Genomic DNA, 72,089 nt, shown 5'->3' with positions numbered 1-72,089 from the left:
TCTCGTCCTCTCCTGGCGAATCGCCTCCGATCTGGATCTCGTGGAGAATCGCCTTGACGAACTCCGGCGAGATCTCGTCCTCGCCGACGATGGGTACGTGCCTAGGGTTGACCTGGCGCGGGTGCTGCTTGCAGTACTCGTGCCGTCGCCTCAGGTGCTTGCTATGGTGGTGCGGTTTCGTGTCTGGGTTCGCCGGCGTAACGTCGGCGCCTACCCTGGACTTGCAGCTGTTAGGGCCGCGCGAGCACTGCCTCGCCATGCCCTAGCCTCTGCTTCCAGGCGCAAGTAAGTGTTGTCTCTCCTCTACCTCTTCTGTGCGCCTCCCATGCTTCTGTTCTTCTTCCTCCTCATGCTCTGCTGCTCTCTGGTGATCCTGTGATCACACAGAGCTATGCTATTCCTATGCAATTTGCTTGTGCTTCTGTTAATTGCAAGCTCATGGCCCAATTACCATTTACTGGTACTGGCACATGCTGCTTTGCTTGCTGTCCATGTTGTGCTTACTTCTCTGCTGCTCCTAGCATGCTCTACACTTGTCATGCTCTACTGTGCTTGCTCAAGAGCTAACTATGCCATGCTATGCTTGTCTAGGTGTACTTGTGTTGTATCTGTGATACTTATGTGTGTGCCAGTGGTGCCTGTGATATGCTTCAGTGCTACCTCTGCAAGCCAATGATCCATTGGATCATTTCTTGCTTGTTGGCTAACCTCTCTGTGTAACTTGGCTTGCTATGATTGATCCATTTGATCAATTGATTGTCAGTGATGGCTTACTGGCTAATACTGTGGTTAAATGATTCACTTATCTGGTGATGCTGATGCTCAAGCATCACTGTGCTGTTGCTTACTTGTGCTGTTGCTTATTTTTAGCTATCTAGACTTGCTCTAGTGGCTATGAATTAAACTGTATTGCTTAACAAGATGTCATTGTCATGCTTAGCATGGATCTGTGATAAATTCATGCTTGGATTACTTAATTATGATGAACTCGCTTATGCGTTGATGATTTAAATGACTTGCTTGTATATGAATTTGCTGTTCATGATTCTTTTACAAGCAATTAAAGTCTGAATCCATTTCTGGATAGTGATGTGATCTATTTGGCTTTCTCTTAATTGGTGCTAAGTGTGATGTGACCTCAGTAGCCTTGCTACTAACTGGTTGCTCACCTAGTTGGTTGGATCTTGTTGGCTACTCATCTTTGCTTGCATATTTGGGGATCATAGTAACTATGAATGCCAATATGCTTGCCTGTGAAGAAATCTAGGGTTTCTGATGGTTGCATGCTTAGGATTTTCTGTGTAGTCTTGGCTGCTAATCTTTGCTATCTACTGGTGCTATCTGTGCATGTGATCTTGCTAGTGTGTGCATCTGTGCATGATTTCTAGCTTCTGTGCACATGATCTGTATCTGGATGGTTTCTATCTTAGTAGCTTTTGGTAGCGGTAATCCTTGGTGAAAACCAAGTGATGATCTACCCATATGAGCATCTGCTCATCCCATGCTTATTTCATGCATATGATGGATTAGATCCATTGGATCTTTTCCAGGAACTAGGTATACCTTGTTCCAGCTCCTAGAAAGAAATATTTTGTTGATGCAGACTTGGATTTGTTCACAGCCCTTCACCTCCAGATCTTGGATGATCTTCTAGGTCACCATGATTTCTGGTGGCTTAAGTGGTTGTGTGTGTTGGTTCTGTTCTTGCTCAAGAACTGGATGAACTGAGCTTGTTCTTGCTTCACCCTTACCCGGTGAATCTTATCTGGTCGACTGGTTATGATTTCTAGGGTTTGTGCCCCTTTTATATGAACCCTGCTTCTATCCCTGCATTGACACACAAGCCTGGCTTGCTTGGTGACTAATCTGTTGCATGGCCTTGCTGTTGCTGCTCAAAGACACTTGAGCTGTGTGCTCTCATATGTCGAAACTTGAGCCCTGGTGGTGCTCAGGTTTGGTCTCTGTTGCCCTTATCTTGTGTCATCCCTGGTTTTGGACAAGCACAAGTGTGTGGTGACAGTTTGCACTGTCCAAACTGAACATTGTGTTATTTGCTAACTGTCCAAACTGAACTATTTGACTAACACTAACATTCTGGCTAGTGTTGGTGTTTTATTATTGCAGGTTTGTGAAGATGGACATGGCCAGAGGATATACTTCAAGTCATATAGTCTAGGTTTTAGTTTAGGAATAATATTGTAATCTTCATTTTCATTTCTGTTTATTATTCATCAATTTTTGTATCAAGAATATTGTAAAGACTTTGTAATCTGTGTTGTGATATCAATAAAGCCCAAGTTTTTGTTTATGAGCTTTTGATTTATGTAATATTTATATTCTGGAATAAACATTGTATTTATGATTCACTTTGAAATTCAAAGTTGTTTGAATTCCTAAGTTGTGTTTAAATTATGAATTCCATTTTATATTGTCCAATGTTTATTGTTAAATGTTTTAACACCTGTCAAATGAAATCAATTCCCCAAATCAACAAGATACAAAAGAGATCATGTCGAAATTTCCCTAACTCACATTGCCTACCCCTAAGTGCAAAATGAGAGAGAACCTCGATCCCTCTTAGGTTTAGTTGCAATAAGGCGCGAAAATTTCCCCCGTTTTGCGATGAAATGCACATCCCATTTCTAAATCTACCCTTCGTTGTTCCTATGTTCTGGGTTATTACAGTTTGGGCTGGATTGCCCGTGTATCTTTAATTATAGTAGATTGCATCTTAGATTGAAAGTTAGAGTTTGTATTGTGTACGGTGGGGATTATTCCCACGTTAGAAAGTCCCCTGGACTATAAATATGTATCTAGGGTTTATGGAATAAACAACAACCAACGTTCAACCAAACAAATCAATCTCGGCGCATCGCCAACTCCTTCGTCTCGAGGGTTTCTACCGGTAAGCGACATGCTGCCTAGATCGCATCTTGCGATCTAGGCAGCACAAGCTCCACGTTGTTCATGCATTGCTCAGATCAAGCCTTTTTGATGGCGAGCAACGTAGTTATCATAGATATGTTAGGGTTAGCATAGTTCTTCGCGTAACATGCTATCGTAGTGCAACCCTTGCATGTCTAGCCGCCCTCACACCTATCTTAGGTGTGGGGGCGGCACCCCGCTTGATCATTATTTAGTAGATCTGATCCGTTACGATTGCTCCTTGTTCTACAAGGATTAGTTTAATATCTGCAATAGTTAGGCCTTACAAAGGGGGGGGAGGATCCAGCGGCACGTAGGGTGTCGTTCGCTAGTCCTAAACAGGATGTTCCGGGGATCAACTTCGTGTTGGTTTTTAGGCCTTGTTTAGGATCGGCTTACGATCACCGTGCGTGGCCGCGAGGCCCAACCTGGAGTAGGATGATCCGATTATGCGGTGAAAACCCTAAATCGTCGTAGATCTAATTAGCTTTATCTTGATCAAGCAGGACCACCATATATTCGTGCACCCCGTACGAATCATGGGTGGATCGGCTCCTTGAGCCGATTCACAGGATAACCTGAGAGCCGATCGAGGCTCGTATTTAATGTTTACGTGTATGCCATGCAGGAAACTAAGCGAGGCATCTCCATCACCTTCCTGACCAGGTATAGGTCAGGTGGCACGCCCTTGCAATCAGCATCGGACGTGTGACCAGAAGGCTTTGCGGGCCGTCGCTCGGAGGGACCTCAGCCAGCCGCAGCTCTAGGTTGTTCCCGGCTCTACGGTGTTGCCCGTCGCTGCCCGCCGGTGGGTTTCTGACGACAACACATTCTGGCACGCCCGGTGGGACAAGCTTCTACATCAACCACATCGCCATCTACATCTGAGATGGCGGACGGCATGCCAGTCACCTACGAGGAGCTGCCCGACGAGCTCAAGAAGAGGTATGACGAGATCAAAGTCACCCTCGAAGCCGACCTCATCGGCTCTTTTCAGAGAACCCGTTCACATGGCATCAGATGGAAGGGGTTCTCACCGCAAGGTGCACTCGATGGGATAGACCTCTCTGCCCCGTCGGAGGAACGCACCCGGTCCCCGCGGGCAGGAGATCAACTACTTGGTGGCTCACTCGCTACACCGTCACTCGAGAACCTGGTCAACACGTTGGAGCGTGTCGCTCTTCGCGTGATCCAGGAGATCATGAGGCACCGCACTCGCCGTCAGACCGGCTCTCGGACGCATCAAGGAGAGTTGCCACTCCAGTCCCGTCCACCGCTGCCATATGCGTTGGCAGCACCAGAAGTGCCGGCTACACCGGCATTCGTCGTCTACAAGATCGGTGGTGACCCTAGTGACTACCAGTTCTTGCCCGAGGCGCCTAAGGAGATCCCTCACGGGTACACGTGCACGTATGTGCCAGATTGTGGCAACTGGGCACTCGCAAACCAGGCCACAACATCAGGGACTTCTGGGAAAACAGGAGGGACGTGAGCGACAGAGCTTGAGAAGCAGACGTGGCTAACTAAGTACGCCACCCCGACGAACCTCCAGAGCTCAGCTCCTGCAGTTGGCTCAGAGCTGGAAAAGCAAACATGGCTGGCTAAGTACGCCACCCCGGCGAATCTTCAGAGTTCAACTCCTGCAGCCAAGACAATGGATCAAATCAGTACCATACTGAGAGACCAGTTCGGCATGGTGCCGAAAAGGAGGGCAATCGGCTATTCCAAGCCGTACCCCGACGACTACGAGATGATCCCGCTACCACCCAAATATCGGCTCCCTGATTTCTCCAAATTCAGTGGATCAGATGGTTCCAGCTCCATCGAGCACGTGGGCCGATATTTGGCGCAACTAGGACCGGCTTCAGTGTCGGATCAACTACGCGTGAGGCTCTTCTCACAGTCCCTCACGGGATCGGCTTTCGGATGGTACACCTCTTTGCCACCAGACTCCATCCGGACTTGGAAGCAGTTGGAAGAGCAGTTCCATATGCAGTACCATTCAGAGGCTTCCGAGTCTGGCATTGCCGATCTAGCACAACTACGTCAGAAGCGCGGAGAAAATGTGACAGAATACATCCAGCGCTTCAGGAATCTTAGGAACCGATGTTATTCGGTTCGTATAACCGAAAAAGAAGCAGTCGAGTTGGCAGTAGCAGGCCTTGCAACACAGCTCAAGGACATGGCCTCCCAAGCAGATTATCCCTCACTGGCGCACATGGTTCAGAAACTGTCAGCATATGAACAGCGCCACCCGGACTGTACCAAGACAAGTTCAAGCGTGCGTAGTCCTGGTCGATGCGAGAGGAAGACGAAGTTCCTGCGGGAGACCAAGAGGTAGCGATGGCTGAATGGACTCGGGGAGGAACCCCGTGTCCCGCAAATGGGTAAAGCCACCAGGCCCACCCAGGGGATTTGATTTTGACGTGACCAAAACTGAGCAAATCTTCGACCTCCTGCTCAAGGAGAAACAGTTGACGATTCCTGAAGGTCTCAAATTCCCCACGGTGCAAGAGCTGAACGGAAAGCCATACTGCAAATGGCATAACTCGCTCTCCCATGCCACCAACGACTGCAGGGTATGGCGTCAGCACATCCAAGCGGCGATAGAGAAAGGGCGTCTAATTTTCAACCAATACGTCATGAAGGTCGACACCCAGCCCTTCCCCGCCGTTAACATGGTAGAGTGCACTTACCCTGAAGGTTGCCAGCCAGGATCCTCGTTCAGCATCAACATGGTAGGACCTGGGAACCACTCTGGCAAAGATGGAGACGAGGGCAGCTGCTCTCGTAGCAAGGACACAGAGGAGGCCGCTCCATGCGATCGGCTCCATCATGATGGCAAGCGCTACGTCACAGAGGGAGAGGTGAAGAACATAAGATATCAGCGACCCCTCTCTGATCACCTCCTCAACAAGTATGTAAGTCAGTATGACCAACGCCGACGGTCCAGCTATGATGATGAAGGAGATCGTCTGGCTAGAGAAGCCAGAAGACATCGTCGGCACGATCGCGATGAGGAGGAGCACGAGCGCCGTGCCACGGAAAAATCAAGGGAGCAAGATGACAACGCCGGGCACTGGGACTGCCCCTTCTTCAGACACTGCTGGGATTCAGGAATGAGCCGATTACCCACAATCGGCAATTGCCCAGAATGCAACCAGAAGAAGAAGGAGGCAGCCAACGTGTCTGTGTTCAAGCGCTTAGGGCCTCTCCCGCCACAAAGCAAATGCGCTGAGTCCCCTCGCTGGGCAGATCTCGAGGATTCAGAAGACGAGGGACAAGAAGAGGAAGAAGACAGGTACCACCGTCCAAGGTGGTGCCCTGATGGACTCAGCCGTTCACAAAAGCGCAGGGTTCAGCGATTGCGCGGCCTGGAAGAAGCCGAAAGGTTATACTTGCATACGCTAAGGAAGGCACGACCTGATCTGGCTGCGAAAGTTCAGCGGACCCTGGATGAAGAGGGTCGTCCACGGAAAATGGAGTGGCGCCCCAAGCAAAGGAAAGCCGATGATGAAACATCGGCTGGTACGAACATGGTGCTCGTCCTTCTGACGGAACTTAGTGCCCCACGATTCTACGATGCACTCAAGGTGGACGACAGCAGGCGCATCAAGTCAGAGGTTGGGCTGGTTTTATCCACCAGCCTGACCGAGTAGCAAGATTAAACCAATGAGCAAACGGGGCGAGGCTGATCCTTGTGATCGGCCCCAAAAATTATGAAGGAACATTACAGAACCTTCAGTCAACACTCCAATGGATATGGAGGCCGATTCCAGCAATCGGCCAAAATTATCTTCACCACGTGTTCTGCTTGTGTTCAGCATTGATCCACGGGGCAGCGGCCACGTCGGCAGATGAAAGTCAGCACGAATCCTTACGGAGCTGACGTACAAGTGCAGTGCCCTGGCTAACCATAGAAGCCGATATCTGCAGTCATTTGGCAGATTCGGCTCGGGGGGCATACAGTCAGATGAACATGTGCAGATAAACGTGTGTAAGCATGCGTGCAGTGAAACATTGGGGGCCGATTAAGAAAATCGGCCAAATAAAAAAAAATTGCGCAAGAAGCAAAGCCGATGCGCAGCCATCGACTCTAGTACAGTTACACAAGACCAAGACCTACTGGCTATACGCTCAAAGTTCACGTCGACATCGACGTTTAGTGGAAAAAAGCTGATCAACGATCTGTGCATCCTCGCCTCGCCGGTATCCTCGCCTTGATTAAGGCTCGGGGGGCAGCTAACTTGGTAGATGCTCTGATTTGGGAGCCGATTAGAGTCACATCGACTGGCCCTGCATTATGATCTTCTCTGAAGTAGTAAGGTGTTGCAGAAGAAGACTACTGAAGCTATGGAGAGGAATCGGGAAAGGAGGCCGTCGGCTTTTACAGGTTTTGGACCGTCCTGTCGCTGCAAGAGAAGGAAAGGGACTGGATTCTCAAAATAGCCGATGAGTAGTCATCGGCTAAGGGATTGCGAAAAATTATGGTCAGACATCAAATCGCAGTCTGAAATTGAGAAGTGCTTGACCGACGGGCTAATCGGCATGTGAGTCCGGCTTCACGGGCGTCCAAAAGAAAAGAAATCCGATACGTTGCTATCGGTCTTGGCATGACAGGCGGAAGGAATGAAATTGGAGTAATTGAAGGATGAATTGAAAGAACAATTTCATTAATTCAAAGGAGCGGCTTTACAAGAAAGAGCCGATGGCTCTCAAAAGAGGGATCTGGTGCCTAGTGCACTGTTACTACTAGTCCTATTCTACTAGTCGTCGCTGTCCTCGTCATCACCGTCGTCGATGTCGTCGGCGCTGCTCCCAGGAAGCTCCTCGTCGCTGCTGCCCCAGCCTTTGGGCGGAGCTTCATCTTCCTCGTCATCATCATCATCCTCGCTGTCCGCCCAAGAGCGGAAGCGTTTCGTCGGCGGGTACCCAGCGGAAGAGGAAGATTCATCTTCCTCCTCCTCTTCTCCTTCTTCGTCGTCATCTTCGTCCTCGCTGTCCGCCCACATACGGGAGCGCTTCTTCGGCGGGAGCTTGGCGGAGGGGGAGGCCTTGGCCTTCGCTACTTCTCCTTCTTTCTTCTCATTGTTGGAGGAGAGGGGGTTCACCTCGGAGTGAAGGTTGTCCTCGTTCTTCCTCTTCGGCGAGGATTGGAGGGGGAGGCCTGAGAGGGAAGAGGAAGAGGAAGACATTGTTACAGGAGGAGGGGGTTTTTTGGGTGCCGATGGTTGGAACAGAGGAAGGGGATGAAGAGGGCTAATCGATCGGCACAGTTAAATAATGGGAAGCCTGGTTGAAATTTAATGCCATCGCAGTTTCCGAGGAGATGATGCCAGAGCTATCGAATTTTGCAGAGAAGCTAGAAAGACAAGGCATCATGATGAGAATACTGCGACAGGTCTGCTCTGCCACGACATGACCCTTCGAAGGAAAAACAGAGTGGTTTTGAAATTATCATTGCCAAAACCAGGGGGGCATGTGTTATCACCAGATTTTGGTCAAATCAGGAGGTGGGCCGTAAGAGAGATGGGCTTGGAAGATTACACGTGGAAGATCTCTGAAGCGGCCTTGCACGAGGAGTTTGGGCTGGATTGCCTGTGTATCTTTAATTATAGTAGATTGCATCTTAGATTGAAAGTTAGAGTTTGTATTGTGTACGGTGGGGATTATTCCCACGTTAGAAAGTCCCCTGGACTATAAATATGTATCTAGGGTTTATGGAATAAACAACAACCAACGTTCAACCAAACAAATCAATCTCGGCGCATCGCCAACTCCTTCGTCTCGAGGGTTTCTACCGGTAGCGACATGTCGCCTAGATCGCATCTTGCGATCTAGGCAAGACAAGCTCCACGTTGTTCATGCGTTGCTCGTCAAGCCTTGTTGATGGCGAGCAACGTAGTTATCATAGATATGTTAGGGTTAGCATAGTTCTTCGCGTAACATGCTATCGTAGTGCAACCCTTGCATGTCTAGCCGCCCTCACACCTATCTTAGGTGTGGGGCGGCACCGCTTGATCATTATTTAGTAGATCTGATCCGTTACGATTGCTCCTTGTTCTACAAGGATTAGTTTAATATCTGCAATAGTTAGGCCTTACAAAGGGGGGGAGGATCCAGCGGCACGTAGGGTGTCGTTCGCTAGTCCTAAACAGGATGTTCCGGGGATCAACTTCGTGTTGGTTTTTAGGCCTTGTTTAGGATCGGCTTACGATCACCGTGCGTGGCCGCGAGGCCCAACCTGGAGTAGGATGATCCGATTATGCGGTGAAAACTCTAAATCGTCGTAGATCTAATTAGCTTTATCTTGATCAAGCAGGACCACCATATATTCGTGCACCCCGTACGAATCATGGGTGGATCGGCTCCTTGAGCCGATTCACAGGATAACCTGAGAGCCGATCGAGGCTCGTATTTAATGTTTACGTGTATGCCATGCAGGAAACTAAGCGAGGCATCTCCATCACCTTCCTGACCAGGTATAGGTCAGGTGGCACGCCCTTGCAATCAGCATCGGACGTGTGACCAGAAGGCTTTGCGGGCCGTCGCTCGGAGGGACCTCAGCCAGCCGCAGCTCTAGGTTGTTCCCGGCTCTACGGTGTTGCCCGTCGCTGCCCGCCGGTGGGTTTCTGACGACAACAGGTGTAAACAGTGAACAGAGTGTTTTGTGGTTTTATACAGGGAGTGTCTAATTGTCACTCGTCTGATTTTCAATTCGCCATTAGTCAGTTTTCTTCCAGTCATAATGCAACACAACACTTGGCATGTATTATAATCACACCACCCCTTAAGAAAACATTAACAATCTTTGTAGGTGGGATGTTGGTCAATTTGGTACCTATAGTTAGCAATAGGTGAAGAAATTAACAAGAGACAAAATCCATAGTATAGCAAAGTTGTTTGCCCAAATTACATGTACCGAAACATGTAAATACCACTATAATGGATTGTAACTTTCTAGATAGATAACATGTACAAGAAAAAATATAAGAAAAATCTAGTTTACAAGATTTTAAAACTAAAATTACAGTGTTGTTTGCCCAATTTACATGATTCAGATCATGTAAATACTAGTGTAATGAGTTGTAATTTACGTGTACATCGGCTAGCCTATTTTTTTTGTTTGAATCGGCGACAAGTATTTAATGCCGGAGGAAGTAGTAATTTACATGAACATACGCTTGTATATACATGTCAATCATCAACTCAAACACATGTCAAACAGAAAGTATTCACTATGATATGCTCGTACTTAGAATGAAAAAGGAACTAGAAATATCATGTCGTGTTGGAATTCCAGCGCGGCTCAGAAGCGGGGATACAAAACTAGACACTGAAGCGAAAGCTGTACTGGTTGACAGTCGCCAGAAAAAATCAGGATATAGCACCAGTTAATCGAACGCGAAGATGGAGCCGACAAAAATTGAGACCGGTTTCCAAGGTAGGGTGGCCGGCACACGGGAAAATTTGAGAAAGGGGAGAGGAGGGTGTGGTACCTTAAGAAGGAATGGAGATGGAGCCGTGCGCTGGTGGAGGGCGGGACGGCATGCTGCGAAGGTACAAAGGGTAGCACTCCCCAGAAAGCAAATTGTTAATGCATAGCAACGCACAGAAAATTTCTTAGTATCCTCATATTTAAGTTTGAAGTTTCTAATTGCTTTAATTTCAATTCTGTAGTAGTTTTTCAATTGGAGTTACATGCGTTTCTGTAGGTCTAGCTAGCATTAGGACTGCTATCTGATAATTTATTAATGGGAAAATCTAGATAGAGGCGCCGCACCAACAGCACTTGCGTGCGGCGCGCCACGATGCGTGCAGACTACATCGGGCCCCTATAGGAACCGCATACCTCGCATCCTATCGTTTTCTTTGACCTTATCTAACGAGCACTCCTGCCAGCCACAACTCTCTCTCTCTGACCACATATAGGAACAACGACTGGAGGGTGGCCGGAGCGCCGCTGGAGAGGCGCGTCGGAGCGCCGTCGGAGCGCAGCTGGGGCGCCGCCGGAGAACCGCGTCGGGGCGCCTCCGAGCGCAGCTGGAGCGCCGCCGGAGCGCCGCACTAGAGAGGCACCGACCGCCGCTGTCGAGCTCGCCGTAGAGTGGCACCACCGGAGCGCCGCACCGCCTCCGTTGAGCACGCTGCACGCCGCGGAGAGGGGCACCGCCGAACATGCTGCAGAGAAGGGTGATGCCGAGGACGCCGCAGTGAGGGGCTGCCGCTCCGACGAGCTCGCATCGGGGGAGGGCTTACCGGCACCATGCTGTGAGCAAAGTCGCTCATCCGTCTGTCATCCATGTGTCTCGGCATATTATTCCCTTGCTCAAGTTCAACCTCTCCCCATCCGTCTCTCATCCATGTGACTCGTTCTCGGTGGAGTACCAGGAAAATTCCTACATGGATTAGCTATGGTGTAAATATTCTGTCAGTTAAGTGGAGATTGATCTGGATTTTGCTTTGTTGAAACCTTCAGTTAAGCTAGTTTGATGTATAGGCTGCTAGTTTTGCATAGTAAAAAATCAGGTAATTGTGTTTAAATAATCTGGTTGGAAATCTGGTAATTGTGTTTGTCAAAGAACATGCTGATCGTTTTGATAGACTATTAATCTGGAAACCGTGGCTAATTAATATGGTAACCCTGGCTAATTAATCTGTTAATTGGTTTGTCATAGAACATTGTACTCTTTCCTTGGTAAATTAATCTGTCAGTTGTGGCTAATTAACCTGACAATCATGGATAATTAATCTGGTAATTGTGCTTGTCAAAGAATAAAATAGGTGTCTACCTAACTAACCTGATAGCTATAACTAACTAATCTGATAGTTGTTAGAAATAATCTGATAGTCGTTGCTTCTTTATAAACACCCTGATAATTTTATGTAGGCAAGGATGTTCAGGAAGTGAGCCAAATAAAAGACCGGTGAAATCTGTTGATGACGTCCATTAAGCTTTTCTCGTGTGTATTATAGCAGGTGCGGCTGAGATGATCATGTGGTCACTACCACACATATAGACTTTTTCCTATTCTTATATTTCTGAGCAGCGCGCGTCGTGTATCCGCGTTGCTTTCTAGGCTGCCCTTTCCAGGTAGTGGGTCCGGGAAAAACCGCCGCACGGGTCTGCTCTGGTGCGGCGCCGCCAGGTAGGCTTGTCCTTTATTAATTACTTTCTGTATAAAAAAAATCAGATCATTGCCGCCAAGTATTTTGTCTGATGTGCTTTTGTTATTTTTATGTGATATAGGTATTGGGAGCATACGTATCTGAGAGCTGAATTGAATTTCCGATAGGTATTGCATATGCTTGCTTTATTCTGAAACCCATCTCATATTTTCAAAAAATATTATGGATAAAGAAAATGTCTAGGCAATCATCTATTTCTATACTTTTGTACCGTTTTTGTTGTATCGTTATAGCTTTTCCATAACAAAGTACATGTACTAAATCAGCATATATGTGCATGAGAGAATAAATTAATGACTCGTGGCAACGCACGAGCATTCAGCTAGGTTAAGTTAAGTTTCCAATTCGTTTCCTGGAAACTCGCCCATCCAACAAGGAGTATATACGAAAGATGAATCTGTCCCGGGTACGCCGTAATGGTAATCTTCTGGTTGTAAGTTGCCCAAGTCTTGGAATTTCGAGTTGTTCCAATCGTAGGCCACTCCTCTATCTACAGAAAAGTCCAAATAGACAATCTCTTTATAAGGATGAAATCCAAGGAAATGATAATTTCCGCTATAGTTTCCTTCAACGACATCTTCAATGTCAAGAATGTCATCCTCATCAGAGTTCCAGTCATATTTCTGTTCCACTGGTGCATTGTACTCTATATTTCCATAGTACTCGAAGTCCTTTTGGTAGTTAACATCCTCTATTATCCATGGTCCGCCCACTTGTTGAGCAGGGTCCTCCTCAAACTTCTCAAATAACATATCGTTAAGCTCGTAGAACTTGCGTGAAAACGCCTCGAGATTGATATCATGCTTTAACACCCATTCAGTTTGAATGCGTGATTCGTCGAGATGCCAAAGCTGGAGTCTATGGTCGTAAATATCTTTTGCGCAATACACCCCTCTGAGCGACCTACCCAAATAGTAGCTGGGGTATCCTCCCAACTCATGTGCACCTGGTAGTCCGATTGCTCTGTACATGTGGTTTGACAAGGACATTCTACAAGGTGTAAACAATTGAATAATAAAGCATGTTAATTATTGAAGTCACACCGCAGGAACACTCGAGGGGATTGGATTTCTCTGGAAGTTACTCCTTCATTCCTTCACATACAGAGATATACAGGTGAGTTTGGTTCTTTTACATTTTTGACCTCTCTTTCTTTCCTATCCTCAACTAAGCCCCTACAACACTCCCCCTCAAGATGGGGCGAAAATATCCACAAGCCCCATCTTGCTACATAATTTCATAAAAGTTACATTACAGACACCTTTTGTTAATACATCAGCTAGTTGTTCCCCAGATCTAACATAACAAACCTGAATTACCCCTTCATCTAATTTCTCTCTGATAAAGTGCCGATCTATTTCAATGTGTTTTGTCCTGTCATGGTATACAGGATTGTTCACAATTCTGATTGTAGCTTGGTTATCACAATACACACGAAGAGGTGTATTGTCAAACAATTTAAGCTCCTTTAGCAACAACTTCAGCCATATTAATTCACAGAATCCTGAGGCCATAGACCTAAATTCCGCTTCCGCTGTTGACCTTGCAACAACACTTTGCTTTTTACTCCTCCAGCTCACTAAATTACCACCGATGAACATGCAGTACCCAGAGGTGGATTTTCTATCATCCAAACACCCAGCCCAATCTGCATCTGTGTACCCTTCTATTTTTAGATGCCCGTTCTTGGAAAACAGAATTCCCTTCCCAGGGCAGCTTTTAAGATATCTCAAGATTCGTTTTACAATATCCATATGACTGGTTCTGGGATCATGCATATATCGACTGACAATACTAACAACATATGCAATATCTGGTCTAGTATGTGATAAATAAATCAAGCGCCCCACAAGTCTCTGGTAATTTTGTTTATCTAGTGTGTCACCCAGGTCAGCACGAGTACGATGATTCAGCTCTATAGGTGTGGAAGCTGGTTTACACCCTAGCATCCCAGTCTCGGCAAGTAAATCAAGCACATATTTTCATTTGGGATAGATAAATACCTTGTGGTCCATATACAACCTCAATGCCTAGGAAATAGTGAAGAAAACCCAGATCCTTGACTTCAAATGATTTTGCCAACATTTTCTTCAAGCATGCTATCCCATCATCATCATTACCTGTGATCACAATATCATCAACATACACAATAAGAATAACAATCTTGCCACCTCGGTGTTTAAAAAAGAGGGTGTGATCTGCATTGCTTTGTCGATAGCCCATAGAGCATATTTCCTTCCTAAACCTCCCAAACCAAGCTCTAGGAGATTGTTTCAGCCCATAAAGAGATTTTCTTAACCTGCATACTTTACCGACAGTTTCTCTGCTATTAAAACCTGGAGGAATCTCCATGTAAACTTCTTCATGTAGATCTCCATGAAGGAAGGCATTCTTTACATCCATTTGAAACAATTTCCACTCATTGTTTACTGCAATAGATATAACGGCCCTAATAGTGTTCATTTTTGCCACTGGTGCGAAAGTCTCACCATAATCCACTCCATAAGTTTGGCTATAGCCCTTTGCCACCAATCTAGCTTTATATCTTTCCACTTTACCATCTGGATTTTGTTTTACAGTAAATACCCATTTACAACCAACAATCTTTTTATTAGGAGGAAGAGTAGTAAGTACCCAAGTATTGTTCTTGTCAAGTGCCTCCATCTCCTCCATCATAGCTTTCCTCCATTCTGGGTATTGTTTTGCTTCCTGCCAGTTACGTGGTATAGGTAAAGTAGAGTCCAATGCTGCTATGAATGCTTTGTATTGGGGGCCCATAGATGAATATGAAACATAATTAGAGACATCATATTGGGACAGGTTTGATGGTAATTTACCAGCAGTAGTGCGAGATTGTTTTCTTAGAGCTATAGGGAGATCTAAATCATCATGTGGAGGAGAGATTATACCATCACTTGCAGAAGGACTCGAGTTCGGCTCTTGTATGTCTGAGTAGCCTTGAGTTTCAGAACTCTGTCTCAATAAAATATCTTCCTCTCCCTGCACCTGATCCTTCTCTACTCGGTGTCTTCGGGAATAAACCTGAAGGTTTTTTCGCCATCTTGACCCTTCAGGTTGATATACTTGCTGCTCCCCCTGAGTGTGATCTTGTTCAGTATTTGATGTATCTTCATCTCTACCATCAGGCTCATCTCCAGTTGGAATTACTCCAACAATCATCTTTTGTGAAGTTGCATCATTGTCTTCTCTTCTCTCATCTCCCCCTGCCCTCAACACTCCATCTGAGCTATCATCATTGAACAAATCAGGGAACACATCAGTCAAGTCAGTTGGTTCCCCATAAAAGGGTGCATTCTCTCTAAAAGTAACATCCATGCTGATAAACATTCTCCTCTCTGACGGACACCAGCATTTATACCCCTTTTGCTTACCAGAATACCCAACAAATACACATTTTAAAGCCCTTGGGTCCAACTTACCCATAGATGGCCTATGATCTCTTACAAAGCATACACACCCAAACACCTTTGGTGGGACCACATAAGTTGTTTTACCAGTTAAACATTCTATAGGTGTTTTATCACCAAGTACTCTTGTTGGCATCCTATTGATCAAATATGCAGCAGTCATCGCAGCTTCACCCCATAGGAATTTGGGAACATTCATTTCCATCATTAAACAACGAGTAACTTCTAATAAATGTCTGTTCTTTCGTTCAGCTAGACCATTCTGTTCAGAAGCACCTGGACAAGTAGTTTGATGAATAATGCCAAAGCTTGACAAATACTCATCAAAGAGCTTGTTCACATATTCTGTGCCATTATCAGTGCGAAAGATCTGCAGCTGAGCATTGTACTGATTCATAACCAAATTATGAAAGTCTCTAAAGCATTCAAAAACATCATTTTTGTTCCTTAAGACATATATCCAGGTTGTTCTGGTGCAGCAATCAATGAAGGTCACAAAATAACGATACCCATTGATCGACACAACTCCACTAGGACCCCAAACATCAGAATGTATAGTTTGGAATGGTTTTGCACTTCTATTATCAGACAACAGGTAGGAGCTTCTAATATGTTTGCCAAATTCACAGGCATCACATACTAACTTCCCCTTATCAACCTTGCCATAAAGGCTAGGATACAGCTGACCCAACTTCATAAAAGGTATATGCCCTAACCGACGATGAAGTATGAGAAACTCATCTGTAGGGGACATTGATAAGGTAGCAGCCACTGCAGTTGACATGCAACCATTTAAGTAATATAAACCTTCACATATAGTGCCTGTCCCCAATATCTTTCCAGTTCCAAGTTCCTGAAATATACATCCATAAGGGAGAAATATGACTGCACAATTTAGCTCATTAGTTATACAACCAACGGACATGAGATTAATAGGGAATGAAGGAACATGCATCACTGACGAAAGAGTCATGTGTGGAGTACACTTAACATCTCCTGACCCCTTAATACTTTGGATGGAACCATCAGCAAGTTTGACATGTTGATTTGCACAGTCAAGAATATAATTGTAGAAGTCTTTATAAGAGCCAGCCATGTTGAAAGGACACGGATGTCGCCTAGAGGGGGGGGGGGGTGAATAGGCGATTTAAAACTTTTACGAGATGGGCTTAACAAATGCGGAATAAAACTAGCGTTTACTTTGTCAAGCCCAAAGCCTATATACTATGGTTCACCTATGTGTACCAACAACTTATTCTAAGCAAGAGTTCACCTATGTGCACCAACAACTTATGCTAAGCAATACAAGCAAGTATGTGATAGCAAGATATATATAACTTCAAGCACGATGGCTATCACAAGGTAAAGTGCATAAGTAAAGAGCTCGGGTATAGAGATAACCGAGGCACGCGGGAGACGATGATTTATCCCGGAGTTCACACTCTTGCGAGTGCTAATCTCCGGTGGAGAGGTGCGGTTGCTTAGTGCTCCCGAACGCCACAAGAGGCTCACCTTGAGGTGTGGTTGCTCGATGCACACCAACGCCACAAAGGCCTCACCCCAAGATGCGGTACTCACACCACACACCGAACGCCACGAAGGCGCCTCACCTAAATCTCCGGTAACCCTCGCCACAAAGGCCTAGGTCACGGTTCCACTAAGGGATTTCCTTCGAGGCGGAAACCGGGCCTTACACAAAGATTGGGGCACACATCCACAACTTAATTGGAGGCTCCCAACAAACCGCCACAAAGGCCTAGAGTCCGTCTAGGGTTCCAAGAACCCAAGAGTAACAACCTTCTTGCTTTCACCACCACGAATCACCGTGGAGAACTCAAACCGATGCACCAAATGCAATGGCAAGAACACCACAAAGATGCTCAAGTCCTTCTCTCTCAAATTCCAACAAAGCTACAAAAGCTATTGGGGGAATAAGAGAGGAAGAACAAAGGAATTCACAAAGAACACCAAGATCAAGATCTAGAGAGTTCCACTCACAAAGAGATGGATTTGATTGGTAGAAATGTAGATCTAGATCTCCTCTCTCTTTTCCCTCAAATGGGGGCAAGAATCATGGAGGGATTGAGAGATGGAGCAAGCTTCTCTAGTTCAACAATGGAGGGGAGAGAGAGTGAGAGAAGCACAGCCCAAGGAGGAAGAAGGGGGGTATTTATACCCCCCAAGAAAATCGAGCCGTTTGGGCAAAAACAGGGCCGGATATTCCGGCCCAAGTTGGGGCCGGATTATCCGGGGCCGGATAATCCGGCCTCGGGGACAAAACCTGGACAAAATCCGGCCAAAAATCCGGCCCCTATCCAGAGCTGCTTTTCTTCCGGTCCTTAGACGATTTTGGGGCCGGATATTTCCGAAATATCCGGCCCGGATAATCCGGCCCGGATATTTCCAAAATATCCGGCCTAAGAAAACTGTAAACACCAAAACTAAAACGGGCATAACTTTTGCATCCGGACTCCGATTTCGATGATCTTGGGCTCGTTGAAATCACAACAACGAGCTCTACAACAATATGCATAGAAACATCATAGTCCAGCAAAGGAGGATAGAAACAAATGAAGAAAGGTTTGACCTATCTCAAAAAGACATACCGGTAAAACCTCCAATCTTGAAAATGCAACAAGTTGCCCATGGAAAAACCATTCTCAATGAACTAGAGCTTGTCATGAGAATAAGCACAAGCTCTAAAACATCACATGGATAAGATCCAAATAAAACCAAGAAAGATGATGAACCAAACTACAAAACGCAACAAGTGATCTATGCGAAATCCGTTTTCGATGAACTAGAGCTTGTCATGAGAATAAGCACAAGCTCTAAAACATCACATGGATAAGGTCCAAATAACAACCAAGAAAGATGATGAACCAAACTCGAAAACGCAACAAGTGATCTATGCGAAATCCGTTTCGATGAACTAGAGCTTGTCATGAGAATAAGCACAAGCTCTAAAACATCACATGGATAAGGTCCAAATAACAACCAAGAAAGATGATGCAAGGATGCAAAGGTTTGAGCTCTCTCCGAACGATACGATCGAGTTACTCACTCGAGAGCCCTCTTGATAGTACGACAACTAAACTATAAACCGGTCTCCAACTACACTATGAGACCGGTGAGAAACAAACCCTATCAAGAGCAAACCTTATACTTGCGCATTCCACTTGAGCTCGATGACGACGATCTTGACCTCAACAAGATGGAACGCCTTTCTTGCTTGTGCTTGCTTGACGAAGTCTTGTGGATTGCTCCCCCATAATCCACCATGGGAGAGCTTCTTCTTCGGCGCATCTTCACATATCCATGATCACCATATGGATGGCAAGACTCAAGCAAAGGATCTCTTCGAGATGGCTCATCTTGAACTTGCACTTCATTTCTTCATTCTTCATCATGTTGATGTCTTGAAGTAGCTTGAGGGCTCACTTCATCTTCATCTTCAAGACATACTTGACACTTGATATCCTTCATCAATTTCTTCTTATTGCAACCTTGAAGCCAACATATGGTTCAAGAATTGCCTATGGACAACTCCTACAAATATAACTCAATGCAAACATTAGTCCATAGGGATTGTCATTAATTACCAAAACCACACATGGGGGCTCCATGCACTTTCAATCTCCCCCATTTTGGTAATTGATGACAATCTCTTTGAGAGGGTTTATATAAGGAATTTAAGTAACAAATAAGTTGAATATATAGAGCAAACTCCCCATAATATATGCATGTGTGAATGATCTTGACTTTCATTGCATATATTGGCATTCAAAGCCTAGTGGAGTTTCCTCTAAATATTCAACTATGCAAAGCAACAAGATGCAATGCAATAAAGGCACATGCTTAAGCACAAAGCAAAGACATAACCAAATTCCCTTAAACCCTCCAAACTTCTCCCCCATTGGCACCAATTGCCGAAATGGGTGAAAAATTTAAAAGGCTAATATAGTGAGAGTTCCTCCATAGCGTGTGCATTTCTCATAATTTGAGTGGAATCAAATGCACATATCCAATGGCGAATATTCGGAAGGAATCACACTATAGATAGGATCAAAGATTGCAAAAAGATAACAAAGTCAAGAAGCTTCAACAAATGAAGCAAGCAACCAAATGAATCACAAAGAGGATACCAAAAGAAAGATAGATATTATGATAAGATCAAGAAGATTGCTCTAAATAATATGAGGAAGCTCCCCAAGGTTTGTGCACAAAACTAGACAATTTGCATTGGAGTATAAAGTGCACAAACATGGAATCATCACTCCCATAATATCATTCAAAAACAAAAGATACCAAGTGAATCAAACTCTAATGATCACCACAAGATAGTGCTCTAAATCAAATGAGGAAGCTCCCCAAGGTACATGCATAAATTAAAATGTTGTATTTGAATACAATATGCATAACATGGAATCCTCACTCCCTCATTACCATTTAAAACACAAACATTTGGAATAGATCATAGATAGAGAAATAAGCTTAACACTTGCAACAAACAAATAGTTGAGCAAAAAGTAAGAGGCACCATAATAAAAGGCTCAACCAAGAAGATATGTGAAAGGCATGATAAAGCATATTATAAGACTATTATATGGATGAGCAAAAAGCATCATCATAGTCTTCAATGAATTATATTTCTTAGCATGACCAATCAACATGCAACAAATAAAAAAGATATCAAATGGAGATGTATCATCTCTTATGTGTATAAGTTTCTCTAAGTGGACAATATCACAAAGATATTTATCCACAAAGAAACATGCACACACCAAATAGATACACAAGAAAAATAGCATGATATCCAAGACGAAGTCATGCAATATACCAATAAGATTTTTGCTTAATAGCATGGCCAAAGGCTCAATATTATCTTATTGTACATTCATGAACTTCAACCACAAACAACTAAAATACATCACAAATATCAACAAGGGATAGAAGATAGTTGGGATGCATTTGAGAAAGGCAACAAGTATCACAAACGGGGATACCAAAAGAAGTAACTAAATTTGCACTTTCATCTATATTGCACATGTGAGAGCCTTGAGGAATTGATATGCAACAAAATTGCTAGATAGGCATAGTTGGGATGGATGAATCATGAGCATGATTTAAAATACTTCCCAACACATGCACTCATCTCAAATTACTCACATTCACAATAAAGAGGTTTCATTAAGACTTTTGCAAGAAGCACAACATTTGCAAATCAAGAGATTCATGCCAAGATGCAACCATAAGGTTGGATACAAGAAAAGTATGCATGAGAAGATACTTGTTACCAAGATAGCATTGGTGTGGATGTAGTAGATATGTGTTCGTTGATCATCCTAGCTTGCCTCACGTTACCATTGAGTCACCACTTCTTTCCAAGAGTGAGACAAGCATTCAATGCATATCCATTGTACCTAACACAAAGGTAAGTACAAAATGGTCCCCAAACTAATTGGGTCCGAAGTAGTTAGACACACTACAACATATAGGACAAACTCCACAATTCTATGTGCATATAGATATGAAATTGAATTTCATGCACATCTTAGCCAAATTAGGATTTGATGGAGTTTACCCTATATATTGGATCAAAGAAAGTGACACATGCCATAAGATATACATATATTAAATATGCATGCACAATACTTTCAAGAACCAAAGGAAGATACAATTTGGACAAAACACCAAATAAACCAAGAGACAATGGTTGTCCAAATTATATCAAAGAATCAAATCAACACAAGATTGACTCCAAAGACTTATCTCATTATAAGAAGCTAATTAAACCTAAGCACAAAGGAATGAGATAACCAACTCCCAAGAGAGCAAGGTTCCAACAAATAAACCAAACCCTCGACACTTTTTATGATGGCACACAGTACCAAAAAGAAAATTTATGACTCCCAAAACCAAATTTTTGATAAAGATCAAGAGAAGTTTATATAACAAATATAGGAGAGCTCCCCAAGATTAGTGCATTATCTAGGATTTAGAATATGGATACAAAATGCACACAACTAGGATCATCACACTACCTATATCTACAAAAAAAGCTAAGAAAGTTTGAATAGAAAAAAGAACACATGGGAGTCAAAGCACAACAAATTCATGGCAATAAATAAGGCAATTTAAACACAAGATCCATAAGATGCAAGGAAGACACATGGGAGTCAAAGCACAACAAATTCATGGCAATAAATAAGGCAATTTAAACACAAGAGCCAATGTAGATATGATCAATAAATATCTACCTCATAATTGATTACCAATTGTCCTAGGACAAGAGGTATTAGGAAATATTTCCCGGTGGTAGTTTGTAAGTATACATAAGATCATATTTACAACGAACAAAGCATATGGTAAAAGATAAGAGTTAACCATCATGCAAAGAAAGTTTCTTGATAGCTTCATTTAGTCATACCAACATGCAAGGCAATTAATAGTATTCATACCAACATGCAAAGCAATTAATAGTATTCATACCAACATGCAAAGCAATTAATAGTATTCATACCAACATGCAAAGCAATTAATAGTATGACTTGAAGCACATGGTTTTCCAAAAATGTATTGAGGGACACGTTGTGAAAAACCATGCCAAGAAAAACTTACACAAATAAGATCCACAAAGATATTAGCAATGAAGCCATTTAAGCAAATTGGAGCTTGTTTGAGCAAACATGCCACATAGGAGAGATAATCTACAATATCAATTCTATGTGACACAACCTCAAATGTTCACATTTCCTAGGCTTGTAATATGCACAAAGCTTATTACTCCCCCATAATGTGATAAGGAATTTATTTTCACAAGAGGCAAAAAAGATCCAACTAGAGATATTAATGAACATTAGAATTTGAATTTCTCATGAAGATGACATACCACATAGAGACTAGATAATCTTGCAATATCAATTCTAAGTGATATTCCTCATGTACACACATTGTTAGGATTGTGAAATTCCTAAAGGCATATCACTCCCCCAAAATGTTATAGTCCAATAATCTCTCATAAGAGCCATATAAGATACAACAAGATGCAAAGAGGCTCCAACACAAGCACAAATACATGGTGTGCAACCTAACATACATAGCCTTGATTTCTCAAGAAAAACACGTAGGATGCACAACATATACAAACACATGTTAGGAACAAAACTAACACATGCAAAGGGGCGAGTAACTTTCAATATAAATGAGTTGAGCACATGTTACCGCAAGGAGGAACATTGGGTGTATGATAGAAGTAAGATAACCAAAAGACTTGGCTTGAGATAGTATAAATGATGAAGATCCCTTAACTCTTCATGATGTAGCCAAGTCTCCAATGCCCTCCAACAAGCACCTATTGATCAAGTTTTGGATTGTTGGTCCCCAACTAAGTTGGGTCCTAAGAGGTTAGTCACAATAGGCCTGGCAACCCAAATGGTTCTTTTCTTGACACCACTTTGAGCACCAACAAATTTGGCAAACACATTGCCACCCTCATCCTTACGAAGAGAATAAACATCATCAATGGTGATAGAGTTGGATGAGGTACCAATAGTGCACAAGGAGGAGATGTGACCCTTCTCACGGCATATGTAGCAAGTTCTTTTCTTCTCCTTCTTCTCACTAGATTTCTCCACAATGGGAGCATTGGCTTGATTCTTCTTGGGAAGTGGCATTTCTTCAACTTGAGGTTGAATATGAGTTTGAGCTTGAGGCCGCTTCCCTTTTTGCTTCTTCTTCAAAGGGCAAGATCTAACATGGTGCCCTTCAATTTTGCACTTGAAGCAAACGATCTTGGCCGGGTCTTTGACTTGTACTTTGCCCTTCTTCTTCTTGTTGTTCTTGGACTTGATCTTGTTGTTGGAGTTGAATCCAAGTCCACTCTTGTCATTGGGGGATTGTTGCACACTTAACATCTTATCAAGTTTGCATTTCCCTTCATGACCCTTTACCAAGTCGTTCTTCAAAGAAGAGACTTGGGCCTTGAGCTCTTTGATTTCCTCTACATGGTTAGTAACAACACAAGTACTAGTGGAAGTAGAACCTTCATTGTTAGAGCAACAAGGCAATGAAGATAATTCATCACAAGATTTAGCAATATTATGAGTGGATGAATTACTAGGACTAGCACATGGCAATATAACATTTTGAGTAGTAGTGCTAGTACCCACATGAGGCTCACAAGGTGTTGCCTTAGATATTATAGCCTCATGAGCTAACTTTAGCCTATCATGAGAGGCTAGAAGATCCTCATAGGAGCTAGAAAGCTTTCCATGAATTTCTCCCAATTTCCCATAATTGCTAGTTAGCAAATCAAGTTGAGCCCTTAGCTCAACATTCTCCTTCAAGGTAGATGCTTCACAAGAAGTAGAGTTAGTAGCACAAGCATCATTATCAATAGCAATAGGAGAAGGCAAGTTGGCATGCACTTTTAGATAAGAAGCTTTAAGTTGCTCATGCGACTCGGTGAGTTTGGTGAGCGCACTCTCAATGACCCTTGAGCCCTTTTTGAGTTGCTCAAAATCCTCAAGGAGTTTAGCATTAACAAACACAAGCTTATCATTTTTTAGCTTTAGTTCATTTGCCATCTCAAGAGCTCTATCATGGTTTTCCTTTTCTCTAGACAATTCTAGAGCAAAGGTCTCCTCAAGAGCTTCCTTGATGGTTTGTTCTTCTTCAAGTTCATTCTTTAAAGATGCTACATCATCGGCATACTCTCGTTCAAGAGCACCCTTTTTATCAATGGTGTTCTCATGCATCCAAATAAGTTTTTGGCTCTCAATAGCGGTAGTCAAGATTTCAAAGAAGTGAGTGCTAGCAATTTTATCTTTGCAAATAATCTTGAATACACTCTTACCCTTATCGCGTAGAGAGACAACCCAATCCTCTTCTTCATAAACATCCTCATCCTTATCACCACGAGAAGTATGAGGTTCCATGGTAGGAGATACCGTGGAACCCTTGGCCATAAGGCACATATGAGAACCGTGAGATAAAGATGAGGAGTTACTTGAGGCTCCTTTCAAGATCTTGTCTTGACCAATAGAATCTTTGGTTTCCTCTACAATGTTAGTCACACAACAACTAGAGGAAATAGAAGCATTTTTATCATGGCCACAAGACAAAGCAAGCATATCATCATTAGATTTATTCAAGCAACTTACACATGATATGCAAGGACTATCAACACAAGCATGTAAATCATTTCTAGTGCTAGATGTGTTTGAGTCCGTAGATGAAACATTGCATTGAGATAGAGATGAAGAATCATCAATAGAAAGCTTAATATCAACATTGCAATTTTCATCACCACTCACCATATCATTACCTTGTGTCTTGACACACTTTGGTGAAGTGGATGAAGATGAGAACTCATCACGGCCGGAAGTGGAAGCAATGCAATCATCCTTAATAATATTGGACACATCATATTTATCTTGAATTTTTGTCCATAACTCATGAGCGCTCCCAAAAGGCATGATTGAAGAAGTAACTACATTGCTCACAACAATGGAAAACACATGAGAAGCAAGAGCATCGAGGCAAGAGTTTTTCTCCTCCTCAAGAGATAAATTTTGAGGATCCTTAGGAGAAGAAAAACCCATGCCAAGAAATCGCTCCATGTCCGGAGACATACGCCGCAAAATATTAAGCACATAAATTTTCCATAGATCATAATTTGTGCCATCAAATATAACCAAGTTATTGTGCGCTAATCCCCTAACCGACATCTTTACTCTCAAGGCGGTGAAGCCTAAGAATGAGAGACCTTGCTCAGATACCAATTGAAAGGACACGGATGTCGCCTAGAGGGGGGGGGGGTGAATAGGCGATTTAAAACTTTTACGAGATGGGCTTAACAAATGCGGAATAAAACTAGCGTTTACTTTGTCAAGCCCAAAGCCTATATACTATGGTTCACCTATGTGTACCAACAACTTATTCTAAGCAAGAGTTCACCTATGTGCACCAACAACTTATGCTAAGCAATACAAGCAAGTATGTGATAGCAAGATATATATAACTTCAAGCACGATGGCTATCACAAGGTAAAGTGCATAAGTAAAGAGCTCGGGTATAGAGATAACCGAGGCACGCGGGAGACGATGATTTATCCCGGAGTTCACACTCTTGCGAGTGCTAATCTCCGTGGAGAGGTGCGGTTGCTTAGTGCTCCCGAACGCCACAAGAGGCTCACCTTGAGGTGTGGTTGCTCGATGCACACCAACGCCACAAAGGCCTCACCCCAAGATGCGGTACTCACACCACACACCGAACGCCACGAAGGCGCCTCACCTAAATCTCCGGTGACCCTCGCCACAAAGGCCTAGGTCACGGTTCCACTAAGGGATTTCCTTCGAGGCGGAAACCGGGCCTTACACAAAGATTGGGGCACACATCCACAACTTAATTGGAGGCTCCCAACAAACCGCCACAAAGGCCTAGAGTCCGTCTAGGGTTCCAAGAACCCAAGAGTAACAACCTTCTTGCTTTCACCACCACGAATCACCGTGGAGAACTCAAACCGATGCACCAAATGCAATGGCAAGAACACCACAAAGATGCTCAAGTCCTTCTCTCTCAAATTCCAACAAAGCTACAAAAGCTATTGGGGGAATAAGAGAGGAAGAACAAAGGAATTCACAAAGAACACCAAGATCAAGATCTAGAGAGTTCCACTCACAAAGAGATGGATTTGATTGGTAGAAATGTAGATCTAGATCTCCTCTCTCTTTTCCCTCAAATGGGGGCAAGAATCATGGAGGGATTGAGAGATGGAGCAAGCTTCTCTAGTTCAACAATGGAGGGGAGAGAGAGTGAGAGAAGCACAGCCCAAGGAGGAAGAAGGGGGGTATTTATACCCCCAAGAAAATCGAGCCGTTTGGGCAAAAACAGGGCCGGATATTCGGCCCAAGTTGGGGCCGGATTATCCGGGCCGGATAATCCGGCCTCGTGGACAAAACCTGGACAAAATCCGGCCAAAAATCCGGCCCCTATCCAGAGCTGCTTTTCTTCCGGTCCTTAGACGATTTCGGGGCCGGATATTTCCGAAATATCCGGCCCGGATAATCCGGCCCGGATATTTCCAAAATATCCGGCCTAAGAAAACTGCAGAAACACCAAAACTAAAACGGGCATAACTTTTGCATCCGGACTCCGATTTCGATGATCTTGGGCTCGTTGAAATCACAACAACGAGCTCTACAACAATATGCATAGAAACATCATAGTCCAGCAAAGGAGGATAGAAACAAATGAAGAAAGGTTTGACCTATCTCAAAAAGACATACCGGTAAAACCTCCAATCTTGAAAATGCAACAAGTTGCCCATGGAAAAACCATTCTCAATGAACTAGAGCTTGTCATGAGAATAAGCACAAGCTCTAAAACATCACATGGATAAGATCCAAATAAAACCAAGAAAGATGATGAACCAAACTCGAAAACGCAACAAGTGATCTATGCGAAATCCGTTTTCGATGAACTAGAGCTTGTCATGAGAATAAGCACAAGCTCTAAAACATCACATGGATAAGGTCCAAATAACAACCAAGAAAGATGATGAACCAAACTCGAAAACGCAACAAGTGATCTATGCGAAATCCGTTTTCGATGAACTAGAGCTTGTCATGAGAATAAGCACAAGCTCTAAAACATCACATGGATAAGGTCCAAATAACAACCAAGAAAGATGATGCAAGGATGCAAAGGTTTGAGCTCTCTCCGAACGATACGATCGAGTTACTCACTCGAGAGCCCTCTTGATAGTACGGCAACTAAACTATAAACCGGTCTCCAACTACACTATGAGACCGGTGAGAAACAAACCCTATCAAGAGCAAACCTTATACTTGCGCATTCCACTTGAGCTCGATGACGACGATCTTGACCTCAACAAGATGGAACGCCTTTCTTGCTTGTGCTTGCTTGACGAAGTCTTGTGGATTGCTCCCCCATAATCCACCATGGGAGAGCTTCTTCTTCGGCGCATCTTCACATATCCATGATCACCATATGGATGGCAAGACTCAAGCAAAGGATCTCTTCGAGATGGCTCATCTTGAACTTGCACTTCATTTCTTCATTCTTCATCATGTTGATGTCTTGAAGTAGCTTGAGGGCTCACTTCATCTTCATCTTCAAGACATACTTGACACTTGATATCCTTCATCAATTTCTTCTTATTGCAACCTTGAAGCCAACATATGGTTCAAGAATTGCCTATGGACAACTCCTACAAATATAACTCAATGCAAACATTAGTCCATAGGGATTGTCATTAATTACCAAAACCACACATGGGGGCTCCATGCACTTTCACATGTGCCGAGATGCCCCTGAATCAATCAACCATGGTTTATCACTGCAATTACCTTCACTAGAAGCTGAATTATTACCAAAAAGATCAGCCGAGACAGTAGCTGCTTCTCGAGATCTCTTATCACTTTGCTTCATTTCCTTGAACTGGTACCATTTTCTCAACTCATCAGCAGTCATCTGAACAGTGATAGTTGAAGATTCTCCACCGTTTTCATCTGTCAACGTTCTACTAGTACGGACAGGGCGTGCAACTCTACACCAATTACAGAATTTGCGAAACCTAAAATCCACATTTCTGCAGCCTGAGTTTGGACATAGCCAATCCCCATCTCGTCGCCAAGACTTCTCAGTACCAACAGCACGTCTTCTGCTATACCAATTCTGCCATTGCTCAGGTTGATTGCATCCAAAGTAACTGTCATTTCTTAGGTTCATCCCAAACCTTGAATTCTCCCCCTGCTTGAGATTTGCACCAAGCAACATATCGTTCCTCTCAACCTACTCTTCACCTAAGACTCCACAGCAGCTTTATCTCACAAATTACCTCCTTCCTTGATGCTGCCACTCAGCAGTCTACCCAGCTCCACGGATACCACACACCTCTCCACCTGCTTACTTCTCTGCTTTTCTCACGCACACAACAAGTATTTCCCTTCTTGATAGCAAATTAGCAACAACTCGAACAAACCCTTGCTTCTTCAGTTCTTCCACAAGAAACGAGTAACCACACCTGGAGGATACCTCATGTACCTGCCTCTCCTTCTCTACCGCAGTACAAGCAGCTACACAGCTTCCAGCCAACCAAGTCAAGCCTCACTTCAGCTCACGCACTTGCACAGTTGCGCCACTAGCCGCCAGCCTCCGCCTCGTACTTCCGCACCTTGCCGGCCACCGGCTCCACACCACTACAACCTCTCCGCCTGGGCTGCCGCCCTTACCTGGAGGCTGTCCCCACCTTCACTGACGTCCCTGGGCACCCGGAGCTCTGCCACAGGCTGCTGATTGACCGCCGGCAAGCACAGCTATACCAGCAGAAGCTCTCTCCTCTGCTCTCTATCTGCTACAGAACACCACCCCTCTGCTTCAGCTTCCTCCTAACCACAGGTACGCACGCCGTTCCTCTCGTCACCGGCCGCTGCCGCCTCTTCCTAGGGCCCGCTCCCTTATCTACTTTTCCTCGCCAGAAACACCACCGCGAGCATCCAACTCACCGCCGGCGAGGGCCGAGCACCAGCTCTGATACCATATTGAAGTCACACCGCAGGAACACTCGAGGGGATTGGATTTCTCTGGAAGTTACTCCTTCATTCCTTCACATACAGAGATATACAGGTGAGTTTGGTTCTTTTACATTTTTGACCTCTCTTTCTTTCCTATCCTCAACTAAGCCCCTACAACATTAATAACAAACACGAGTGATGATTTAAAAAGGAGAGTTTTCACGATGAAGGAGAGTAAGTGTAAGTACATTACCTCGTAAGAAAGCAATGTTGGCAGTGGATGTAGAGCGCGCCTCGCCAGTAGACGGCATGGTACCGATACCGATCATACGGTGGATCTGAATCCATGTCGGCGACGGTCCCTCTGGCCTCCCCTTCCCGGAGAAACGTCTTCTCTTCCCACCAATCCGCCTTCGACGAAAACACGTGCAACACGTATGACGTGGGAGGCCACTCCGATTCAAGCAACCACGAGTCGTCTTTGTATGATTCGCCGTCGCCGTCCGATTGGCCGGCAGCTGGCAGGCGCGCGACCACGAAAACCTCGTAGTGCGGCGACACGGCGGGCTCGAAGGCGAGGTAGGAGCTCAGGATTAACCCCGGCATGTGCGGTGGAGGTCGTCGGGGCAGACGCGCCCACCGGCGCGTGGCCGGGTTTACCACGTACTCGCGGCGCTCCTGGTCGGCGCAGAGCAGGAGCCCGTTGCAGTGGTCCGCGACCTTGATGCCTTTGCAGGGAAGGAAGCCGAGCCCTCCGCAGATCGGCGGCCCGGTCGAGGGGCGGTAGAAGAACTCCGAGAAGTGGTTCCGGTACGCGGTGAAGTTGATGAAGATGCCGCGGACGGAGCGCGAGAGCAGGTGGCCTCGCAGGCGGGTGTCGACGGCGCCGCGCCACGCCCTGCAGACCCGCCTGGACGCGGCCAGGGCGAGCGGCGTGAGGCGCCGGAGGACCTCCGCGAGGACGTCGTCCGGTAGCGCGGCCGGCTCCGGTGCCATCATCGGTCCCGTTGGCCGCTCTTTTTTCTGTTCGCGATCCCGCACGCGGTTTATCAGTGTATGGTGTTCTGGGGCTGCAGAATTATATTGGAACGAGGAGCAAAACCTTGCACGTTTGGACTGGTCGCCGTCGCCTGGAGTAGCATCAAAGTTGAAGTTCGGTAATTTGCCCTAACTGTATGAGTATGAATTGCTGATTCCGGGCTCTCTTTGAATGGATATATAGGAAGGAACGAGGTCGCCCTAAAGTTTGTTGTTACACGCAATTAAAAAAGAATCTACTGTTCGAAATCTTGTCGCAACAAATTCAAAGTTAAAGATTGACATTTTGATCCAATAGATAGATATTTTAAATTTAAACCAAAAGAATGAGGATTATATCTCTCAAGGATGCCTCAAACGAAAACTTTTGTGTAGTCTTTGTTTTTATGAATAAAACTCTAGCACTAAGAGAAATTTCAAACAGTATAAAGCACCTCAATAAAAACAAAAATTACAACAAAATTCTTTAGATGCCTTTCGTTTTTTTCAACCTCCAGACCGTGTCGATGGCGCAGCACTATTGCCGCTGCTCTCTGAGTTATCCAGAGTTAGCTAGACATTGTTGGTGCGAACGGAAAATTTGCAAACAGATCAAGAAGACCATATCCGTCTCAGAGACAAAGAAGGAATAAACACCGATGAAGCTCCATGACGATCAAGAGACCTCTCCTAGCCATAAGTTCTCGAGAACGACACCATTCCCACAAACTTCTCGACGTCACGATTGGGCTAAAACCAATGAAACTTTAGTGCAGAAAAAGCCGCACCAAATTAAAACCCTAAAAAGTAGAAAAACAAAGCCCTCCCTTAGACGGGGGCCGAGATGCACCCCACCTACATGGCCCAAAGGTCATAGAAGCGAGACAAATCGCCGATGGCACTGGCACCGACTGGAGCCTAATTGGCAAATCGCCTTGGGAGCGTACTCCCGGGCGAGGCGGTACGGCCGTCTCTTTAAGATTGTTGTGTAGTCTTCTGCTCCAAAATCTATAAGATTATAAACCAACTTCCTGGGCAGAAATCCTCTTTACCCCTTGTCTACGAGGAGCGATCTATCTGCATAATGACTGCATAAGAATAAGCGGCATCATTACAGCACCAAAATACAGACCATACGAACCATTGCTTTCGACACCGCCACTCACTACTCTAACTGCATCATTCTATGCTTTCACTGGCGCTGCTTGTTTCCTTCCCGCGCTGCTCGTTTAACGGAGTAGTATCGTTGCCTTCACCCGATGTTCGTTTGATCATTTCAATCTTAGCAGAAGGCCCTGCTGACTCGGCGATGCTGGTTGACTCTGCCGTGGTATTGCTCTTCTTGAATCCCTTTTTCAGCTTAACCTTCTGAGCCCACCCCAGGACACCCTGCTGCACATGCTCGTTGAAGATCTCCTTCTTGTAGGAGCTCCCCATCTTTGCACACAAAAGAGGACAACATGCATCAGTTATCAGTGTAGACGATTAGAAACATTTTAAGATATCAAATATTGCTGCACCTGCGTTACAATTGCGTATAAAGGCAGGGTGCTGTAGCTGCAGAGAAGTTGAATGATGAGCCTGCAAGTAAGATTATTCAATGCTTGAGAACAAATTCATGTTCGGCTTTTTTCCAAGGGGGGAAGAAGTTGGAGACATGTGTGAAAGTACCCAATAACAAGCCTCGGCACAATAAAAACAACTTGCCCCATGATGCAGGAGTTGAATCCGTAAGTGGTCTATGGCAGAAATAGGGTAAACGATGTTTCCATCAGTCATTTGAGTCATAACAGGACCAAATTTGAAAGTGGGATTAAGTGGATGCTTACCAGTATCCAGAAAAAGAATGCAATCTCAAAGGCGTTCTGGAAGAGGATGAAGTGGATTAGGAACAGGACAATCTTTGGCCGCCCAAACCAGAAGTGGTCATCTGATGGTTTTACAATCAAATCACCCTCAATTGCGGAGTTCTTCTCTGCTACATCCTGAGCTAACTGAGCTATGACGTGCTCCAACTTGGTGCCAACGGCTAACAGCAGCTGCAGGGATAATAGAGAGTTAGTAAGCCCATGGTGCCTTTTAGTTGCACACTGTCATTGTGTGGTTGATATTTCTGCAGGACACTAAATAATGTCTTGTAAAAGTTAGCGTTAAAAGGACATTGTGTTAGTATATCTAGTGTAATCATAGTGCGAGAGGCTCGCTGTCATGATGTGATGTATCCCAACTGCCCTTGAAGCAGTAATATTTACAGAGAAAACTGTATTGGATTATACACACTTACAATTAAGGGAATGAATGCAATCCAGAAGTACGTGTGCCAGCCTGCAGATTAGCAAAATATGGGGTGTAAGATATCTTCGAGATGCTTAAATCATGAAATACTGACAGATTTGAGGAAACAATTTTGCAGAATTAAACCATTACGCGGCAGGTTCTGTTTTTTCACCCATTACTAGCGTAACTGTTTAACAATCCAATTCGAAATTGGAATGTGTAAATATGTCTTTATTTTTCTTAACTGGAGATTTGCGTAGCATATGTTTGAAATGCTGAAACTGGTGGTTCCTTCCGACCCAGGGTTACTACAGCGCCTAGCTGCCTGTTCTGGTTTTCAAATCCAGAAATACTGCAGCACCTAGCTGCCTGTTTGAAGGAACAAAAACTGACCCGGCAAGGGGGTTCTATAGGAAAGAATAGACATAGAAGAGTGAGGATTTTACACTCTAGTTTCAGAGATACTGTCTACTCTAAATAATATTTAAAGTGTATTTACAAGTTAAATATCCATAAAAAGATCCTGTGCGATTGTTCACTACTCCCTATTCCCCTAAATGTAAGTCGTATTTGTTTGGTTCAAGCCAAACTTTATTAAGTTTTACCAAGAATATAGAAATATATTCAATGTGTATATATTTGTATTTGTTTGGTATTGCAGATTTTTTTTATGAACTTGGTCAAACTTAAGAAAGTTGACTAGGAACAAAACAAATAGGACTTATATTTTCTGATGGAGGGAGTATTATAAATCACAAAAAAAATTGTCCATCCTTTCAATAAAAGTCTGCATATTTATAATGTGTTTTTGGAAAAAAAATACTTATAAATTCGATTTTTGGAATTTTAAAAAGAAGTCATCATTTGACTCGGGAGCCAATAGAAATTATCGAATGTACAACTGGCCTTCAGAATGGATGAACTACACCTTACCATTAACATTCAGCAGCAGAAAGATCACCACGAAGACCCACAAGTACCAGCTAAAAGAAATAAGACACTAAAAGGTTGAGCTAACTTGCATAGAAAACTAGTTTGTAGTGGTATTATATAAATATACAAACATATGTGATACTCATTGTTTACCTTATGCCAACCACTTTCTTAAAATCAGACTCTAATACCCTCAGCATGTATTTATGGAAATCAAATTTCAGGTTTCCACGGCAGTGCGTCTGCAATCCAAAAATGACCTCATGTTCACATACGAGGAAAGCACACAAGGTTAGCTTATTGAAATATGGTGCTTACCATGATAAAACCAAGACGCATTGTTGTGTAGTCGGATTTACCCACTGATCCATAGAATTGCTTACAAAAACTTTGCTGAATGGGAAATGGAGAAGGCTAATTAGTTCATCAATACTTAATCACTTTCAGTCTGTGGCAGAGTTTGCACAAAACGCCCCCAAACTACACATAGCCCCGCCCCATCTTTCAGTACTGATCCAAGAAAAAAAAATTATATGGCTGTAAAGTTGGATACGGCATAGAAATCCTATGGTCAGTTTCGCAACAAACAAAAAAGATATCTGATAAAAGAACTCGTTATTGCTTACCAGCCAACTCAATATTCTAGAATCTTTGCCAATACCCTTGAAATGTTCCCTGATAAATTCGAAATTGTGTACACCAGTCACTTTCTTTGGCCCTGCAGTTTATAATGGAATTATCATCCTGGTATACCTGTAGGGATTCTAAACGAAGCTGCTTGTTCATGTCACACATTTATCAACTTTCATTCCAGGGAGAAAAAAATTTGCTCTCAAACTGCAAGTATATCATTGACACTGTAATAATTATGAACAGAAAGAAAGGCTCAAATACCATTTCCAGCATTATCTTTCTGAATTGCATCCTCCCACTGTTTCCATTGATGTATCTGAGCGAGAGTAGAGAAAATCAACACGTGGTTTACAGTGGCTAATGCGCAGCGCACGTAAAATTCATAAGGGGCTTACCTTTGCACCTCCTAAGACCATTGTCAAAACACTGAATACAACATGCGTAATTGCCAGCACAAAGATGAAAATATGCAACTGATGTATCGCCTCAAGGGACATCAACGGAACTTTCCCCTGTTAAAACAAACATTAGAGTTCATAAATCGAAAGGAAATCTAAAAATTGCTCAATTTCTATGGTGAAAAAGTCAAACGTTATTTTAAACTTAAGGAGTGGGAGGGACAAAGTGCAATGTATATATAGTAGAAGTTGTTTTTTTCAACCTGAGCAACATGATAAGGAAGCAACAAATGTTGGATAAGATGGACACTTGGAGCAGAGCCATTAGAATGTTCCACTCAAACAAATTACATATCAATTTATCTGTGTAAGTTAATCAGCACAGCAACATAACTACCCCTCCAGAGTAGGTTCAAGCAACCGGCCTAATCATAAACAGCATGCTTAAACCAACTATCCTTGTCTGTGTAGGCATTATGCTACCCGCCAGCTGCATGCTCAGTTGCTCACCCCCTAGCAGTGTTGAGAGTGATGTTCCCATTTAATATGGCTCCATCCCATTCAAATCAAGATCGGTGACATCACAGCAACAACAACAGGGGGTGTGCCTCCCCGTGGCGCTGTCTGTTTGATCCAAATCAACTAGCAGTGGTGGTAGCGAACTAGCTATGCAAGTCCCCAACCCAAAGTATTAAGTGTTTGCATGCTCAGAAGTCACAATGGTGCCTAACTCTTAACTTGACAGGCACACAATTCTAACCAACTGCTGGTACGATAGGTTCCACCAAGAAAAACAGACAACGTGAGCAGCAGAGACGGTGCAATCACCTTGTGCTTGCAGATCTCGACGCCCGCCGCGCCGTCGCTGAGCAGGCGCCTCCCGATCCTGCCGATGATCTGGGACGTGACAAAGTGCTCCTTGGCGGGCCCTGATTCCTCACCCTCTAGTTCCTCCCTTTTGCATGGCAGCATGTGGAGCGTCCAGCCGGAGCTGATGCAGGTCTTCTGGATCATCCCCTGGAACACCGTGAGCAGCAGGGAGATGAAGCCGAGAAGCATGAGCTCTGCATTACAGCAAAGGAACGGTCATGTTCACTATACAGGGTAGAAGATGAACAATCCCAAAATAAGTTATACAAGCGCGGGTCGGGTGCACACAGCGTCAAAAAAGGGCGAGGGGCCGACAGAGTGGCCTTTTGACTGATTTTCAGGAGAAAAGCTGCCAAAAGAAAGAAAGCTCCTACCGCCCTTCACGCAGTTTACGGAATTACCCCCCGAAGAGAGGTGCGTTTTTTTCTTAACAGAGGTCGAATCCAGACCACAATTCAGTCGAAAGGAAGGGGAGACTGGGAATCGAGCACTCCGACCGGCCGTTTGCAGATAGGAAACGGAAGGTGAGATCAGCAACAGTAGTTGTAGCTAGGGGATGAGTGCGTGCGTACCTTCTTTGACCTTGAGGATGGCCTCGTAGAGCGGCTTCTGGTTCTTCCTCTTGAACGTCTGCACGCGCGGCGACGATCAGGAACGGAGCGGCAGGAGCGGACAGCGAATGAGCACGGTCGGGCCGATTGATTACCTTGCCGAGGTAGTGGAGGCATCGCTCGGCGAGGAGGGAGATGAGGACGATGAGGGAGCAGACCGCCGCGACGATCCACGTGGGCGTGAACTCCAGCGTCGCCTCCTCCCCGACGGCCTCCGCCATGGTTTCAGCCTGTGCGGCGGAGCGAGGTGGTGGGAAACTGGGAGCGTGCGAAACCGGGGGAAGAGGCCGCGCCGCGTCGCGTGATTTATTACTGCAGCCGGTGGCCTACTACTCCTCGTAGTGTAGTGGCTGCCTGTGATAAGGAAATGGGCTGGTGGAAGAGGAAGTGAGGAAGGAGCGTGCGCCGTCGATTCGCCTGACGTACTAGCTGTAGTAGAAAGACGTGTCTGCCATGTTCGGTTCACATGCTACAGTAGCGGTCGCTAACGTCTCGAAAGAGTATCTTAATTTCTTTCCGAATTCGCGTGCGCTAAGTTTAGCAAGGGATTAAAACGGCGGGTCTAGTGAATCATGCTTTTTGGCATCACGCCACGCGCCAAGGACACGTTGGTTTGGGGACCCCATACTAGGTGTACCGTGCTCGCTGCCCGCGTGTGCGTGCCAACGGTTAGAAATAGAATAGCTTGGATGCTAAGCTAACTAGGCAGTTATTATTAGCATTACCTTAGGTCCTAAGCTAAGGTTGTCTCCAACGGAGTGTCGCATACAGATTTATTTCATCCGTCGCGGTCTGTGGAGGCTAAAAACGAGATCCAATGTCCTGCCGCAACGGGCGGGGATAGCGTTGGCCGCGGATGGCACATGCGTCCACGTGCACCGTCTCGAAAAAACCTCGAACCCGCCTGTCAATGGACGAGGGAGGTGAGGAGACGCAGGCCCACATGCACGGTGCAGCTGGTCTTAGATAAATCTCTCACTATTCGCCCCTAGTGCCGACGCTTTCCAAACCCACCTCACCCCAAACCCTACCCGGAGACCTCGGTGCTATGGCGAAGGGCAGCAGCTGGTTCCAGCCTGGCCACAACGACCCCGGAGCCTCTGGGGCCGGAGGCAACAACGCCCACCAGATCTCTCGCGTGCCCCCACCTAGGACGTCGCGTCCGCCTCTCGAGCCCGCGTTTGTGGCTTGTAAACAATTGTAAGGAACACATTTTGTACGGGCTCTGCTATACTTGCACTTAGGGGGTAACAAGGCTAGCTTTTACTAAAACTCATGTCTAAATTAGAATAACCCCTTAAAAACCAAGTAAATTTTTCACTAAACCGCACACCTCAGTCGATCCCTCAAAGTTTTTAGAGATGTAAAATTATAAGAGGTGATCTCCAGAAGAGAGGATAGCTCTCTCATATGTACTCTTCGAGGCCTCTCTAGAGGATAACTTTTGGGCCCCTACGTCTCCCGCCATCCCGGCCAACATCGCTACCAACGGCACCGATGCCCCCAACTCCGATTGGAATGAAACCCAAAGGCCCTTTTGCAACCCCGTCGGCCACCCACGCCAGTTCAACACCACCGGAATCAACCCACGCCGTCGGAAACTGGTTGGGGTGTTGTTGTATTGCCTCACCAGTGCGTCCTTCGAGCTGCCATAAAAGAGATTCTGGTGGGAATGCTGCAGTCAGTGGTAGCCCACCAGATTCTGGTAGTAGGCATCATCGAAGTCGTCCATTGTCTTGACGTCAAAGGGCTCGAGCTTGTTGTCGCCACCCGACATCAAGCATATTCGCTGCCGCAACGTCACAAAGTTGGCGTTGATCTATCTTGCGCTCGTTGTAGATGCAGTTGTGGGAGAACGGGCACTGCGAACGGGCGGTGGTGTGCGTGCCAAAGAGCGACGGCATGTCCTACATTGAGAGGTTCTTGTTGCCAAACATGAAGATCAGCGCGGCGAGGCTGTAGCTAGGGCCTAGGAGGTTCGAGTTGGCCTCGCTCTTGCTGGCCATGTGTGCGTCATTACGCCAAAGCGGTACGTTCCAGCTGCACGAAATGGCTGTTGCAATGTTTCCTATGCACGACTAGAACGAGCGTCGAAAACTGTGCTATGCTTTCATGTGGCCGTCCGGTTGGTTGCGTCGAAAGGCAAAAGAAGCATGAAGGAAGAAGAAGAAGATGTAGAGAGATATTCATTGAAGCCACTTTGTCCGACAAGTTAAATTTGAGAGGGGTTTCGTCCATCATTAGAGGAGTAAAATTTTAATTCACTACATTTACTCTATCATTTTGCTCGTGTAAGTCACAAGAGATCGGCTAGAGCTGCCCTCAGCTATGAAATTCCTCATATTGTAGCATGGGCATTGGGGGGGGGGGCATCCCCCTGCCTCACCACCGCTGAGCCCTCTAGCTTCAGCAGCGCCAACAAAGCCGGTGACATACGGAATAATGTACTCCCTCTAAATCATATTATAAAACGTCCTCGCAAATAAAATTAGTTAAACAAACTAATAGCTCTCTTGCCCTGGGGTAGAAGAAGAAGGGAGGGCTGCGTGTGCCATCGATATGTTGCGAAATACTATTAGCGATTGACATGTACGCTCAATTGCTAGTCAGTGGCAAAACTGAGTGCACGCCGGGGAGGAGCGCCGCACCCTACCTTTGTACCGAGCTTTGAATGATTTTTTTTTGGAACAAGTTAGAAGAAGGATTTCTGTTGGCCTTTTGCCCTCCACCGCCACCCATTAAAATACACATATTTTGCATTTCGAAACTTATTACTTATTTGTAGTTTTTTTAATGATTTTTAGTTCAAAATATTTGTGTGGAAAATAACAAATTTACTAGACACAAGCGATACTTCGTGAACAACTTAGATATAGGAGCAACCTGCTCGCTCTGCCCACATAGGTATGCGTGACCCTGACGTGCCGTGCCCACGATGCCGGTGACCCGTGAAAGGAACGCAGCTCTCGACCGACCCGGTTGTAGCCTTGTCTTGTCTAGCATGGCCGGTTGTCTCTGTCGCCGCCGGTGGAGTCGCTGACTGGAGGGAGAGAGCGGGGGCGGTGCGTCAGCGTGTGGTGAAAGCTGCTGCCGCGTGCGTGCACGGTGGCGAGAGGCCGGAGAGTTGGGTTTACAGTCGACGGATAGCACAGGCGTTGTTCAGGCCTGCAGATAATGCGAGCGAGGGGCCGGGCTGGAAACCGGCGACGCGCGGCGGATAGCTGTAGAGAGCTACGGACATGTGGCTGGAGAGCGGAGTGCGGCCGGCCGGGGCGTGGCCTACGCTCGCGCAGGACGGACTGCACAAGTGACGTGGGCTGGTTGGACGGCCACACCAAAAGACCAAGTCGCTTTGACCTGTGATTTGACTTGAGTATTGTACTCCCTCAGTTCCTAGAAAAGAATTGCGCAGAAAAAAAAATTAGGACTGAGCGAGTATTATTTTGTAAAACCAGTCTTTTTATTTATGGATAAAAAAGATTGACCAACCGAAAAGAAAACTGAGTAAACTAGTGCCACGTGTCGCATGTGTTTTGAATTATGCTGCTCCTTCTAATATAAATTACATTTTTTTATAAAGGATGCTTTTATTACTCTAAAAGTTCGAATATTACAGTGTGCAAATAAAAAGGCCACGAAAGCTAAATAAACCTCGCAATAAATTGGATTTGCCGGTATGTTTTCAAATGACAAAATGCGAGTTAATATTAGCACTATTTTTTCCACCTCCCCAAATCTCATGATTTGTGTATACAAGATAATAGATCAGAATATTACTGCATTCGGATTCTGCTACGTACATATGTTTGATTGCGCTATCAGAAAACAGACGTTTTATTTTCAGTTGTAGCTAGTGACCTATTAAATTTTGGTGTGGTGAAGTTCAAATGAACCCCTAGGAAACAAAACAAAACAAAACAAAAAAAGGTACCTGTTACAAAATCAAATTACCCACATTCTTAATTAACAATTACGATCCTCCGGGAAAAAAAGGTTTCAAAAAGATATACGTATAACTGGCCTCTGTGGTTTGTTTACCGCAAAATGGGTTATTTCTATGACCTTATATTACATATTTATTCGTCCCTCCATTATAATGCATGATTTCCACATAATTATGCAAGAACTTCTCAAATAGTTTAATTTCCACATGAAACAATGAAAAAACCCTACGTGTCGGAATGGGCACCGGTAGAGTTGTTTGGGTGGCCAAATCACCATGCCCATCTTTTGTCATGATCAAAATTATGTTCTTTGTTGACATGCTCATTAAGTTTTTTTTTGCTATGAAAGTGGCTCTTCGTTTATTCTAATTGTTTTCTTGTCTTTGTTGGCTAATTCGGAGAAAACCAAAATCTTGACAAAATTTTAGTTCACGAACTATTTGTTAGGGGCAAGTGAAAATGATGGCTTTGCCCCTGAGTGGGCTTTGGTGTTAATGACCAGTTTTTACTTTCACTCTGAACAAGATTTATTTCGTGTGGAAGTACGAGTAGGGTGGCTGGTAATCTGTACGCCTAAAAAGATAAAAGAGAATGATTTATTATTTGCTTTAAAAAATGATTTATTATTGAAATTTCATATTTGTTTTTCCCTTTGTTTGAGTCATAGACCCTAGTATTAAGAGGGATTCAATGGAATACAAGGAGAACCATAGCCTAAGTTACATGGGCTTAGTCTCTCAAGTCGTAAGAGTAGAGTGCGTTTGTGTCATATAAGGGCCTGATCGATTCTGGGATAGACTGAAATGGAATGGAACCGTTCCATTATTAGAACTCATTCTTGCGTCATAGTAGTATTTATAAATCCTAGTGAGGCGCCCAGCCTTTTCTTGTTTAGGGCGAAAAACCTAGGTCTAGTGAATCATGGTTTTTGGGAAGGAATCACGCCACGCGCCACGGACACGTTGGTCTGGGGACCCGTCCTGGTAAAGGTAGTCCGCCCTGTGCAGACTGTAGTCCGCGCCTCGTAGTCGAGCGGGACGGGACAGCAGGAAGCTGGCCGTGCCGTCGCTGCCGGCGAGCCTGCGTGCGTGACCCGGCCGTGCCAACGGGAACCTGGTGGCCGCCGTCGCTGCCGGCTGCCGTGCCCACGAGGTCGGTGACCCGTGAAAGGAACGCAGCTCTCGACTGACCCGGTTGTAGCCTTGTCTAGCTACCATGTCCGACTGTCTCTGTCGCCGCCGGTGGAGTCGCTGCACGGAGCGTCAGCGTCAAGTTGGATTACAGTTGACGGAAGCACAGGCGTTCGATAAATGCGAGCGCGGGCCGCGGGGCCAGGCGGGACCCGAAACGGAACAGACGGGTTGAGATTTGAGAATGGAATAGGCGACGCCCCGCGGATCGCTGTTCGCCTGTTCCGTGCTAGCGACATCTGGCTGGAGAGCCGAGAGCGGCCGGCCCAGACGTGGAGCACAGGTGACGAGCCAGCCACACGAATGACCGAGTCGCCTCACCTGCGTTTTGATTTTGATTGTTTTTTTTTTTGGACCCAACGATATGATTTTTATTTATCGATTGACAAATCGAAGCAAAAACCTAGGAAGGCAGTGCCACGTGTCGCACGTGTGTTGACATTGTGCTAGTACCGTGCTCTAAACAGTTGATTGATTCGTACTGATCGAGGGCTCTGAGGGGAGCTGACAAGACAAGAAACAACTTGTTGGTATGTACTGTATGCACATATGTTGCTCACTGTGTATGTGTAACAAGCCGTCTCGATTGCTCAATTTTCTCTAATAATAACTGTGTCCGGTCTATCACCGCAGGTGGCGGTGGAGGTTACGCCCTCCGCGTGGCTGCTGTTCAGGCTCTCCTCGGTTCGGATTGCCTCCTATTAGTTTCGTCGGTCTTCGTCGTGAGCCACGGTGAGAAGGCGGTGGTGGTTGCAAGACCCTGGTGGTGCGAGTTGATGGGCGGCGAGGCTGGCGGAGCGTGACGGAGTGTTCGGAGCCATGGTTCTTTGGGGGACGGGAAAAATCCTTGTCAGATGGCCGACATTGACGCGGTAATGCTTGTTGGCGCCGCCATTCCTTCTTGAGGGGCGTCGGGGTTTCCCCTTCCCACTACCCTTCCGCATATCGAGGGAAACCCTAGGATTTATCCGGACAGCAGCGTCGTCATCGTCGCATCTCTTTTTGAAGGTGTTGCTTTGGTATGCGGCGCTTCGGAGGGCTAAGCTCATGGTGGAAATTTTCCAGAGGGAGCAGCGGCTGCGGATCATCAGCATTTTCGTCGATCCGACTTTGTCAACTTTGCTTTCCTTTTTTCTTCTTCTTTTGTTTCTTTTGGGCTTTGATGTGTTGTTAGCCCAGCGGTGGTCGCAATCTTATATCGGTTCGTTGTTATGCTAATATAGCGGGACGAAAGCCTATTTCGAGAAATGAGCTGTCTGGCTCATATATATGCTACGCGGAGCTAGGAAAAATGTTTGCCCAGAAATCAACAAGAAAAAAATCCACATATGTGTGCTTTCTTCGTCGACGTGGTGTTCTAGCTGGAGGCTTCTTCCGAGATTCTGGAGAAATAACAATTCGAAGAAAACAGGATGTTGTGCATGACAGTAGATGGTAGAAGATCTTTATTTTTGTCAAAATGAAAAAAACGGAACATGTGAGTTTTGAGCATTTTGAATAAATGAGAAGTGTTAATTATGAATATGTAAGATTGCATAGTTGACTCTCTAAATTCTACCCCTCCTCTCCTAAAAATATCGCACTAGTGGCATCTGCGCGTCGTCATATTTGATTTTTCGTGAAAATGCACTTATTTTCAGCACATATGCATAATAACATATTTTTTCTATTGGGAATTCAAATTAAGAACATGGCTACAAAGCAAAACCTCGCAACGATGGAGAACATCTATTCCACTTCACAACAAATATGTCCATAGCATGATACTATAGCCGTTTTCAGGCGGTGGGAACAACTGGCCATCATTTTCCTCCATTTCTTATTGTCGGTTTCGATATAGCTAGATTGAGAGGGGGTAGGACCTGGCCTTCATTTTAGTCCATTTCTTACCGCCAGTTTCAGTATAGTTGGGTCGTGAGGTAGTAGGAACTGACAATAATTTACGTCCATTTCTTGTCATCAGTTTCGATATAGTTGGGTTAGCAATGAGTTGTCAAATTATTCAATCTAAAAAAGGGTGCACCCGGTGCTGAAAGCGGCCACCATTTGTCTGCATGATTCAGAGCCACCGGTTTGGGCATGTCTTAATTGTCATTGTTTTATATGTGTGGCTATCTAAAATAGGTAATGCATTTTACTTTTCTAAGCAGAATAATTTTATATCTCCTATACCAAGCACCCATGCGTTTTTGTCGATATTGTGGGTGTAAAATTGGATGTCCTGCCATCATGTGTTACGATATATAGTGTGTGCATCATTTGAAAAATAGCTGGCAATCTAGATCAGTCAAGAAGTGTACATCTTTTATTAGAGTTATACGTGAAGTAAGTTTTACGGGTGATTGAGAGAAAAAAAAAAGTATTATATGTACACAGCATATCCTCACGTAGCAACTCTTTCAAGCCCCGCCTCCTCTCGTCTTAAATTTCACTTAATGCATGGACATCTGTGTTTTACTGCTAAATCTGTACGTCTGCTTTACGCATATGGATACCTAGCTGTTTTTCACGATAGAGAAAAAAAAAAATCCTCCAGCATGTACATTTTTTGTTTGATTCATTGATAGTTGGCCACTTACCTTTACCTATTAGTCAAGTATATAGCATGATTACTGGTGAGTTGTTCATCCAGTTACATATACATTCAAGCCATAAGCCACAATATATAATAGACATGTTGAAGCGGCAGCACAACCAAGATAAGAAGAAACTGCAGAGAAAGAAAAGAAAAAATAAACACCGACACCGGCAGATCTACAAGAACAAGGAAAACCAACAACTGCTGCACCCTCCGGAGAAATCTCACCATGCTCCTAGCTAGCACACCAAATCGTCGCATACCGACCAACACCTTCATCAACAACAACGCCATTGTTGCCTAGACTAATCTTGGGTCCCCCCCCCCCCCCCCCCCCGGTACGCGAAAGGGGTAGATGGCATTTTTACAACCTTTGGCGTTCTTTTCCCAATTTTCGCACCGTCAACCAATTTGGCAATCACTATATTGACAATGCACGAGAATCTATTATAAGTAAAGTGAAGAACACAAAAGATTTGGTCGTTCTAAAAGCAAGTACAAAAACAACCGAGCACAAGGAATGCAACGCACTGATAAACATTTTGTTAAACGTTATAGTAAGCATGTATGAAAACCTATCGTTAGCAAGCTAGTAGCAAAGCTGCATGTACCTAGTTGCAAATGGTAAACAAAAAAATAGCATGGGTAATGAAATTCCGGAAAAAAAAAAGTAAAAGGACATGTAAACCATTATATTTTCTGGTTCCAGCTACAATAATCTGTAAACTGAGAATTTCCAAAAAAAAAAATCTAGTTTCAGAACTAACAAGTGGTAACTACAGCTCATAATGCAGAGAGTATAAAGGAAACGTGAATAAGGATGTCAGAATCAAATAAACAAAAGCGTGTATTGTATTTTCAGTTACTTTATATGCATAAACCATTCAAAGTAGAACAGCAATGGTGCGTGGACTGCATAGTGATATCTAGATTGGCAATATAATTTTTCCAGACTGCATTCCCAAGCATCTTCACCTTCTCAGGTTTCATGTTTGCTGAAATCAAGCATATGATTTGTTAGATAATTGCATGTTGCATACGAAGAATAGCAATAAAAGGTAGATGCAGAGTCCTCACCAAAAGAAGACATTTGGCTGCTTGAAGAAAGCCTTCTCAGTCTGCACAAAACAGAGAATGACATGAAAACAGCTGCATTCTGTGATAGATACCAACATCATGATCAAATAGATGACCAAGGGCTACATTTCCAGCAACACATCTACATATATATGAGCCAGACGACTCATTTGGTTATTATTCGAGAGAAAACAAAGGAATTAAGTTTATAATTTATGCACATAGATGGCATTTAATTTAGTATGATATGATTAATAATACCAAAAGGGGAAAAGTAAAGGATAAAAACTAATAAGAATGTGTCATTATTTAACTGACCAGATTTTATACACATAGACAACTCAGTTGGCTATTATTAGAGAAAAATGAAGGAAATAAGTTTACAATCTTATACACATAGATAGCATTCAATTTAGTAAAACATGATTAATAATACCAAAAGCGGAAAGAAAAGGCTAAAAACTAATAAGAATGTGTCATTACACTGACCAGATTCTACTCTTTGATTTAGCTTCAGGAGGAGTACATGCCTAACTAATTAAGGGCTATCAGATAATGAAGAAAGGGCAAGTACCGAATGTATCTTGTGCCTTGTCAATGTAGTCGGTGTGTTTTCCTATGTGGATGTTTGAACATAACTTCATATTATTGGCCCATTCATCACAAAGACAGCCAAATGGCTTACAGAGTGAAACACATAAAGAGATTTCATAGGAAAGAGGAGAATATCAGCACTCTCTTGCCACCATGGATAGACAATGGGGCGAGTACGGGGACAACACTGATGGCAAGAGAAATGAGGATGAGTCTTGTAAACCCAGCAAGAGAAATAAGATTACAAAAGGTGATAATAGCTTATCTGATCTGCGTATCATAAATGAAAGCAGATATTGCCTGAAATATATATTGGCTCCTGTAATCATATAACTTTACAGAATTGTTACACATTAGAAAACAAAAGCTGTCTTGCTATCACGATAAAAAAGATGCATATATGCATAGATGCTCAGAAGTTATAAATCCAGAGCCACCATTCCCACAAAAGGCCTGAGAAGGCGAATAAGCACTGAAAATATTGGAGTATTGGTGTATAAGCACATACTGGATACAGCCAAATTATCCATATAAGCAATTGCTATGAGCATCAGGAAGCCCAAAATACATTGCGCGAAAGGAGAAGAACTCTCAAATTTTTCCCTCGGATAGAACTATCTAAGGAAAGCAATAAGAAAAACAACACAATAAAAATCGTAAGGAAATTCGAACATGAAGCTCATCTCTCATTTGGTGGTATTTTTTCTCTCATCAAAATAGCAATACAGAAGAACTTGATCTGATCAAAGGTAATAAGATACCAACCCATTCAGTAGCACTTCCCAAAGAAAATATGCCAGAATAATAGCTTATTATTTGCCAGTATTGAACTTTATATAAATTACTTGTGTTTTCTTCTGGTACTATCCAGATCTGATTTGCAACCAGGACTTGGTTAATACACCAGATCTACTGCTGCTGGTCCAACACAAGTAGCAACAGAGGGTTCTTCAGTCCGGTAATCGCCCATCTAGACTTGCACAGACTGGATTATTTGAATTGAAGATACAAACTGGAATTGAAGAGTTTATAGTATAGTGGAGTTTGGCTAGTTAGCTCTGAGTATTTTTCTCACGGTAAGCAATAGCAAACTTTCTATATCAGTTACCTATATACATGTATTGGACAACCATATCTTTCAACAATCTCAACTGATTTACCAACTTGGCAGATCTACGCAAAGCCCTTCAAGCATCAAATGCAGCAACATGCAGGATGGTCAACCATCCGCATTCATACAGGGATCAGTTGCAAAATTTCGGAGCCATGCATCCACTCTAACATATATCAAATCTTTAGCTTCCATACTACCACTTAATCACCTAGACAGGCATGGGACTGAATCCAGGTAAAACTATGGGTGATGCACTTAACTGCAGGAAAAGCAGAGAAGAACATCCCTGGTTCAGAATAATGAGACATTAAGAATATTTTATCTTTTCTACTACACAGGTCGCAGGATGCCTACATTTTTTCTTAGACAAAACAATTTCGAAGCAATGTCTGCTACAGTATTATGATAAACATACATCCTGGGATTTCATTCTTATTTAGACAAAAAATAGAAGTCTGTTGATCTCTACTTGCATCAGCTCTACGCCTCTACCTCACTGCTCGATCGTTAGGAAACATGCTCTTAAAAAGTAATAAAAAAATCAGGATTGCTTTGGCAAGTTGGCCCCAAAATAACCTGAAACAGCTTTAGGCAAATCCAAACATAAATACTGCGATACTAATTAATCAACTTCTAACTTTTATGACACAGAAAAAGATCAATCACATCTTTTTTAGTTGCCCGTTGGCAAGATTTATTTGGGCTGGAGTTAGGGAGCTCCTCCACTGCGATTGGAATTTTCTGGCTATCTCACATGGGCTGTCAGGATCGTACCGTAGGCTAGTTTGGTTTACCTTTGTGGCTCAATGTTGGGCGCTCTGGAACATTAGAAACAAGCTAACTATGGAAGGCATCTTATTAACAAACCGGCTGATGCTTTTTTAAAAATGCTTATTTACATGCAGCAATGGCGGTTGTTGGTGAGACCGAAGGATAGGGCGCTTCTGGACGCGGCGATGGGGAAGATCAGACAGCTCCACACTTCTTTCACAACTTGAGGAGGAGGGCGCCTACCTCCTACCGAATGTATCAGTGTTGCTGTTGATTTAGCTGTTGTCAGGTACTGCTTGTGTTTGGGTTCGGTTGTGACCCTAGATTTGTATGTGACGCGATGTGTTTGGATGTTGTCTTCTTTATGTGTAAACTCTGCCATGTGAGGCTTTATTAATTTAAAGCCAGGCATATGCCTTAAATTTAAAAACACAGAAAAGGATAAATTCCCCTGTCTACATAGCACTGTCCAATGGCCGGTTAGGTAAATGAGGACAAAGGAGCATCAAAAAGGCACGAAAAAAATCTAGTAGCCAGAAACAAGGCAAAAGAATGAAATGGAAAAAAGAGGAAGCAAAGGAGAATAGAAACCAGAAGGAAAAACTTAAATGAAGAAAAAAAATTAAAGGAAGAACAAAACAAAGAATAACCACTCTAAAAACCTCAGAAGCAAGAACCCCAAATGGAAATGAATAGCAGTTCCCAATCGAGAACCAGAAGACCAAAAGAAGGAAGAAGAGAACTAATAGGCAAAAAAGAGAAACATACAAAACGAAAGATGAACCAACCTGAAAAAAAACCAAAAGAACTAAATGGCAGCCCAAAATCGAGAACAGGAAAACTTAAAAGTAATGCTCCAAGCATTGTTATCAAAAGACCAATTCAGAAGCTATGAAAGTAGAAAAAGAGTACAGATGTAAGCAGAGCAAGCATAGTTCAACTGTGTCCTCTCACGTTTATAATGGAACTGCAGATGTTCATATAAGGGTTGCACTTGCCAATCAAGTGCCCAAATGGGTCGTACTAAGATGAATTACTCTCCAACCGAAGGTCAATCACATGGAAATCCATTATACAACATTGCATCTCCATGAACGCTACAAACCGGTGCGGCACCTGCTCCTTGGTGGAGTGGGCCTTGGTATTAATATGGACAAAGTCACATAATTTTAAATTCCATCATCCTACAGATGGTTATCCTACAATGCTAAATACTGCTTCATGTAGTACTATTTTTAGAAGACAAACCAAATAAACAATATACAAATCAGGCAGCAACAGTGTATCTTTTGAGTTTCAACAAACACCTGGAGGAGTAAAAAAATATAAAAATATATGGAAGACAACGATGAACAAATCAGATCAATACTTTTAAGAAATAATATACTTCTGTATTGAGGTAAATAGTGCTCAAACTTGTAGAGATACTTTTATATAGAGCCATTCATGTAAAAAGCATGCGATTAGGCGGGAAATGCATAGTGGCTCCCGGGTGCCACACACCCCTATAGTTGGAAAAATAAAATAAAAATTAAAAAAAGTTCAAAAAAATTTAAACTTTTTTGGGAATCAAAGATGACCAGGTATTGTACTTGAAACAAAATATTTCCCTACGAAATTACTTTTATTGTATCCTGGGTTAAAAAAATAAACTCGAAACACCCCATGACCAGATACTATTCACTATATATTTGTAATAATTTTGTCTTTTTTGCCCTGTAGACCATGGGAATAATTTCGTTTCCAAACATATTTTTTACGAGTACAAACTTGATCATCCTTGGTTTCCAGGAAAATTTAAAAAAAAATTGACTTTTTAAAATTACTACTCCCTCCGTTCCTTTATATAGTGCCTATAGATTTTCGGCATTTGTTTCAGAATATAAGGTTGTAGCTTAGCTTTTTTTCAATTACCCCTCCCCGTTCAGCTCCCAAATCGTTCAGCTCCCAAAAATTGTTATGGTAAGCTGGAAAGATATGGATTTACCAAATTTTACGTTGATCTCAAATCGTTCAACAAGAGGTCTTGTGTAAAAAATACTCTTGCGCTAATTTCCGTGCCAAAAAACAATAGGCACTACAGAATGGAACAGAGGGAGTATAATTTTTTAAGTCTATGGGGGTGCGTTGCACCCGGGAGCCAAAAGTCCGCTTCCGTGATTAGGCATACATAAAAACAGGTGCCTAAGCCAAATATCAAAGATGTTCCAGGCAGGTAGATAGCCATAACAGTTTTTCAATGGATCAATGCTAGCATAGGAGCATGACTTGATAACTTGACAAACCAAAGTTTGAAAAGAGGACATAGATCCTTACAGAATACTTTGCAGGATATTCATCGTACTCTCTACTAAATTCTAGTTGTCACAAATTCCCAGAGTATTTGCGCCCTTAATATCTGATTATCTTCATTGTCTCGACAATAATCCTCGCAACAGACCAAGATCTTCATGAGGCTGAAATTCAAGAAAAGCTGTAAGAAATTATGCGCGGCTGATGAGAAAACATGATAAAATGGAATAGTAAATAGATAATGGCATGTACATGGTAAGGCAGAGGATCAGGATCGAGACACTACCGTTGCCTAGGCAGCAACATGGATGAAGCTAGTTCGGCTGGTCAGCACAACGTACCTCGAGGAATCAGTACAGACTACAGAACCAGAGGTCGACAAATATTACTAAATCAAAATTTTCAAGTTTCAAAAAATGTTCAAAAATAACTATTTAGCCATAAGTAATTGTTGTTTCATTTAGTAAGAGAAGTTGTGAGCTCAGAAGTTACAAGCCAAATACAAGCTAGCAAACCAGAAACTATGCATCCAGTATGGTGCTGTTGTGAAGATAAAAGTGGTTATTAGTAGTCCAGTAGTGGAAAAATATTGTGTTACACATAAGATTGACAACATAGAAAGGGTAATGTCGGCTTCTTAACTAGGCAAATTTAAGAAAAAAAAGCAATTAATTACCGCAAAACCTTCCACTAAAGTTTGATTTAGGAATCACTTAAATTTCCTAATAGATGACAACTTTTAATACTGCCAACCATGGATAATTAGATTTGGCAAAAAAAAAACATCAAGAGAAATCAGTAAACTAAGTAACTGGCCAACGGCAAGGAATTGACTGACACACCGGAACAACAAAAGATTAAGACATGCCTTTCCGGCAACTTCAGCACAGGAAACCAAGATAAACAATCAAACACACCGCTGACAATGCAAATAATCAGTGTTATGTCAGTTACCTATATATGCAGCCGGTAGAAGCAAACTCACCAGGAGTGCAAGAACAAGGTCTGTAGGGAACAATGTCAGTGCCCCACTTCAATATGCCAGATTATCCCCATGGCCCTCTTCCCTCTTCTTTCCCTTAGCAGTGTATTTCTTGGTCTTCTCCCAAGAGAGGATGCATGCCATCCAATCCCTGTAAGGGATATGCAAATATAAGAGAAGAGAATCCTCTTGAAGCAAGTACAGTTCACCGTGCGCAAACTTGCATGTTTTTTTTTTGGCCTTGCTCTTTGCTCCTTTCCCATGGTTTGAGCAGTGACAACTTTGTGCTCATCTCCACTTCTACGAGGAAAAAAATGCTAGTGATCGGACTTGACTATACTATACTCGTTAGAAAATATGTAAGTATGCAATATGCCATGTCAAAATGATACTGTAGCCTCTATATCATCAGTTCCTGGTCAGTTTGGGATTCCGCAGCCATAACTGACATCAAGAAAATGCAAATATATCGGATGTTCACATGATTCCGTCGGTGTGCTGCTTCACCGCGCATGCTCCTCCTTGCCACCACTTGTAGCGGCTCTGGACGCTCGTGCAGTGCAGCGGCAGCATGTTCATTGAAGGGATATAAGTATGAAACATAAGCACATGAATTCTTACACAATAAATATATAAATCACCATTTCAATGTAGCAAGATCAGTATATGCTTATATTCATTCGAAGCACAAATTAGCCGAAAATCTTTTTAGACATGCAATGTAAATAGCATAATAATGAAATTTAAAAATAAACTCATGTGGGCTTTGACACCACAATATAAACTAAGCTGAAATCCAGACATTTATAGTTTTTGACATAGCTCTAAGATTGGACAGCAAAAGAAGGCATGGTATAAATAGCAGCTTTAAGAACACAATGGTTTGCCTGAACCATAACCTCCCAATTGAAAAATCACTTGTTTTTCTAGTTTTTTTTTACCTTCACTTCAAGCACAACCAATCTCAGCTATCTAGCCAGGCCATGAGCTAAGATCCATCAATGAATGCACATCCAGCAAAGGCATAAGTTTAGCTGAACCACAGACTCCATTTTAGTACACCCATTGTTTAGACAACCATTCTCCTTCTCGAAACGCTGGAATGAAAATGGCCAAGGTGAGGTAATAAGACAATATAAGAAATGGAACACAGCTCTAAAGGTTACAGAGCTAGATTACTTTCAGTCAGAAATAAATCACACAAGTATGGCATCTTATATGATTATTCTTAGCTGTGGTAGGAATATACAAAAAAAATAGAAACACCAGGCAATGAACATACATGAGCTTCAGTGCCGCCATGTGTACACCTTGTTCTGATCCTCTGACCACATGCATTGGCGGCAGCATCACCCTTTCTGATGTCATCGTTATCTGAGCGACGCTTCCGCATGGCGAGTCGTGCCGTTTCTCCTTGGCTGGTTGTCCTCGCATGTCTCTTTAGTGAATTTGTGAAAGTTTCACAACATTGAGTTTAAATTATGAGGAAATACTTTTGTATTTACACACATGGGTGTGGGTGTTTCCGTCACCGTCCGTTTTGCTTTGAGATTGGGATAAAAGGAGGAGAGAGAGAGCTGTTTTTGCATCTACCACGGCAAGAGGAATCTCAAGGAATAAATCGACGGTACAGAACACACTCACACCCATGCGTGTGTACAAAATCCATTCTCGTTCATACTTTTAACAAAATTAAATATCCAGTAAGAGGGAAAAACTAATCAAATGCAACTGAACAAAATAGAATGCCTCTGCAAACTGAGAAGAGAGATGCACCATGGCCACTGCTGGCTGAGTTGCCTTCCCTGTTGGTCACCCTAAGCTCGCATGCCAACACCCTTCAAGAAGCGGGTGGAGTGATAATCTGATTCAAGAAATGAATATGAACAAATAAAAGGAGAGCAGAAATTTACCTAGGTCATTGGACTGATGCAAGTCGTGAATGGAGCATAATCTGCTGCTTCTCCCTTGTCTCTGCCTGCAGCTGCAAGAGCTGCCTCACACAGTGCTGCACTGCCTCACCCGCATCTCCACGGACGAGCGCGACCACGGGAGGACCCTGGGAGAAACTTGGGATCATGTAGCCAACAGTGACGGCGATGTAGACAGAGAAAGGAGGACGACGGCAACGCCACACTCCACCGCGCTGAGGACAACAGCTGATCCCACACCCTTGAGCCATCTCTTGGGACGGCGACGGCGATGCAGACAAAGAAAGGACGGTGACGTTGGCGCCACGCTCCACCAAGCCCAGGACGACGGCGTCGATCCCGTGCCCTTGGGCCATCTCCCTGATGCCTCCTTCTCCAGTGTCGCTGTGCGCAGCAAAAAATGTGTGGGTTGAGGAGACGAAGCTCGGCCAGCCACTAGGCAGGACGAAGACGAGCTAGAGGCAGAGGCTGAGCTGCGCCAGCTGTTGCGCGCGAAGAAGAGGGAGGAGGCGAAGCGGTCATGCAGGGATTGGGGAGTGCAGGAGGCGGCGCGCTAGGGTTTCAGCGAGGGTGCTATGCAGCTTTTATATCACACAGTGAAACCAACAGACAGCCGGGATTCGCTGGGAGGCCCATCAGACAGACAGTAAATTCAAAATACTGTGGAAAAGTTTCTTCTACTTTTTTGCAAGAATGGAACTGATTCTGTAAAATACTTGCAATGATCCTGCATAGCATATTGGCCTTTATTGGAACGCAAAAGTTTCTACAGGAATCTTGCAAGGATTTCATAGCAACGAGTTCAGTTTCTGTAGTAAACAAGGAAAACGCATATGTTCCAAGAAAATCGAAAAAGGGTGCTTTATTACTCAAAAGGTTTAAGCATTACACCCGGCGTCTGCATGCCACCCATATGTTCCAAATAACCCAGGCCAAGCATTCAATGGGACTAAAGCCGACAAGCGCCATGCCAGTTTGGCACAATAAGTTTCACTGAGTCATTCGAACATCCTTCCGTAACTGTTCCCCCATGTTATAGTTCTAACTTTTAACAATCAAAATCACCAAAGAGCTGTAGTTCATTCATAAAGAAAAATAGAGAAAGAGTTACTATACCACACCGAGAGTCACACTTAAGATATATGGAAATTCAACTTTGGGTCACTTTCTGCAATAGCGAACAATTCACAAATCAATGTCCAGAACTAATACCAACGCATCAAGCATCTTGGAAGATCAAAATTTGAAGCTTCATGGAAAAATATCTACACCACTACAAATTGAAGGGCAGGTGTTCCTAATGAGAATGTGTGCTAGTAGATGACATGAAGCTAATGCTTAAAATTGCTAAGAACAAAGGCACACCATGGTGTAGCTTGATTAACGGTACAAACATACATAGGCACGCCATTAAATCCCTAGAACTTGCTAGTTGCTAGGCAAGAAAATTAAAGCCAAAGGTAGTTGTAGAGAGGACGAAGGCTTAATGATATAATGTAGGAACTCCTCAATTATAGGAAGAATTTTATTCAACTTAGGACAATGATAAGAGGATCGAGCTACTTCAGGTTTCAACTCTTCCTTTACTACTCTAACTAAATATTATACCTGTACAGGCGTATGGCTTCTGCTACTCTTAGGTCGATATTTTAATCAGTGCTTGGACTTGCAAGACAGGAACACCACACTTAGAAGTAATTGGTAAATACAAATAGGTCACACTTCGTATACTACAACAAGTGCACACCAGAACAGAAATGAGAAAACTTACAGTAAGTGAACTACATGATCTTTGACTACTATCATCTCTCCAAATTGCAAAGATGGTCGTTCTAGTTCGCACTGTGCTAAGGGACACGGCCTTTTCAAATATTCCATTCTCGCTCTTTCCACATGGGTGATTCCTTCATTTCTACTATTCTCGCTTGGTAGTTGGCAGGTCTATACAAGGAATGAAGGAAAAGGCAGAATAACATGATTTCGTTTTTCTAAGACTAAAGCATCAGTTAAGTCATACAGAAAATAAGGTCACCCATTTCATACATGTCTTTTTAGACATGACAAAGAAGTACACTGCAAAAGCAAGGTAAGATCTTATACCGTAGCTAGAGGACCAGGCGGACAACTGAACGTCAGCAGATCAGCTACCAGAAGTCGCTACAAGAGCACTTCCCATCTTCAAAATGGTGAAAGCGGCTAGCATCTCTCACACTGATCTTCCTCTGGAAAATTTCACTCATCAACTTCATAACTGTATGACAGTCCCCACAGACCTGGAGGTTCTTCACCACCCGGATTACCGATCCCGGTGGAGACTTGAGGATCCCAAAGGCAACAGCCAGTCTCTCACTGTGTAAGAACAGATGATGCTCCTTTTCATGCTCCTCCAAATCATGCATCACGGAACTGGTATCAGGGACATACCCCCTCTGGCGCATTTTCACGACCAATTCATCAAGAAAAGCTAGAATTGCTTCTCTCACATCAAGCGGCACTTCCCCAGCATGAAACAGACGGGATTCTCTTCCAACATCAATCCTGCTATACCCAGGCTCTTTCAGTATTTTTGTATTAGCCATCAGCTTTCTTACAGTGTCCACAGAACCCCACTTGCCATTCACTGCATAAACATTAGATAACAAGACATATGTTGATGGATATTTTGGTCTAAGCTCCAATAGGTTATCAGCAACCCTAATAGACATTTCAGCATTGTTGTGTTTCTTGCATGCGCTCAGTAGGGACCCCCAAACAGCTTCATCAGGCTCATATGGCATCCTCGTGATGAGTTCTTCAGCTTCTGATAAATAGCCCGAGCGACTAAGAAGATCTATGTAGCATGTATAGAGTTGCAATCCAGGATTGATGCCATACTCCTGCTTCACCGAGTCAAACAATTGGCGCCCTTTCTGAACAAGACCAGCATGGCTACAGGCGTAAATCAGCCCGACAAAGGTCACTTCATTGGGCTTCACTCCTGCAAGAACCATCCGGTCATAAAGAGCAAAAGCTTCCTCAGCTCGACCATGCTGTGCCTCTCCAACAATCATTGTCGTCCACGAGATGATGTCACACACTGTAATCTCTTCAAAAACTTCTCTAGCAGAGTGTATGTCGCTACATTTAGAATACATGTCAACCAACGCATTCCCAACCATCATGCTGGACAAGAACCCAAGCCTCATGGATAAACCATGCAACTGCCTTCCCAGAACAAGTGCAGCCAGGTCTGCAGCTCCACCAGTTATAGCTGACAACAAAAAGGCGTCATCAATAGTGATGCCGTCTCGCCTCATATCAACAAACAGCTCCACCGCTCTAACACTCTCGCCAGCTTTCACAAATCCTGATATGAGCGCAGTCCATGTAAAGAGGCCTCCGCGTCCAGGCATGCTCCGAAAGAGCTGTAGCGCCTCGTCAGTATAGCCGTTTGACGCGTACCCAGAAACAAGCGCAGTCCACACGACATTGTTCTTGGCAGTCATACTGTCAAACACCTTCCTCGCTTCTTCTGGGACACCACATTTGCAGTACATGTCGATAAGCGACGACTTGACAACGTTGTCGCCGCTATACGGGGAAGCGACAAAATGTCCATGTACCTGCTTACCAAGACTGAGGCTGCGCAACCTGGCGGAGGCACTGGCGATGGAAGCAAGCACAAAATGGTCGGGTTGGAGGGCATCTACCGAGAGCATGCGGCGGAGCAGAGGTAGAACAAGGGCGGGAGAGTCGGAGTTGGAGATGGCAGCGAGGAGTGACGAGTAGAGGTGCAGATCCCGCTGCGGGGATTCGTCGAACAGTTGGCGGGCGTCGGGGAGGAGGCGGCATTTGGCATAGGCGGAGACAAGGAGGGACGGCGCGGGAGGGTGGAGAGCCAGGCCCTCCTTGAGGAGAGTTGCGTGGGCGCAGCGTACGGCCGGCCGCGAACCCGCCGCCGCACGAACGGCCGCAACGACGGCGGCGGCGGGAGAGAGCATACATAGGAGAACAGGAATCGCAGTTTTGCAAAGCCGTATTCTCCGGGGAAAGGAGCTCCTACCGTCAAACGGGGCCTGGACGGATAAATGGATTTTACATAGGCCGTATTTTCCACGGCCCATTAACAAGAATACAGATACATATTTGAATTTTCAAATATAAATCTGAAAAAATATTTATTTTGCTATCTTTATTAATCAGCTTAATAAGACCTTATCTTAATCACGATAATAGTGCGTTATAGCATATTTGGAGAGCCCACGCTAAATTAATTGGTGTACAATGTCTCGCTAATAGCATGCTATAGGATGTAACACGCTAATAGTGTATTTTAAAGCTCACACAATTTTATTATTGCGTGCTATTTGTTTCCTTGATCTTAATAAGGCCTTCCCAACAAGTACATAAATTTTTTTTAAAAACTTTTGTCAAATTTTACTTGGCTTGATTTTTTAAAACAAATATATAATCCTTGTTCATTAGAACTGAGGGAGTAAAAAATGTGTGTAGTTATAGACAAATGTTCATATATTTTTCAAAACTTGTTCTTATTAGCAGAAACAAATATTCATAAAAAATAAAATACGTTAATGACATAAAATAGTTTTGTGTTATATGATAACCGGTGTATCCCTAAATAACTAATCATGTGCTAACTAAAAAAACTATAACTATATACTACCTCCATCCCAAAGCTTAAAACTTTTTTTTAAGTCAAACCAAGTAAAATTTGACTAAATTTTTTAAAAAAATGTACCAACAAATATGATATTTTGTGAATACCATATAAAAATATATTTCATTATCTATATAATGATATTGATTATGTATTTTGGATGTTAATGATTTTTAGTAAAAAATTAATCAAACTTGACATAGTTTGACTTTCTAAAAATAATACAAGCCTTAACCTTTGCGATGGAGATAGTGTAGCTATAAAAGAACAAAATGTGATATAGTACTAAAAAGGAAAACGAGAAAGAAAGATATTCAAAAGAACAGCAGAAAAAAAGAACATAAAAAGTTGTCGATTAATCGAAGAGTCGGACGTTTTTTTTCTTGCAATGAGTTGAAGTTCTGATAGCAAAGATGTTGCAAATCGCGAGTGGTACCTGGCTACGAGTTGACACTTCCCTATGGATCCTCATCCAGTCATCCCCAACACAAACCACATACGTCAGCATCGTATTAGTCTGCGCTAGTCCCAGATCTCAAAAATCAAAGTCTGCGCTAGTCCCAAACTCCCAATATATAGCCAGTGCCCAGTGTGGGCACCCGATTCGCCTGTTGGACCCATATATCAGTCACACGACAAGCGGCAGTCTTTCAAAACTGGCAGCTTTGCAGTAGCATCAACGCGAAGTTCTCAGAATTATTTGCTTTTTCTGGAACTATTTTGTGATAGCTAGTGGTCTTAATTTCCCGATCGAGGCGTCCAAAGCTCAGCTAGCAGTGCATTTCCTTGAACCCGATCGCTCCCGTCCTCACATCCAAAGCTGGAGTTAATTTGCTGAGCTTGCGCATCTGATAGCGGCTATCATGTTTGACAATTGACATGGCGTGCATGTGTGTGTATATCTGTGATCATGGCAATTGGCAAGTGGGCCTAATGTGGAATGCGATGAAATGCTCACCATCATGGTAGCATCCATCTGGCGAAATGTATGCCAGAGACCGGCTCGAAGCTGGACCAGCTTAATTGCTAGCTCATGATTGTTCTAAGCAATATTTGCTTTTCTGAAACTTCTATTTGTGCAACGTTTAGCTTTTCCAAAACTTTAATCAGGACGCGTGATCTATGAGACTTTTTCCAGGGATAGTTGCTTGTCGATTGTACACAGGAACGAGCACGTGTTCTCCTGTCCCTTTTTGTGCTATATTACGCTCCCAATGCACACTCGCTAGCTAGCAATACTAGCTGAGAAATCGCTAAATTGACGAAAGGTGTTGATAATGTCCTGAAACTTAAATGGTAATTCAACCCGAATCAAATTCTACAAAGATACTCACAAATATGTACTTACTTACTCGTATGAACGCACACACGCACATCTTTACCATGTCGCACCCTCTCGCTCCCCCGAGGGCGACGGGGCCTACCCCACCCCATCGGCGTCCGCCCCTCCTCCTAAACCTTTCCCCCTTGTCGTCGTGCCAGCAAAGGTCGCTAGGTGAAGCCTGTGCGACACCGACGGCGGCAGCTCTTCTTTCCCCGCGTTGGATGGGGGTGTTCCCCTAGGGTGGTGCTCCTCAGGCGGCTTAGGTTCGGCAGGTACGCTTGATACGTCTCCAACGTATCTATAATTTCTTATGTTCCATGCTAGTTTTATGACAATACCTACATGTTTTTATCCATACTTTATATCATTTTGATGCATTTTCCGGTACTAACCTATTAACAAGATGCCGAAGCGTCAGTTCCTGTTTTCTGCTGTTTTTGGTTTCAGAAATCCTACACAGGAAATATTCTCGGAATTGGACGAAACAAAAGTCAAACCTCCTATTTTTCCGAGGGACACACGGAGCCAAAAGGGCAAGCCAGGGGGAGGCCCACGGCCTCTAGACCATAGGGCGGCGCGGCCTGGCCCCCCTGCCGCGCCTAGATGTGGGGAGGGCACCCTGGTGCCCCTCCGAGGCTGCCCTTCCGCCTATAAATTCTCCCCGTCGCGAAAACCCTAAGATATCAAGTCATATTCCACGAAGAGTTCCGTAGCCGCCGCCATCGCGAAGACAAGTTTCTGGGGACAGAAGTCTCTATTCCGGCACGCCGCCGGGACAGGGAATTGCCCCCGGAGTCATCTCCATCGACACCACCGCCATCTTCATCGCCGTTGCTGTCTCCCATGATGAGGAGGGAGTAGTTCTCCCCCGAGGCTGAGGGCTCTACCGCTAGCTATGTGGTTCATCTCCCTCCCATGGTGTGATCTTTATGTGATCATGAGCTTTGTATCACTATTAATCTATGTGTTACTCTAGTGATGTTATTAAAGTAGTCTATTCCTCCTCCATGATGTAAAGTTGACAGTGTGTGCATCATGTAGTACTTGGCGTAGGTTATGATTGTAATCTCTTGTAGATTATGAAGTTAACTATTACTATGATAGTATTGATGTGATCTATTCCCCCTTTCATAGCTATTGTTGACAGTGTGTATGCTATGTTAGTACCCGGTCTAAATTGCAACGGTCTATTATGCACTCTAGAGGTTACTTTAATATGAACTCCGGATTCACTCTCCACGGTGTGACGGTGACAGTGTGCGCATCGTGTGTGATTCCTTTATGACGTTGTGGAGCTTGTTTACTCCGTCTTGAGGGTGCTCTTGTAGCCCTACACAATGAATGTTGTTTGTTATCCAACAAGAGAGTGTTTAAGAGTAGCATTTATTTATTCAGTTATGTGATCATTGTTGAGAGTGTCCACTAGTGAAAGTATGATCCCTAGGCCTTGTTTCTAAGCATTGAAACACCGTTTCCAACAAGTTCTGCTACATGTTCGCTTGCTGCCATTTTTATTTCAGATTGCAATTGCTACTTATAATCATCCATATTACTTGTATTTCACTATCTCTTCGCCGAACTAGTGCACCTATACATCTGACAAGTGTATTAGGTGTGTTGGGGACACAAGAGACTTCTTGTATCTTAATTGCAGGGTTGCTTGAGAGGGATATCTCTGACCTCTACCTCCCTGAGTTCGATAAACCTTGGGTGATTCACTTAAGGGAAACTTGCTGCTGTTCTACAAACCTCTGCTCTTGGAGGCCCAACATTGTCTACAGGAATAGAAGCGTGCGTAGACATCAAGCTATTTTCTGGCGCCATTGCCGGGGAGGTAAGGTAAAAGGTATTCACATCCTCCGACTACTAAGCTATTTCCTAGCACTGTTGCCGGTGTGTGAGTGCTCGAAGCTATTTCCTTTAGATTCTGCAATTATATCTTTTTGTTTCTTGTTTTTATTTCACTAGTTAGGCTTAATGGAAAACAACTAAAATATTAGATATCTTTATAGTATTTATCTTGAGTTAGGACATGAGGTGTTTGAAGAGAAAAATTTAAAAACCTATGGAACTTTATATGCATGCTAATGGCAATGTTATTAGTATGAATGCTTTGAACACCATTGTTGCTAATGCTATGGAAAATTCTAAGCTTGGGGAAGCTGGTTTTGAGGAGCATGATATTTTTAGTCCCCCAAGCATGGAGGAGAAAATTTACTTTGATGATACTTTACCTCCTATATATGATGATTACAATGATGACTATCATATTTTCAGTCCACCTACTATTGAGGAGAAAATTAATTATGATTACAATATGCCTCCTATATATGATGATTATGGTGATGAGAATAATAATGATAGCTATCTTATTGAATTTGCTCCCACTACAATTAATAGTAATGAATATGCTTATGTGGAGAGTAATAATTTTATGCATGTAGCTCATGATAAGAATGTTTCATGTGATAGTTATATTGTTGAGTTTGTTCATGATGCTACTGAAAATCTTTATGAGAGAGGACAATATGGTTGTAGGGATTTTCATGTTACTAAAACACCTCTCTTTTTGCTTAAAATCTTGAAGTTGCGCTTGTCTTGTTTTCCTATGCTTATTGCATTATGCTTACATGACTTGTTTATTTACAAGATTCTTTTTCATAGGAAGTGGGTTAGACTTAAAAGTGTTTCTTATTTGCTTTTGATGCTCTCTTTTGCTTCAACTCTTATTTCTTGCGAGAGCATCATTTAAATTACTGAGCCCATCTTAATGGCTATAAAGAAAGCACTTCTTGGGAGATAACCCATGTTTTTATTTTGCTACTGTTTTGTTGTGTCTTGGAAGTTGTTATTACTGTAGCAACCTCTCCTTATCATGTTTATTTCGTTGTTGTGCCAAGTAAAGTCTTTGATAGTAAAGTTGATACTAGATTTGGATTTCTGCGCAGGAACAGATTTTTTAGCTGTCACGAATTTGAGTTGATCTCTCTGTAGGAAACTCGTAAAATGCTGAAAAAATTCATACGTGATCCTCAGATATGTACGCAACTTTCATTCAACTGGAGGTTTTCCATCTGAGCTTGTTAAGTGCCTCGAAAAAAATCGTCTTTACGGACTGTTCTGTTTTGATAGATTCTGCCTTTTATTTCGCATTGCCTCTTTTACTGTGTTGAGTGGATTTCTTTGTTCCATTAACTTTCAGTAGTCTTGGGTAATGTCCAGAAGTGTTGGGAATGATTGTGTCCTCGCTGAACATGTGAATTTTCGATTATGCACTAACCCTCTAATGAGATTGTTTTGAGTCTGGTGTGAAGGAAGTTTTCAAGGATCAAGAGAGGAGGATGATATGATATGATCAAGAAGAGTGAAAAGTCTAAGCTTGAGGATGCCCCCGTGGTTCATCCCTGCATATTTCAAGAAGACTCGAGCGTCTAAGCTTGGGGATGCCCAAGGCATCCCCTTCTTCATCAACAACTTATCAGGTCACCTCTAGTGAAACTATATTTTAATTCCGTCACATCTTATGTGCTTTACTTGGAGCGTCTATGTGCTTTTATTTTCGTTTTGTTATTTTCATTCTCTGAATAAATCGGATCCTATCATGCTTGTGTGGGAGAGAGACACGCTCCGCTTTTTCATATGAACACTCGTGTTCTTCGTTTTTCATGTTCATGGCGGAAGCTGAAAGCCGCAGCACTTATTGTTATTTTGTTGGAAACAGAAAATGCTTCATGTGGTAGTTGGTATATTGTCTTGAATAATTTGATACTTGGCAATTGTTTTGAGCTCTCTAGTAGATCATGTTTAAGCTCTTGCATCATGTGGTCTAAACCTATTAGTGGAGAACTACCGTAGAGCTTGTTGAAATTTGGTTTGCATGATTGGTCTCTCTAAAGTCTAGATATTTTCTGGTAAAAGTGTTTGAACAACAAGGAAGACAGTGTAGAGTCTTATAATGTTTGCATTATGTTCTTATGTAAGTTTTGTTGTACCAGTTCATACTTGTGTTTGCTTCAAACAACTTTGCTAGCCAAAGCCTTGTACTGAGAGGGAATGCTTCTCGTGCATCCAAAACCTTGAGCCAAAAATTATGCCATTTGTGTCCACCATAACTACCTACTATGTGGTATTTCTCTGCCATTCCAAAGTAAATTGCTTGCGTGCTACCTTTAAAAATCTCATTCCTTGTCTTTGCAATACATAGCTCATGGGAAAGTAGCCTAAAAACTTTTGTGGTAATGAATATGTCGCTTATGTATTTTAGTTCTTATAAGTTGCTTGTTGAGCGGTAACCATGTTTTTGGGGACGCCATCAACCTGTTACACCTTTGTTGAATATCATGTGAGTTGCTATGCATGTTCATCTTGTCTGAAGTAAGGGAGATTTCTCATGATTAAATGGTTTGAGTATGCATATTGTTAGAGAAGAACATTGGGCCGCCAACCAAAGTCATGTATCATGGTGGAAGTTTCAGCTTGGACATTAATCCTCAAATCTCTTATGAGAATATTATCTGTTGTTGAATGCTTAAAGCATAAAAGAGGAGTCCATTATCTGTTTTCTATGTTGTCCCGGTATGGATGTCCTCAAGTTGAGATCTATCAAAATTGAGAAATCAAATGTGATCTATCTCCTTGGATCTTTGTACAGGTGGCATAGAGGTACCCCTTTGTGACACTTGGTTGAAACATATGTAATGCAATGATAATCCATGGAAGTCCGAGCTAATTAGGACAAGGTGCGGGCACTATTGGTATTCGATGCATGAGGCTTGCAACTTATAGGAGGTTTTATGCATAACACATATGAATTATTACTACCGTTGACAAAATTGTTTCCATGTTTTCAAAACAAAAAGCTCTAGCTGTTGCCTGCCAAAACCCACCGGCGAGCAGCGGCGAGCAACACGAAGAGCCGGGAGGCTTCCAAGACTGCTGGTGGGCCCTGGTCCCTCGACATCGTCCCGCAATGCTCTGGCACACGTCCTGACGATTGCAAGGGCGTGCCACCTGACCTATACCTGGTCAGGGAGGTGTTGGATCGCTTCGATTAGTTTCCTGCATGGTAGACACGTAAACATTAAATGAGCCTCGATCGGCTCTCAGGTTACCCTGCTCATCGGCTCAAAGAGCCGATTGACCCATGGTTCATGTTAGATCTTGCAATAACATGGGTGTCCTGCTTCATTAATATTAAGCTAAGTCGATCTACGACAGTTTGGGGTTTTCACCGTACAACCGGAACATCCTACGCGTAGTTGAGCCTAGCAGATACGAAAGATGGTGGAAAACTAACCCTAAAAGAGGCCTAAAAACCAACATTGAGTCGATTCCCGGAACATCCCTTCTAGGATCGGTAAGCCATACCCAGCGCACTACCGGATCGTTCAACCCGTTTGCAAGGCCTAACCATACGGATATTAAACTAATCCTTGAAGAACAAGGAGCAACTATAACAGATCGAATCTACTAAATAAAGATGAAGCAAGATGCCGCCCTTACACCTAAGATAGGTGTAAGGACGGCTAGACATCGAGGGGCAGCATAGCTAAGCAAGCATATCAGAAGAACAACAATGCAAGCCCCAAAACATATACGATAAGTAGTGTTACTCGCCATCAACAAGGCTTCAGTACGAGTAACACCAGATAACGAATAAACCTATACTGCCTAGATCGCAAGATGCGATCTAGGAAGCATGATGCTTACCCGGGAGAAACCCTCGAAACAAGGGGTGGCGATGCGCCTAGATTGTGTTTGTTGTGAACGTGATTGTCCTCTTTTCAATAACCCTAGATACATATTTATAGTCCGTGGACTTTCTAATTCGGAAATACACCTGACCGTGTACGAGCTAAACTCTATCTCTTAATTCTAATCTACCATAATATACAGATACACGGGCAATCTAGCCCAAACTCTCGTGCAAGGCCGCTTCAGAGACACTCCACGTGTATATCCTCCAAGCCCATCTCAATTACGGCCCATCTCCTGATTTGGCCAAAATCTGGTGATAACACATGCCCCCCTGGTTTTGGTAATGATAATTTCAAAACCACTCTGTTTTTTCTTCGTAGGTTCATGTCGTGGCAGAGCAGAACCGCTTCAGTATCTTTCCATCATGATGCCATGTCTTCTCAACTTCTGCACGATTGACAGTTTTGGCATCGCGTCCTCGAAACTGCCACAGCATTGAATCGTCTTTCACTAGATCCCCTTTATTTAAACTCATCTGAGCAGCTCGCCTCTTCATCCCCTTCTCCGTACTAGCCATCGGCAAAAATCCCCTTCTGCAGCCATGTCTTCCTCTTCCTCCTCTGCCTCTTCCGGCCTTTCCTTCCACTCCTCCTCCTCCAGCGAGCTAGAGCCGGAGGTCAATCTGATGGCCATCTACGAGGCTCTCGCCCCCGAGTATTGGGACGCGAGGGATTGGGACTCCTCCATCGAGTCAGAGAGCGACGAGCCCCTCACCAATGGGGAAGAAGACCTCCAGTTCCTCGTTGACGGGGAGCTGGAGGCAGCAACCGACGACGACCTCTTCTCATGGGAGGCGGACCTTTCCTCCGATGAGGAGGAAGAAGAGACGGAGGAGGACTCCTCCTCCGAGGGGTACCCACCGGCCAAGCGCTTCCGCGCCGGGTCGGATGACGACGACGACGACGACGAGGATGAAGCCCCTGCCGGCGGCTTCATCAGCAGCGATGAGGAGCTTGCCGGCAGCAGCGCTGACGGCAGCTACGACAGCGACGATGAGGGCAGCGACGGCCCGTAGATTAGGGAGTAGTGCATTAGGCATCAGATGATCCTTTTGAGAGCCATCGGCTCTTCCTTGTAAAATCCCTCTTTGAATCAATGAAAATTGTTCCCCCAATTTGATTTTCCGAGGGTCTTCTAATCTTCCGATTGTCAAAGTAGGTCAACGCATCAAGAACCGATAGCAGCGTATCGGTCTTTCACCATCAAACGCCCATAAGGCCAAACTCAATTGCCAAATTAGATAGGTTCAAGCAAACACTCCTCAAATTCAGACTGCAACTTGATACCTGATCATAATATTTTGTTCATCCAGAGTCGATGGCTGCGCATCGGCTGTTTTATTCTCAAGTCGATGTCTGTGCATCGGCTGTACCTAGCATCCTGTTGCTTTGCACATATATTTCTTTTTATCGGCCGATTTCATACATCGGCCCCCATATTCCATTGTTCATTATCCTCATACTTGGGAAGAGAATTGTTTTTTTTTACTGGCCGATTTCGTGCATCGGCCTCCATATTTTACTGCCCATCATCCCACATACTCGGGAAATATTTCTTGAGATGCTGGCCATTAACGGCCACCGGGAACTTCACACCATCCAACTGCTCGAGCATGTATGCATTGCCCTTCAAAACTTGGTCGACTTTGTACGGTCCGTGCCAATTTTGAGACCATTTACCATACGATTTATCCTTAGTCCCCAACGGCAACACAGCTTCCCATACCAGATCACCAACGAGGAACTCCTTCGGTTTCACCTTCTTATTATATGCACGAGCTACCTTGGCTTTGTTTTCCTTGATTTTCTCAAGTGACCATAATCTGAGTTCCGTTACATCCTCAATGCTGTCACTCATCAGGGCTGCATATTCTTCAGTTGTTAAATCATTCTGAAACGTAGTCCGTCTCGAGCCAGCCGTGATTTCCCAGGGCAACACAGCTTCTTGTCCGTAGACCAGATGGTATGGCGAGGTCTTTATTGCTCCATGACACGACATGCGATAAGCCCACAAAGCCTCTGACAACACCTCGTGCCAACGTCTAGGATACTCGTCAATTTTCCTCTTAATCAGCTTGATAAGGCTCTTGTTGGACGCTTCAGCTTGCCCATTTGCTTGAGCATAGTATGGAGACGATCGGATCAGCTTGATTCCCATGTCCTCGCAGAACTTTCTAAACTCCTTAGAAACGAAAACTGAACCTCCATCGGTCGTGATGGTCTGGGGAATCCCGAATCTATGAATGACATGCTCCTTCACGAAACTGATGACATCTTTGGATGCTACTGACTTCATAGGGACGGCCTCCACCCACTTAGTAAAATAATCTGTAATGGCCAAAACCCACTCATGGCCTTTGCTTGATGGAGGATGAATTTTGCCGATCATATCCATGCCCCAACCTCGAAATGGCCAAGGTTTGATGATGGGATTCATCGCGGATGCAGGTACCATCTGAATACTCCCAAACTTCTGACATGCTTGACACCCTTTATAGTACTTGAAACAATCCTCAAGCATGGTGGGCCAATAAAATCCCGATCGCCTGATCAGCCATTTCATCTTATGAGCCGATTGATGCGTTCCACAGGCACCTTCATGTACGTCATGTAAGAGCCGATTGGACTCGGCTGGTCCCAAACATTTGAGAAGTAACCTTCCAACGTCCTGTAGAACATGTCATCCCCAATTAGGACGTACTTCATGGCCTTATATCTTATCCGTTTAGGTGCCCCCTGAGCCAAATCTTTCAAGTAATTGAAAATATCGGCTCTCCAATCATCTGGTTCCATGAACTGCACCTGGACATCGGTTCCATCTGCTACATCCTTGTACCCTGATGCCATCTATGCGAGATCGTTTGCCTCGGTATTCTGCGACCTTGGGATCCAATTGAAATTTATGTACCTGAACTGTGTCATCAGCTCACGGCATTGCATCCATAATGGGAAGAGCGACTCGCTCTCACATTTGTATTCCTCCGTGAGCTGGGAAATCACCAATTTGGAGTCTCCAAAAAGTTCCACAGCTTCTGCCCCGGCTTCCAATAGCAACTCCATTCCCTTGCAAATTGCTTCATACTCAGCAACGTTGTTGGTGCAAGGGGTAGGTAACCTGATGGAGAAGGAATATGTTGCCCCCGAGGCGACACGAGTAGAATGCCGATGCCACAACCATCGTCACAGACCGATCCATCGAAGAACATGGCCCATGCACGCACAGTCAGTGCTGCTATATCAGTGTTTATTCATTCAGCAATAAGATCGGCCAACGCCTGCCCCTTGACTGCTTTCGCAGGCTGATACCGGATATCAAATTCCGATAATGCAAACATCCATTTACCGAGTCGGCCTTTCAACACAGGAGCCGACAACATATGCTTGATGACGTCTGATTTGCATATGACGATAATTTCTGCTGACAACAATATGTGCTGAATCTTGGTGCAGGTGAAAAACAAACAGAGGCACAACTTTTCAATCTCAGGGTACCTCGTCTCTGCATCCAACATCCTTCTGTTGAGGTAAAAAACTACTCTCTCCAGACCATCGTAAACTTGCACCACCACTGAGGCGATGGAGGTGTCAGCTACTGACAAATAAATGTAGAATGGCATGTCTTGCAGTGGTGGAACCAACATAGGTGGCTTCGTTAGATATGCCTTAATCTCGTCAAATGCTTGCTGTTGCTCTGCCCCCCAGCGAAACTCTTCATCAACCTTAATTTTCACCAAGCCCATGAATGGCTCGATTCACCCTGACAGATTGGAGATGAATCGTCTGACGAAGTTGATTTTGCCGATGAGACACTGGAGTTCTTTCTTCGTGGTAGGTGGCTTCATCGTTCGCACTGCCTCCTGGCTTTTCAGGCCGATCTCAATTCCGCGTTCATGAACCAAGAAACCCAAGAATTGACCGGCCGTGACACCAAAAGCACACTTCTTTGGATTCATTCTTAGTCCGAACTTTCTAGTTCGGTCCAGGACGTGTCGTAAATCCTCCAAGTGCCCTTCCACTGCAACAGACTTGACCACCACGTCATCAATGTAAATCTCCACCAATTTGCCGATCAGATCATGAAAGATGCAATTCATGGCTCTTTGGTATGTTGCGCCGGCATTTTTCAGCCCAAATGTCATGACTACATACTCAAACAAGCCCACCGAGCCTGGTACTCTGAATGTCGTCTTGTGTATATCTTCTGGAGCCATGAAAATTTGATTGTAGCCGGCATTGCCATCCATGAAAATTAGAACCTTATGACCAGCAGCTGCATTGATCAATGTCTCTGCTACTGGCATTGGGTACTCATCCTTTGGAGTGGCTCTATTGAGATCCCGAAAATCTATGGCAACGCGCCATCGGCCGTCCTTTTTCTCTACAGGTACGACGTTAGAAATCCACTCAGCATACCTGCATGGCCTGATGAATTCGGCGTTCAGCATTTTCTCGATCTCTTTCTTGACTTCCACCAAAATTTCGGCCTTCATCTGTCGTGCTCGCTGCTGGAACGGCCGAAATCCTTTCTTCAGAGGGAGCCGATGCTCAATGATGCTCCTGTCTAACCCTGGCATCTCAGTGTAATCCCATGCAAAACAATCTGGGTATTCTTTCAACAAGGCTATCATCAGGCTCCTCAGATGTGGATCTAATTTTTTGCTGATAAATGTTGGTCGTGGCTTATCCCCAGGACCAATGTCAATCTCTTCTAGCTCATCAGCTGATGTAAACCCATATCCTAGCTTTCCGTCGCCTGCTAGATCGATGCTGAACACAGGCAAAGCATATGGTGAGGATAATATGGGCCGATTGCTGGAATCGGACTCCTTTTTCATTGCATTACTCAATGAGGGTTTACAACTTAATTGTGCTCTACGACAACTACGTGACATGCTTGAGGTGAGGTCATTGCTTTTTATTTTTTGGGGCCGATCGCGGGGATCGGCCTTGCCACGTACGTCTGTTGACTTTGGACTTGCTACTCTGTCAGGCCGGTGGATAAGACCAGCCTCACCCCGTTTTTTGAAGCTTCGATGCGCTCACAGCCGTCCAAACTGATTCCAGAGATCGGCTCTTGATCGTCTGCATCCCAAATATTCATGCCAGCTAGTGAGATCTCGATCGAGTCATCTGCAGGAACGACCTCCACTTCATCTCCATCCCACTGTATCAGGCATTGGTGCATCATGGATGGAATGCAGCAGTTGGCGTGAATCCAATCTCTCCCTAGCAGGACAGCGTAGGTGCTCTTGCTGTCGACGATAAAGAACGACGTAGGGATGGTTTTCCGGCCTACGGTTAGATCCACGTTCAGAATGCCTTGTGCTTCTGATGCTTGGCCGTTGAAATCGCTTAGCGTGACGTTGGTCTTAATCAGATCTTCGTTAGAGCGTCCCAAACGCCGTAGCATGGAGTATGGCATTATATTGACTGCCGCTCCCGTGTCGACCAACATCTTGTTGACAGGCTGCCCATTGATATAACCTCTTAGGTACAGGGCCTTCAAGTGCCTGTAGCTCTTCTCTCGTGGCTTCTCAAAGACAACTGGCCGTGGACCGCAGTCAAACTGTGCTACTGGCACTTCTTCAGTTCTTGGAGCATGAAACTCCGATGGCAGTATAAACACCATATTTGTGTCAGCCGATGCCTCTGCATCGGCTTTTGTCTTCTTGGGGCGCCATTCTTTCTTCTGTGGCCGCGCCTCCGTCTCCAATGTTTGCTGAATCTTCACGGCCAGATCGGGCCGTGCTTTCCTCAACGTGTACAGGTACTGCGCTTCGGCTTCCTCCAAGTTACGTAGCCGCTGAACCCTACGCTTTTGGGAGTGACTGAGTCCATCAGGGCACCACCTTGGCCGGTGGTACCTATCTTCTTCTTCCTCTTCTGACTCCTCGAAGTCTTCATCTTGAGAGGACTCAGCTCGTTTATTCTGAGGCGGGAGAGGCCCTAGACGCTTGAACACTGAAACCTCTGCTGTCTGCATTCTGGGCAGTTGTCGATTGTGGGCAATCGGCTCATTCCGGAGTCCCAGCAGTGCTTAAAGAAAGGACAATCCCAGTGTCTGTCCATGTCTTCCTGCTCTCTTGATCTCCCTTTAGCGCGGCGTTCATATCCCTCATCGTCTCTGTCATATCGATGTTGTTTTCTGTTGTCTGCACTAGACCGACGATAGCTGTCGTCATCGACGTCGTACCGCTGGCGTCCGTCGTACTGGTACTCATATTTGTTAAGGAGATGCGCGGAAAGTGGTCGTTGGTACCGCACGCTCCTCACTTCTTCCTTGGTGAGGTACCGTTTGTTATCATGTTGGGGCCGGTCGCGTGGATCGGCCTCCTTCTTATCCTTGCCACGGGAGTGACTGCTCTCCCCTTTATCTTTACCATGGCGGTCTACAGGCCCTGCCATGTTGATATCGAAAGAGAAACCCGGCTGGCGCTTCGTGGCATGGTTGAGCCCCACCATGTTGACGCCAGGAAACGGTTGCATGTCCACTTTCATGGCAAACTGACCGAAGATTAATCGGCCTTGTTCTATCGCCGTTTGAATCTGTCCACGCAACACTTTGCAGTCGTTGGTGGCGTGGGTGAACGTGTGATGCCATTTACAGTATGGTCTCCCGTTCAACTCTTGCACCGTAGGGATTTTATGGCCTTCGGGTAACTTCAGCTGTTTTTCCTTCAGCAGCAAATCGAAAATCTGCTCAGTTTTGCCTATGTCAAAGTCAAACCCTTTTGCAGGCCCTGGTTGTTTCACCCATTTGCAGGACACGGGTACTGCCCCCCGAGCCCATTCAGCCACGGCGACTTCCTGATCTTCTGCAGCGTCTTCAACTTCATCTGCCTCGACCAGGCCTATCGGGCGCTTGAACTTGTCTTGGTACAATTCTGGGTGGCGCTGTTCATATAATGTTAACTTCTGAACCATGTGTGCCAGTGAATTGTACTCCACTTGGAAAGTCAGATCCTTGAGTGGCGCTGCGAGGCCTACCACTGCCAGCTCGACTGCTTCTTTTTCAGTTAAATGAACCGAATAACATCGGTTCTTGACAGTTCTGAAACGCTGAATGTACTCAGACACCGTCTCTCCCCGCCTCTGCCGCACCTGCGTCAGATCGGCAATGCCAGCTTCGGTAGCTTCTGAGTGGTATTGTACATGAAACTGCTCTTCCAGCTGCTTCCATGTCCGAACTGAGTCTGGTGGCAACGAGGTGTACCACCCAAAAGCTGGACCCGTGAGAGATTGCGCAAAGAACCTTACACGTAGCGGGTCTGATGCTGAAACCATGCCCAACTGCGCCAGATATCGGCTCACATGCTCAATTGAGCTAGACCCTTCTGCTCCACTGAACTTTGTGAAGTCAGGGAGCCGATACTTGGGCGGCAGCGGGATCAGGTCATATTCGTTGGGATACGGCTTGGAATAGCCGATTGTTCTCTTTTTTGGCAGGATACCAAACTGGTCTCTCAGGATTGCACTGATTTGATCTATGGTATGAGCTGCAGGGGTTGAGCTTTCATGATTCGTTCCGGTGGCATATTTAGCTAGCCACGCCTGTTTCTCAGCGTCTGCTCCAGAACTTCCTCCTGCTCCAGCAATCCCTCCTGCTGCAATCTTGTTCGTGTGCGCCCAGTTGTTGCAGTCCGGCACGTACGTGCACACGTATCCATGTGGGATCTCTTTGGGTGGCTCATACAGGAATTGGTAATCGCCAGGATCACCTCCAACCTTGTAGACGACGTATGCCGGTGAACCTGGTTGCTGTGGAGCTGCAAGCGTGTATGGCAGTTGCGGTCTGGTGTGGAACGGTAATTCTCCTTGGTGCGTCCCTAGGGCAGGTCCTGAAGGAGAATACTGATGCTTCATGATTTCCTGAACCACACGGAGCGCGACACGCTCGAAAGCGTTCACCAGGCTCTCAGAATGACGATGTAGAGAGTGAGCCACCATATAATTGGTTTCCTGGCGCAGGGATCTGGTGCGCTCCTCCGAAGGAAGAGACAGATCTACTCCATCGAGCACGCCTTCACGTGTGAATCCTTTGAACCTAATACCATGTG

The 72,089-nt window shown here is 44.2% G+C and overlaps 3 protein-coding genes across 12 annotated transcripts; all 3 read right to left on the bottom strand.

Moving 5' to 3' along the window:
• Nucleotides 1-12,446: 12,446 nt before the first annotated feature.
• On the bottom strand, nt 12,447-30,082 carry LOC127313505 (uncharacterized). Its single transcript, XM_051344002.2, has 2 exons — nt 29,337-30,082; nt 12,447-13,104 (listed from the first exon to the last, which is right to left on the bottom strand). The coding sequence occupies exons 1-2, from the start codon at nt 30,080-30,082 to the stop codon at nt 12,447-12,449; spliced, it is 1,404 nt and encodes a 467-aa protein (XP_051199962.1).
• Nucleotides 30,083-31,132: 1,050 nt separating this feature from the next.
• Nucleotides 31,133-36,139, bottom strand: LOC127313469 (MLO-like protein 1). The gene is made up of 14 exons (XM_051343976.2): nt 35,918-36,139; nt 35,784-35,841; nt 35,170-35,405; nt 34,339-34,455; nt 34,205-34,259; nt 33,937-34,028; nt 33,629-33,703; nt 33,464-33,552; nt 33,311-33,360; nt 32,385-32,425; nt 31,930-32,139; nt 31,772-31,839; nt 31,621-31,681; nt 31,133-31,537 (listed from the first exon to the last, which is right to left on the bottom strand). Exons 1-14 carry the CDS (start codon nt 36,041-36,043, stop codon nt 31,280-31,282), a joined length of 1,536 nt encoding a protein of 511 aa, XP_051199936.1. The 5' UTR covers nt 36,044-36,139; the 3' UTR covers nt 31,133-31,279.
• An 8,049-nt stretch (nt 36,140-44,188) lies between these two features.
• On the bottom strand, nt 44,189-56,351 carry LOC127313442 (pentatricopeptide repeat-containing protein At4g14050, mitochondrial). Of its 10 annotated transcripts, none has more exons than XR_011744914.1 (9): nt 54,396-56,351; nt 52,278-52,423; nt 51,647-52,202; nt 50,368-51,461; nt 49,669-49,742; nt 49,407-49,546; nt 45,186-48,397; nt 44,612-44,652; nt 44,189-44,529 (listed from the first exon to the last, which is right to left on the bottom strand). XR_011744914.1 is itself a non-coding variant. In XM_071819952.1 (2 exons), exon 1 carries the CDS (start codon nt 56,273-56,275, stop codon nt 54,440-54,442), a length of 1,836 nt encoding a protein of 611 aa, XP_071676053.1. In that variant the 5' UTR covers nt 56,276-56,351; the 3' UTR covers nt 52,430-52,679; nt 54,396-54,439. The 10 variants fall into 10 exon arrangements, 3 of the variants coding, with proteins under 3 accessions (XP_071676053.1, XP_071676051.1, XP_051199927.1); XR_011744915.1 differs by lacking the exon at nt 45,186-48,397 and having other exon boundaries at nt 50,368-50,515; nt 51,306-51,461; XR_011744918.1 differs by lacking the exon at nt 45,186-48,397 and having other exon boundaries at nt 49,635-49,742; nt 50,337-51,461.
• Between the last annotated feature and the right edge of the window lie 15,738 nt (nt 56,352-72,089).

The sequence above is a fragment of the Lolium perenne genome, chromosome 1 (assembly GCF_019359855.2).
Source record: "Lolium perenne isolate Kyuss_39 chromosome 1, Kyuss_2.0, whole genome shotgun sequence".
Lineage (NCBI taxonomy): Eukaryota > Viridiplantae > Streptophyta > Magnoliopsida > Poales > Poaceae > Lolium > Lolium perenne.
Note: the sequence above shows the minus strand (reverse complement) of the source record. Positions and strands in the feature narration are given on the sequence as shown.

Coding starts and splice junctions, on each gene's coding strand:
- LOC127313505 (XM_051344002.2), bottom strand. CDS start 30,082: ATGATGGCACCGGAGCCGGCCGCGCTACCGGACGACGTCCTCGCGGAG. Junction 13,105..29,336: donor CAACATTGCTTTCTTACGAG/GTAATGTACTTA, acceptor TACACCTTGTAG/AATGTCCTTGTCAAACCACA.
- LOC127313469 (XM_051343976.2), bottom strand. CDS start 36,043: ATGGCGGAGGCCGTCGGGGAGGAGGCGACGCTGGAGTTCACGCCCACG. Junction 34,456..35,169: donor TCGAGATCTGCAAGCACAAG/GTGATTGCACCG, acceptor TTGTTTTAACAG/GGGAAAGTTCCGTTGATGTC. Junction 31,538..31,620: donor TATACGCAATTGTAACGCAG/GTGCAGCAATAT, acceptor TTGTGTGCAAAG/ATGGGGAGCTCCTACAAGAA.
- LOC127313442 (XM_071819952.1), bottom strand. CDS start 56,275: ATGCTCTCTCCCGCCGCCGCCGTCGTTGCGGCCGTTCGTGCGGCGGCG.